A 51,413-nucleotide genomic window follows, 5' to 3' on the forward strand; every position below is an offset into this window, starting at 1 on the left:
ATATCTGAAGGGGTTTTGTAGAGATTTTAGTAATTTGAATAGTTGAATTCATGAATCTATTGAAGCTAGACCACCATGGAAATTCTGAAAGCACTAAACGGCTGTTTCATCCTAGTATAGGACTCCTCAACAGTACGTATCCACAACATCACCTCACGCACCAGACTGTTAGGTTTTATTACATGTACATTTATAAATCGAAATGAATTCTTATGTGTATTTTATTTATTTGTTTGTTTGTGTGTGTGTGCGTGCATGCGTGCATACGTGCGTGCATATATACATGTGTGTATGTATCCATATTTTTATTTGGCGTCTATTATTCTATATTCATGAACAAAAATGGCGCCAATTAAGATAACAGTAATATTCTATATTATAGTTTACATATCTCCTATACATTACAACACTTTTCCCCGTTTGATTATACCACATAAAAGATTTTATTGGTTATAAGTGAATTACATTCCCCATAGGTCTATCTAACTTTTCTTTACCTTTAACATATTGTACATCCATCTACAGAAGACACCCTATTAACATCCTATTCATTCACATAATTCATATGGTTAATAATAACAATTTTTTAAAGTTTATTTTGATTGTTTGTTTGTTTGTTTTCTATATTCTCTTCTCAAATATGATATGGCACCGTATTCAATTTATCCAATCATTATAAACAATAATCATAATAAACCATTGAAATAGGAAAATTAAATATAGTTAAGATGAAAAAAAAATTAGTAATAACAAGAACAACAACAACCACAACCACAACAACGACAACGATAACGACAACAACAACAACTTGCTATTGGTTTATATATTTACTTAATGAAACTAGATTGTAAAACCAAAAAAGAAAAAACACTCTGTGTATATGTGTGTGTGTGTGTGTTCGGTCCTCCTAGTTACAAAAGTAGGAAAAAAAACTTGAAAAAAATGTTGTTGTTGTTGTTGTTGTTGTTGGGTAACTTTACATATATATAAATACTGAAGAAACTTCATTATTAATGAATGAATGAATGAAGAATTAAATAATATACAATACATTTATATATACATATATATACATATCAATCAGAATAATTCATTTAATGCATCCAATCTATCTAAACTACTTATTTACTTAAATGAAAATTGTATGATTATTTTAAAAAAAAAATAAATATGATAATTAAATATTATATAATTTATTTATTTATTATTAATGATATATTATTAATATTAAATAATTTCATTTATGTCTATTCAATAAATAATCAATTATTGAATGAAAAATCAATGAAAAAATCAATAATCAATCAAACAATGATAATAAATAATCATAATTATAATGGTTATTGGTTTAATAAAGGTATAGAATATCATTTATGTACTCAATCTATAATAAAAAATTATAATTATTTATTATTTATTAAAAATCAATATAAAGATTGTGATAAATTATCAATACAATTATTAATCAATAATCAAATTGATTTAATCAATAAACATAATAATCAATTAAATTATGAATTATTAATGAAAAAAATTATATGTATATTACAAAAAATTAATTGTCCTATTAATGACAAATCATTTCAAGTAAGTTAATAATTAGTTACTATGGTGTTTATTGATTTCATCTTTGTGTGTGTGTGTGTATGTGAATTGATTGAAATGAGATATGAACACCTTTAGATCTCGATTCATGAGTGTTTGCGTGCCAGATCAAAGATTCTGATGTTGATCAAATGAGTGATTTAAAGGTTAAATGCGTGCGTCTGGAATCAATAGGTCTTGAGTTCGAGTCCCAGATGTAAGATCATGAATACACACTGTTGAGGAGTTTTATATAGTAGGATTTCCAGGTATTTTATGGTAGTCTAACTGTAATCGATTCATGAATTCAATTAACAAAAAATGAAAGATGTTTTAAGGCATTTTATAAAATCTACAAATTGTTACCTCTAGAGTATCATCATCATCAATAATAATAAGAAGAATCAAGTAAATTGTGAATTCTTATCAGAAAGGGTTTTCTGAAGATTTTAGAAATTTCACTTGTTGAAATCATGAGTCGATTGAACTTAGACCACCATGGAAAACCTGAAAGCATTGGACAGCCGTTTTGTCCTAGTATGGAATTCCTTAGTAGTGCGCATCCACGATGTCACCTCGCGAGATTCAAACCCAAGACCTATTAGTTTTGTACATGAGCGCTTAACCATTAGACTACTGAGCCGGTATCCAACGGTGTTAATGTCTAACTTCAACCAATCCACGTAATTGCGCCACCGTACACCATTGTCTTCAATGAGCTGATATGTCACAACAGATCTGGTTGAACTCTACTGGTAACGACTTGTCACTAATGATCTAATGGTCAAGCGCTCACGCGCGAGACTGGCAGGTCCTGGGTTCGAATCTTACGAGGGGCGGGATCGTAAATTATGAATTAATAATGAAAAAAAACAGTTAGATTACAAAAACTAGTTGCCCTATAAATGAAAAATCATTTCAAGTAAGTAAATTGGATAATTATGTTAGTTACTATACTGTTTATTTATCGAACACAATATTTTTTGTATATGTAGATTGATTGAAGTTAAATATTAACACTGTTTAGATGATGACCGAATCAGTGATCAAGAGATTGAGAATTCACGCACACGAAACCAACGAGTCTTGAGTTCGAATCTTTTCGGTGAGGGATCGTGGATGTATGTTGTACCAGAACGAAACAGCCTTTTAGAGTTTCAAAGCTTTTCATAGTAGTCTAATTTTAATTGGCTAATGGATTCAACTATTAAAATATCATGACTGATATACTACTTAATATACTATTTGAGTTTCATGTTAATTATAATATTTGTTTTGTGAAAATAAACCGGATCTGTTATGACACAGTAACTCACTGAAGACAATGATGAACGGTGCCGCAATTTTGTGGATTAGTTGAGGTTAGACTTTAACACCGTTGGATATAGGCCAAACCAGTTGTCTAGAGGTTATGCGTTCGTGCACCAGACCGATAGATCCTGAGTTCGAACCTCTTCGGTGCGGGATCGTGGATACGCACTGTTAAGGAGTTCTGTGCTAGGACTTTCCATGATGTTCTAGCTTTAATCGACTTATGGATTCAGTTATTGAAATGGAAGTTGTTTAAATTCACTTAGTGTTGTTTTACTTGTATCTTTTTATTGTTATTCAGGACTGTAATTGATCAGCTCCATACAATAGACTTTCTTGAATTTCTTATTGATTATTCTGACGTTATTATTGAATGACAGTTGTTTTAAGTTCCATATGTTCTCCTTTTGTAATGTAATATGTAATATAGGCTAGTTTAGTCAAGTTCAGGAGTTAAAATTAAGATATTACAAAGTTTTATTACATTAAAGATTCTACAACTTCAAAATTATCCCGATTGTCTAGTAAATGAAAAGCGATTACAGTATTGAAAACCATGTGTCCGTTTAGTTCCAACGTTTGTGGAATAGATTCACAGATGTAAACATAAATGTTCTTTTGTGTTTTTTCAATGTATCTACTTTGGCACCTACATGTAAACTGGTAAACACAAATGGAGGTAACACAAGGCCGGTATTTGTTTACATTTGTTTGTTGAAGTGAGCATTTGATTTGATAATAGAGACATCAACTTAACCGCTGGATACGTCTTTTTTAATATTCCCTTTCCTTTAAAATCCATCCTCTCAGCTATTTTATCACATTTGAGACATATCAACTGATGAATAGAGTTCTATCAGTCCGTTAACAAATTGCAGATACGATATTTGGTTTTAAAAATCATGATTAATTAAGCAAAGATGGATAGTGGCTAGAAGTTGAATACAGGATGCGCGATACAACATCCTATTTGGAACTCGTCAACTGGATGTACCTATATCTCAGAGTTGATGTTCACTCTGTGACTCGATCCCAATACCGTTCGCTTCAAACGCCATCGTGTTATCCACTTACCTACTGAGTCCTGATAGCCACTTGCTTGTACAATGGAGTGAAGTTAAAATTCTTTTAATATTGTTTAATTGTATCTTTCCGTTGATGTTTAGGGGTGCGATTGATCAGTCTCTTATTAGCATATGTGCATCCTGTGTGTATTGCCTCAACATTGCCTTAAGCGGATAACACGATGGCGTTCGTAGAAATTGATAAGTTATGTGTTATGTAGACTTATCTTTTATTAAGCCAAATGAAAGGGATTCACTTCTGAATAATGTAAGAATTGATGATATAGCCCAGAAAGACAATGAATGATTCACAATTTCACTTTGTTGTTTAGTATTAAGCTCACTACTTGATTAACGCAGAATACAGTTTATGACTACGACACTCGAACGTTGGAACTTCACCGTCACAAAATCAGAAGACAGAAGAAAAAGCCGGAGAAATGTTTATTTGATAAGAATAAAAGTTTGCAGAAAATCACGGGTATTTATAGATATTAGCATTTGTTAAATTAACATTATATTTTAGCTAATCCGCTAAGTGACATATTATGCTACTGACTAATAGTAGCATGCCACATTGATATTCTAGAAAGCTCCATCATGTACTGATTGGCTGGAACTCTTCAGCTCTTTTGGGGGCTCTTTAGGTTCCGTTATAGTTCTCGGAAGCCGACTCAACATTTAGATCATTTAAAAACATTAAATCCATCCACTTGAATTCTCAATCTTCTTCATTATTTCAATATCTTTGTGAAAATGATGATGAAATTTGATAAAATTCTATAAGATGGTAGCATGGATTAGTAATAATAATAATGGATACTTTCTATGCATATAATAATGTCCTAATAATCTATAGTAACAACATTTTCAAATGATTAATTACCATAGTAACTCTTTACTTTTATTGAAATTCGATCCAATATATGTATAAATTAATAAGTGAGAAGTACTGACCAGTAAAGTTCAACCAGATCTGTTTTGAGATAGTAACACGCTGATGACAGTTGTGGATATGTCGCTCAATTTCGTGGATTAGTTGAAGTTGGACATTAACAGTGTTGGATGCCGGCTAACTCAATGGTCTAGTGGTTAAGTACTCGCACGCAAGACTGACAGGTCCGTAGTTCGAATCTCGTGAAATGGAATTGTGGATGCGCACTACTGAAGAGTCCTACACTAGGACGAAACGACCATCCAGTACTTTCGGGTTTTCTATGTTGATCTAACTTTAATTGACTCATGATATCAACTATTGAAACTATTATAATATCCACAAAACCCCTTCTGGTACAAATAAATAAGTGACATCAAAAACATATTAATGAAGTACAAGGAAGTGGGGGTTATCGAGGAATAAATATTTACTATTTATAAACTACTTAAATAAATAACCATTAAAAAGAAGAAAAAAAAGGTGAATAATAACCATATAACAACTAAAACTTTATCATTTTCATGTATGAATGATGTACATTTTCATATATGATGTGTTTCTAACTCTAGAAGAATAGGATATTAAAATGGCGCCTACTAGATCATCATATATATATATACATAAAAGTATATTGAATATTGAATAACATTCATTCAACAAGGTAATAGATCATTTTAATGAATTACAAGATGTAGCATATGTGCTTAAACTTAGTGAAGAAAGTTTCTTCATTAGATTTCTATACAAACATCATGTGTATATCTGGTTTATTCATCATGAATGTTCAAGAAAAACGGGTGAAATAATTAACATTTGGTTAAGTAATGTTATTATTAGGATTATTATTAGTAGTAATATCAGTAGTATTAGTAATGGTAATCGTCTTTGTCCTAGTAGTAGTCGTAGCCCTACTAGTAGATGCAGTAGTAGTCGTAGTCGTCACCCTAGCAGTAGTAGTAGTAGTCGTTGTAGTAGTAGTAGTAGTAGTAGTAGTAGTAGTAGTAGTAGTAGTAGTGTTGGTAGTAGTAGTAGTAGTAGTAGTAGTGTTGGTAGTAGTAGTAGTAGTGTTGGTAGTAGTAGTAGTAGTAGTGTTGGTAGTAGTAGTAGTAGTAGTAGTAGTAGTAGTAGTAGTCGTTGTAGTAGTAGTACTAGTTGTAGCCGTAACCCTAGTAGTAGTAGTCATAGTAGTAGTAGTATTAGGCGTAGTAGAAGTAGTCCTAGTAGTAGTAGTAATTATATTGATTGTCTTATAGTGAACGAGAACAAAGGTTCTGGAAAACTAAGTATATCTGTATATGAGATTACAGAATCTTTTAGCGAAATCTGAGAAATATATAGTCAATATTTCATTTGCAAAATATTCATCAATTATCTCAGATTTTGTTGTTCCTTCGTTTTCATAATCAATCAGTCATTGTTCTTGTCTTTTTCTTTTCTCTTTGATCTTTTTACACCTTCTACCGTTAGTCCTTTTTCATATTCGATTGATGATAAAGTTTCTTTATTATTAGCTTTATTTAATATAATAGTTTGTAGTACAATATAGAATTCTCAGCATCAAGTATTTCAGTGAGTTTCCTTTTCTTATTTCTTGATCAATATTGACGATAACATACTGAAAGATTATTGATTAGATATTAGCATATCAGAAGTCGATAATTGAATAATATTCATTCTTTTCAATGTATATTTCCAGCAACCATGATTATCTCTGATGATGAGTGTATTTTATTGTAAGTTATACAGAGAAAGGTCGTAAACTTTTGATAAACGTGCCTCTGAATAGGATATACGATTAATAGACATAATGATATGTTCAATCAAACGAACAAAGATAGATAACTTGCCGAAATATGTAGATGATGACAGGAATATTTAGCTGAGATATTCAAATAGGTCGTCAAAGAAAGTAAGTAAAATGTTTTATAGTCTAAAAGTAAAAGTTTAAATTGTTTACTAAGAGTTTTAAGTGATTATAAGATGGTGGAGAAGATTTGTAGATGATGCAGGTGATTTTGATAAAGTTATGTTCTTTGAACTGGATGATTTGGTCTTAGAGCTTTCATCATTCTTCTGAACGACATCATCAATACAAACTTCAAGTAGAAGTGAAATGGTCAAAATCACTCACAACTTGTCCTGTAGACCTGAATTTTGATTGATTACTATTGAAGATCGACCAATCAAGATTGAGGTCTACAGGACAAGCTGTGAGTCATTTTGAACATTTCACTTCTACTTGAAGTTTATGCTGATGATGTCGTTCAAAAGAACGATGAAAGCTCCACGACCATACATTTAAAGAATGATTATTAAATGTAAGTTATTACTTAAAAGACTTGGTTAGATTACTTAAAGAGAGCTTTATCTACCCTCAAAAGAAAAGGATACACTGTTTACAAAGCTTGTTATCTACCTATTTATTAGTGGAAATTTCAATGTCAGTGATGTAATCCAGTTTATAAATTGTAATGCATTTTGGTAAACGACCAGTATCTAAAGTATATTACATGTTACATAATTTGGGATCATATACAATCGATCTATATTTTGATCCTCATAAATTACCAAAGGTTCATCAATTACATCATCAATAGATCATTTACATAATCAGTTTACACTATTTCATATCTACTAACTGATTAACTATAACTCAGATAAGTTTTATGATTTTAAAATTATCTAGGAAATAAGTAAAGATGGATAGTCGCTAGCAGGATGAAGCGCTCGTCTTGGATTGCTTGTGAATTAAGGCAGTATTGATGTAATCTGTACAAGATGTACATATGTCAATAAGAAAATGATCAATTGCAGTCGTTAGCATCAATGGAAAGATTCATGTAAGCGAAAACCAAGTGAATTTAAACTTCACTCCATTTTACAAGCAAGTGGCTATCAGGACTCAGTAGGTAAGTGGATAACACGATGGCGTTTGAAGCGAACGGTATTGGGATCGAGTCACAGAGTGAACATCAACTCTGAGATATAGGTACATCCAGTTGACGAGTCTAAAATCGGACGAAATATGAGTCCTAAATTCCACTGCTAGCCACTATCTATAATTGCTTAGAATTCTTGTGAATTAAGGCAATATCGAGACAGTTCGCACAGGATGCATATATATCAACAAGAGTCTGATCAATTGCAGTTCTAAATATCAATGAGGAAATTCATGTAAACAAGAGGCAGATATGAAAAGGATTAATAACAACTGCAAGGAGCTAGAAAGGATTGCCCATGACAGGGTTGGATGGAGAATGCTGGTGAGTGGCCTATGCTCCTTCACGAGGAGTAACAGGCGTAAGTAAATAAGTAAGTAAGTAAGTAATCTCACTCAAATCCTTTAGGGAAATCTCATGGCTTACTCTTTTCATGAATTAGTCAGTAAATTGATGAATAGTGAAGATATGAAGAAGTTATCTATAAAATACGAATTGTTTTTCAAAATACGTAAATCTTAAGTCTGTACATCCTAGGACAGAGTTGGATTGAAAATGCTGATGTCAGACCTATTCTCCTATATGAAGAATAACAGGTATAAGTAAGTAAGTAAGTAAGTAATTAAGTAAGTAGGTAAGTAAGTAATGTCTTTCGATTTGGTGAGTAGTTTACTCTGATTAATCTGATTGACCTAATATTTGTCACTGTAGTAATACCGGAATGAATGTTTTATATTTTATATACATATTATAGAGGGTAAATGCTAATCTCCTGTCTGACTACTCAAATCACTTGAAATTTCATCGAAATTTTAGTCACTGTCACAATCATGATTAAGGATCAATAAATAATACAATGCTGAAAGGAAATAACAATCTAGTCTTTCATTCATTCTCAGCGATTGTTTAAAGATACATCATTCTTTGATGTAATTTATGGAAGAATTTAATTCCCTGATCATTTAAAGAACTAGATGTGCATAATTTCATGTTCGAAATACAAACATTAGTACAAAGAGACACCAAATATACATGCACCACACAAATCAGTCGGTTTGTTTAAGGGCTGGGATACTATTCGGGTGCTCAGACTGAAACAGGTGGTTTATCTTAGGAGGTCACACCCGGAACTTTTGACTTGAAGGACTAATTCTCGAAACAATGGAGCAACTTTAGGTGATGCAGTCCCATAGTAACCAGTGACCAACTATTGGTTCATATGCCGTTTGTTCTCTTATGATCCCGGAGACCACGTACATAATTGGGTTTTCCAACTCCCTTAGGTGGATTTTCCGTGTTCATCAACCCGGTTAAATAGCCGGTTATTAGATTTTCGTTCTCTCAATCTACTAAACAATACCTTCGCCACGAGAAGGCAATAAGTAGGACTTCTCTGGAAATTAAAGGTGGTTAGGATAGGAAAAGAAAGTGAGATCACCTTGTTGTTCTTTGAATAAGTATCATTTCAACATGACATTGGTTCAGTACAAAACTATTTATTAGCGTGTATTACAATCACTATAACATGTAGTATGTGTTTGTATTAATTCAATGGAAATTCCGGTTTCGCATTTCTCTTAATTCGATCATACATACTTGTTTTTAGACAGTAGATAAAATCTTCTATATGATTGTAGTGAACGAGAACACAAGTGGGCACAATCGAATATCTTAGTAACATCTGAGAACCATACAGTAAATACTTTATTTGCAAAATATCCATCAATTGTCTGAGACTTCATTGTTCTTTCGTTTCCACACTAATCATTCTCTGTTATCGTTCTATTCGCTTCTCTTCGATCTTCTTAAACTTCTACTGTCAGGTATTGCACTTTCCATTGATAGTACATACTACTTATATCTGTCAACATCAGTAGCACACATCACATCATCAGTGTGTTTTTTTTTAAACCATTTCTCCTTAAATCATAACAAGTTTCCTGTTTCAAATATTCATTTTTCTGTGTTATCACAAAGGTAAGTAATAAAAGTGATTTGCTTCTATATTTAAACCCTGTAGTTTATAATGACAAATATAATTCAGAAGGGGCTTCGTGGAGATTGTACTAATTTCGACAGTTGAGATCATAAGTCAATTGAAGCTAAACAACCATAGAAAACCTGGAAGCACTAGGCGGCCGTTTCGTCCTATCGTGAGACTCCTCAGCAGTGAGCATTCATATTAACACCGTCTAGTTGGTTAAGCGCCTGGTGCGAGATTGATAGGTCCTGGGTTCGAATCCCGCGAGGCGGGGTCGTGGATGCGCACTGTTGAAGAGTCCCACGATAGGACGAAACGACTGTTCAGTACTTCCAGGTTTTCCTTGGTAGTCTAGCTTCAATTGACTCATGTTCTCAACTGTTGAAATATAATTCAGTTATGAAAATAATCAGCTACTATCTTTTCTCTTTTCTGTTGTTGTTGTTGTTCTCCAATATCTTCTAGATTCATGATATTCCTTGTCAATCCTCATGTTTATCTCTTCTTTCTATATGCGGACAATTACATAAGACTCCTCAATTATTCTTCAGGAATATCCCATCTAGTTGTCCAAATAATAATCTAATACAAACATCCCATAAAAGATGGATATATGAAAATAATAATCATTATCAAACAACTCTATCTCCAATACAATCCACTACAAGTTATACTACTTATCATCATATGCCTAATTCTAAACAATATACCAAATATCCTAATTATAGAAATTATCTATCATCTAGATCATTCCTTCTAGATGATCGTTATGAATATGATCAAATGAAATCAAACTATCATCATAACAATCATCGTTATCCTCGTCAAATTAATATGAATAATAATGATAATCAATATGATACAGAACAATCAAAACAATCTATGGAATATTTAAATCATTATCATTTAAAAAATTTACATATACCATTTACTCCAACACAACGTAAATTATTATTAACCAAAGAGGATTGTTTATTATTACCACCAGGAGGTTGTGACAATTGGATAGATCCTTCAACGAATTTACAACGTTTAAAAGCTTCTAATTATAAAGAATATTTAAAATGTAAGTTAACTAGTTTCCCCCCCCACCAGTTATCATTATAAGTATTTTAAGTAGTATAACTTATATAAGCAAGTGACTATCAAGTTTCAGTAGGATAAATGGATAATATGATGGTGTTTGAAGCGAACAGTATTCGGTTCGAATGCTAGAGTGAATATCAGTTCTGAGATGCAGGTACATCCAGCTGACCAGTCCCTACCCATCTTTGCTCATAAAGCTCATAACTTCAGACAATATCGAGACAGTTCGCACACACACACACAGAGAGAGAGGGAGACTGATCAATTACAGTAGTAAATAACAATGGGAAGATACAAGTAAAACAACACCAAGTGAATTTAAACTTCACCCCATTGCAAAAGCAAATGAATATCAGGACTTAATAGCTAAGTAGATAACACGATGGTGTTTGAAGCAAACGTTACTGAGTTCGAGTCTCAGAGTGAATATCAACTCTGGGATGCAGGTACATCTAGTTGACCAGTCCCTAACTATCTTTGCTCATAAAGCTTATAACTTCAGACAATATCGAGAAAGTTCGCACAGAGAGAGAGAGAGACTGATCAATTACAGTCGTAAATAACAAATGGAAGATACAAGTAGAAACAACACCAATTGAATATCACTTACTATGATTATAAAAAATGATGACTGATTATCAATTTATGACTTTTCTTTTTAGTATCTATGTAACTATTAAATCCTCTGGAGAAAAAAAAATAAACAAACCAAGGTCATGTACAGACAAACAATTTTCATATTTCATCAAATTACGTAATGAATAGAATTACTTCATGTCTATGTATATACATATATATACAACTTGTTAGAATACCCTTATACTTAGGTTAATGTAACTGTATTGTTTATATATAATGTGAAAAGAATTTCATTCATTATAAGATTACACATTTATTGATCTATTAGTACTTACTTACTTACTTATTTACGCTTGTTACTCCTCAGAGAGAAGCATAGGCCACCTACCAGCATTCTCCATCCAACTCTGTCTTGGGTAAAACTTTCCAGCTCTTTCCAATCGTTATTCATTCTTTTCAGATTTGATTTCTATTTCCTAATGTAATGTGTTCTGTGGACTTCCTCTTTTCCGCATTCCCTTCAGGATTCCATGTTAGGGCTTGTCTTGTAATGCAGTTTGGTGATTTTCGTAATGTATATCCTATCCATTTCCAACATCTTTTTCTAATTTCCTCTTCAACTGGAAGCTGGTTTGTTCTCTCTCACAGTAGATTGTTGCCGACTGTATCCGGCCAATGAATGTTGAGTATCTTAAATAGACAATTATTTATAAATATTTGTATCATCTTGATGATGGTTGTAGTAGTTCTCCAAGTTTCAGGTCCGTACAGTAGGACTATTTTGACATTGGTATTGGTTGACAGTTTTTCAGCCTGTAGCTCTACTAGAATTATGAATGAAATTCATATTGATCTTTATTTCAATCTGTATTTTATGTATAATGGGATTTTATATCAGTAGTATATAGCAGTCAACTTCATTTTAACATACATAATTAAATAAGGTTTAATATAAATTCATTTGGTATTTGATTTAAATCACGAACTCATTGATGTAAGACCACTATTGAAAACCCAGAAGCATCGGACGGCCGTCTCGTCCTATTGTGGGACTCCTCAGCAGTGCGCATCCACGATCTACTATTTCAAGTGAAGAGTGGAGCTAATCTGTGTCGGTTAGAGATAGGTATATACCTCAGACAATGGAAGACGGTCGCTCAGTTTCGTGGATTGATTCACGTTAGACATTAAAACCGTTGGATGTAGGCCATCTCAGTAGTATAGAGGTTAAGCGTTCGTGTGCGAGACCGAAGGCCCCGGGTTCGAATCCCGCGAGTGGGACCACGGATGTGCACTGTAGTAGGCATTAAATAATAAATAAGAAAAAAGTGAATTATGTAACTAAAATTAAAAGAATACACTTCTAATGAATGTTAACTATTTCATTTTAGATATTTACATTATTTAAAGTTATTGAAGAAATACCAGACTATTTATCAAATAGACTATTTACAATCGATTTCAGTTATTTTGTTTATTTATAATAGTTACTTACTTACTTACTTACTTACTTACTTCCACACTTATTTACTTACTTACTTACTTCCACACTTACTTACTTACTTACTTACTTGCTTGCTTACTTACTTACTTACTTACTTACTTCCACACTTACTTACTTACTTACTTACTTACTTACCCACTGCCTGTTACCCCCGATTGAGCATAGGCCGCCAACCAGAGTTCTCCAACACACTCTGTCCTGGGCCTTCTTTTCTACTTCCATCCAATCCTTGTTCATTTTTCCCATGTCTATTTCCATTTCCTGGTGTAATGTGTTCTTTGGTCATCCTCTTTTCCTTTGGCCTTCAGGATTCCATGTGAGAGCTTGTCTTGTGACGCAGTTGGGTGCTTTCCTCAATGTGTGTCCTATCCACTCCCAGCGCTTCTTCATGATTTCTCCCTCCGCTGGAATCTGGTTTGTTCTCTCCCACAGTAGGTTGTTGCTAATAGTGTCTGGTCAACGGATCCGAAGTATTCTGCGTAGGCAACTGTTAATAAACATTTGTATGTTCTGGATGATGGCTTAATTTATAATGGTTAATAATAAATTAATAGATTGGATTAAGTAGACAATATTGAATTACTTTTTTAATAGTTAAGATCATGAGCTAATTGAAGCTAGACCACCATTGAAAATCTGGAAGCATTGGCAGACTGTTTCGTCCTATTGTGAGACTCCTTATCAGTGCATATCCACAATCCCACAATTCTCTGGATTCGAACCAAGGGCCTATGGGTCTCATTGTTTGTAGAAAGTATTCCAATTAATATTGATTAATAAAATGAAGTATAAAGTTATATTATTGAGTTTTGTGGTATATTAGTCAGTGATAATCTGTACAGAACCTTGAACATATATACATCTGTACAAGTTATTACGGTCAAACTGTAATTCATGGACGAACCAATCAGGTTAGCAAAGCAGATCTTGAATTTTGGCACGAAATTCATTCATCCATTTCATTAAAGACAGTTTTGGGATTTTAATTGATGCTAGTCTCTGATGAAAACTTCCCAAATCTAATTTTTAACCCTAATCATCAAGTGCAGACCACAATCCACATCCTTTACGCAGATTTAAAATCCCCATTTAGCCCTAGTCAGTAGGTGGACATGCTCAAGGCCACTTATGATATGATGTGATAGTGAGACTCGAATCATAAAGAGATATGTGGAATCATTTCATTTCAGTCAGTCAGTCAGCAACAACGTAGAACTTCGTATGTAGGTTCGTACATCGGTTCAACTTGCCATACCACATTAGCACACAGATACAATTGTCGATTCAAATCCCACAGTGGTAGAAGTAGCAAAAGTATAAGCAGTAATCGGAAAGATTAAGGCATGAAGATGTTACTCAAGGAATATAATCTAGTGAAGTAAATTTGGAAAGAGAAAAACAAAGCGACATGAAGAATTCAGAAGATTAAAATTTGGGCAAACACAAAGAGTGGATGCACCTGAGTCATTGCAAACGATTTTGAGCCATGTCACATTCAAGGTGTCTAACCATCGGTTGCTTTTATCTCGCGGATCTCTACCAGGTACTTTACACATACTAACACGGCTCAGTTTACTTGTCAGTGACCTAATAGATTTGTGCCATGTTTTGTTCTGGCCGCCCATAGCTACTATGGCCAATATTGAACTACTCAACGTTTTTAGCCACAGATCAAGATTATCGTATAAACCTCAACCAAATAGTCTAGATCTACTAATAAATTAGTGGTTCCAAGAATCCATTCCGAGTTTTCATTTGATTAACTCGTACTTTCTTTTAGGATATTCTACCCAAGTCAGCACTTTCTATCTGTGTAAATAACGGCGAGCCAAACATTTAACATGTTTCAATTACTTTAGTCGGTGAAAATCGGCAGCAATCTTAACTTATTAAACATATCTATTTAGTATTCTACATCTAACTTCGAGATTACTCACCCGTTGGCTTCACTGTTTACGAATAATATTTCGAATATAACTATGGTCAAATACCAATTATATCCCTCATCTTAAAAAAGACTACCTTTTCTAGTTAAAAAGATAGACAAAGTAGGCTACTGATCATTATATATCTAGATAGATAGGATCGTTTAATTATTCAGCTCATAGTATACTTTCCTTTGATATTATGTCTTCATGAAACCTTGTATTTATTCCAAAAGAAAAGCACGTCATACATTGACTTACCATCCGTCACAATTGATTGATCACTGGGCGGTGATCATTGTCATGTGTGTCAAGTCCTTCTTAATGTAGATCGAATGCTATCGACCAACTTGTAATGTGGCCACTAGTCTAAGTGACTCGACATAGCGTGCACTATGTTGAGATAAGATGGTGGTTGGAAGTAGTCAACAGGAAACCCTGGATTCGGGTTTCGTGCTATTTGAGTAGTGATCAATTTTATGTGTGTCAAGTCCTACACCTTGCTGACGAGTACCAAGTAGCACGAAACCCAGATCCAGAGTTTCCTGTTGACTACCTCAAACCATCATTTTAACTTACCATTTGTTTTTTTTTCTTAACCGTTATGACCTTTTTCATTAGACTTATGACCTTTTGTAAAACAATAAAATTACTTGGTTATTTCACCAAAGAAAGTATATCAGTACTTGTTTCTTTATTATTTATTATAGGTCATCATGTGTTGTGTTCAGTTTTGTTTATTTCTAGTTTCATGTATTAGATTTATGTGTACAGTTGAGATGATTATCATAAATAGCAACTATTGTTTAGTTGGATAAATAAGATTCTTCATTATTAAACTACCATCTTCATTGACCTAATACAATCTAAATGATAAGATTACACGATGTAGTTTTAGTAAAGTGAAGCATTAAAAAAAAATCATTTCATATTTAGAAATTTGTGGTAGTTGTAGCAATTGAATAGTTGAATTCATGAGTCGTTTTCGACTAGACCAATCTGGATAACCTGGTAACACTGGATAGTTGTTTCAGACTAGTATGGAATTAATCAACAGTGTGCCGTCTACTACTTCCAGGTTATTCAGATTGGTCTAGCTTAAATCGACTTATAAATTCAACCATTAAATTATTACAATTTTCACAAACCCTTATTCTGACAGTGACTAGTGATTGGCTTCAAGATGTATGTCCTGGAGTTTTATTGATTAGACGTGACCAGTGGAGTCAAACCGTGTCTGTTGTGAGACAGTTACTCACTAAAGACAATCGTGGATTGTCGCGCACTATCACGGATTGGTTGAAGTTAGACATTAACACTATAGAATGTCGGTTCGGTGGTTTGGAGCTTAGGCGTTCGCGCGCCAGACCAAAAGCCATGGGTTCGAGTCCCTTTTGTTGTAGGATCATGGATGCGAACTCTTAAGGAGTTCTGTACTAGGACGAAACGGCCGTCCAGTACTTCCAGGTTTTCCATAGTGGTCTAACTTAAATCAAGTGAAGATGCCACAGGTATTTGGAGTATGACAACGCTTTAACCAGTAACACCTTCTACTATGAATCGTACCCATCAAGTGAAACCAAAAGTCAGAAGCAAGGAGGTTCGAAGATATATTTGATGAGCTATCAATATATCGAGGATCAACTGATCTAGACTAGCTAGCGATTTCAGGGGAAGTTGAGCATGGCGTTCCCACTCGTAACCTGATGCGGATGCATGACCGAGCAACATCAGCTAGGTGAGTCCATTGAAACTAATGTGGTCGGCATCAAATGTCGAAGACTTACAGATCTATTGATTTTGGGAATTTATTTACCGCTACACAACCATTTATGACCGTATTTGTATCTAATAAAAAACAAGATGTTTCTTAAAATGACTGTGTAATTTACTTCTTCCTGTAAATCAGGAACAGATATAATAGCATTTCATATTCAAGAAGAAATCATCTTAAGCACTCATATTTCTATGGTGAATAGTGATAGGCATTGAAAATCTGAAAATCGTATGCATTCATACTGTCATATAGCCATAACATCCAATTCAACTGTATACATTAATTGATATTGTCGATACTTCTTCAGAAAACCATTTTCCTGCCAGTATTAATCTTAAGCACTCTGTATTTGAAGCACAAATTGAATTATTAGAATGACTGATTACTATGAGGAAGATTGAAGTATTTTCTACATTTGATTAAGATTAATATAATTTCAAGTGAGAACAATGGTACAAGGAGGCATTGATTACATATGCACCAAACAAATTATTCGGTTCGTGTGACGGCTAGAATACTACTCAGATGTTCAAACTGAAGCATATGTTTTTCTTAGGGGATCACTCTCCCAACCTTTGACCTACAGGTCTAACCTACAAGACAGTAGAGCAATTTCAGGAGATCCAAACCCATGGTAGCCGGTGAACAACAATAGCTTGATACGCCATTTGTTCCCTCAGGATCCTGGAGCCAGCTCATGTACACCATTGGTTTGAAATCAGTGTTTTCCAACTTTCCCAGGTGAACTCTCCGTGTTCACCAACCCGGTTAAAGCGCCAGACATTCTCTTTTCGTCCTCTCGATTTCATAAACACCCCCGTCAAGAGAAGGCAGTAAGTAGGACTTCCCTGACAGTGATTGTACACAGGTGGCCATGTGAGCGCGTTTGGAGAGGGAGAGCTAACTCTCTTCTTTCTGTGTCATATAAGGGCATTTAAGAGCAATATTAATAATAAACCCACTAGTAATAAACATACTTGCTCTGCATAAGTTAACTACAAAAGTCAAGAATTCCAGTGATATGATTCACAGATCGTGATCTTATAATGTTATTCAATCAATATTTTAAGAAATCCATTCACAAATTAAATCGTTTATTGCATTGATTCTTGTATGGATGATTTGTTTTTTGGAAAACTTTCGATTTTAATCGATGGTCTAATGGTTAAGCGCTCACACGCGAGACTGATAGGTCCTGGGTTCAAATCTCGTGGGGGGAGGCGGGATCGTGGATGTGCACTGCCAAGGAGGAGTCCCATAATAGGACGATATGGTCATCCAGTGCATCCAGGTTTTCCATGTTTGTCTAGCTTCAATTGACTCATGATTTCAACTACTTAATAGATATGTTACCTTCAATATTCTATCTCACTGTTATCTTTTTCTTAATTTAAAGTAAATCTTGGCTGTCCAAAGGATATCCCTGAAATATGTAATGAAATGTTTCCTACATTATACACAAGAAGTAAATGGATTAAATCTAATTTTACTGTGTGTAAGTTTAATATTTAATTAAACTATTCATCTTTATAATTATTGATTTCAATGTTACCTATACTATGAATTACACTTTCTGTTATTCATGAACTATGTTTGAAACTTATTTCTGTGTAAGTGGGTTGAAGGGTTAGATCGTTTACGAGATTAAAGTCGTCTAGTTTGTATCCAAGATATCCATTGTAATCTGTGCTTTCCCCGAGATATGGAGGTTTCCAGAATCCAGTCAACTATCAGGTGAAAGAAAAAAGTTGGGAGTCAGTAGCTTTATCTGACACTGATCTTCACCGGGAATGGATTAGTGAAGTGCTCTGCATGCATGACTTTGCAATGATGTCTGTCGTAAGAATTTCATATGATGGCAACCACCTTCTGATATATATCATAGTGTCAAAGAATGTTTTATAAGGTTTTTTTTATCCTCACTGTTAAATGCTTTCTTGTAGCTAATAAATTTGATGTATAGTGATGAGTTCCATCTACTCAACCGGTAAGTACTGATCACTAGTGTTGGTATTTGGTTGGTAGATAGTCAGTCCTTACGAAATTCAGTCCATCGGTCTCCAAGTTAGGTGTCTACTGAGTGTTTATTCTGTTCAACAACATTCTGTGTGAAAACCTTACCGGCAATGATAGTATTGTGATGCCTCTGTAGATCTCACACTTACTAAGATCTATCTCTTTTATTTTCTCAAAAAAATTGATTTACAGGTAGTACAGTGACCTCATAGGTTCTTGAAGAGGGTAAGAACAACGAATTGATAAGCATGACATATATTCATTTTATTTCGTAAAATTCTTCACTCCAGTTAAAGGTCTATAAGTAACCCTTTCATGTTACTCCCAACTGAGTATACAAATTTACATGTACCTCTTAAAGTAGTTACATTAATAGAGAAAAAAGAAGGACCTACGTTCGATTCCAAGAACGGTGAGACTATAATTTATAAACGAATCAATCACGTATAAAATAACAGGTCTTGGATTTTGGCGCTTAATTCATTTATCCATTTGGGTAAATACAGTTTTGGCATCATCATCAATTGTAACTCATAATTCGAATTCTTCACATTGGTTTATAACCCTTATTTAGCTCTAGTAAGAAGGTGGATATTCTGAAGGTCATTAAGGCGTCCCACAAAGGCAGCATTACAATAGTTGATTAATATCTATAGCTTGGGTGGATTTGAGAAGAACGGAGTGTGACTGTTGTATGATGGTGCTGAAACATTTCAATCTATTTACTTCATGCCCTGTGTCACAAAGGTGTTTTGCAATAGCATTGTTAAAATCCTTTAATCTTCATAACCTTCATAAGACGTTTTGAGATATGTTCTTGTGGTGAGACTATAATTTATGGATGACCTTTGAGCAACACCAAAGTGACCTTGGGAGTATCCACGTAATAAATGGGACCAAAGGAGGGTTATAAACCTGTGTAAGGAAAAAGAATTATAATTTACAGTCGATGATTAAGCTTAGGAACTAGATTTTGGGGGGTTCACCACGGACTGACATCTAGCTATAATGTCAAAACTCCATTTACCCAAATGAATGAATGAAAAGTCACATGTCGTATCTCAGATTGGATGATTGCCTATACTGCTACTAACGTTCCAAAAGCTTCCGAAAGCCCAGAACTATCTAAAATGCTATAAATACGAACCTTTCGACCAAAGTGTTTGTTTTTTATATTTCGAGAATTTTCCCTCGTGTTCAAGTTGCTGTGTATATTTAACCTAGGGGTTACCATAAGTGCTTAGGAAACCGAATCTATCGTTCAATGAGAATACTTATCGAAGTGAAGTATGAGAAACTGTCTTAAGAGACTGTTTCTTTTTTTTAGAAAAAAACACTGAATGAAAGTCACATTTATCAGTTTAAATGGTTGTATAGAACAACTTTTTTATCATTTTCAATTTATATTTCATTCAGAGAGGGGTTTTCTAGATAGTATAGTAGTTTTAATAGTTGAATTCATGAATCAATTGAAGCTAGACCAACATGGAAAACCTGGAGGCACTGGATGGCCGTTTCATCCTAGTATGGGACTCCTCCTTAGCAGTGCTCATCCACGATTCCACCTAGCGTGATTCGATCCCAGGACCTATCAGTTTCGTGCGCTTGATTTCGTGGATTTGTTGAAGTTAAAAATTAACACTATTGGATGCTGGCTATCTCAGTGGTTCTGAGGTTAAGCATTTGCACGCGAGACAGATAGGTCCGGTTTCCGAATCTCGTGAGGCGGGATTTTGAATACGCACTAATGAAGAGTCTAACAATAGGACGAAACGGCCATCCAGTACTTCGAGGTCTTCCATGGTGATCTAACTTCATTTGACGCATGAATTCAACTATTAAAATTTATTGATTGAGATCATGAACTGATCGATGTTAGACTACCATTGAAAACCTGAAATCACTGGACGGTCGGATTCGTCCTATTGTAGGACTCCTCATCAGTGCGCATCTTCACAACCCTATACTGATAATTACCACGTGTTCACTAGCGACTAGATTCGTGAAAGGATTCTTTGAACTCTAGTGAGAAGCCATGACCAGTGGAGCTAATTCATATCGGGTAGGGACAGGTATCTATCTCAGTAAAATGAAAGATGGTCGCTCAGTTTCACGGATTGGTTTAGGTTAAACATTAACATCGTTGGGTTCCAGTCAGCTCAGTGGTCTAGAGGTTAAGTATTTGCACGCGAGACCGATAGGATCTGGGTCCGAATCCCGCGAGGCGGGATTTTGGATACGCACACTACCAAGGAGGAGTCTCATAATAGGATGAAACAGCCATTCAATACTTCCAGGTTTTCCATGATGATTTAACTTCAACTATTACAATTTATATTTCATTCTTAATAACATAACTTATTCTATTTCTGTCTATATATTGTATATGAATTAATTTTAGCTGCTATAATACGTATATCTGGTACATTATGGTGGTTTGGTAAAAATGATCATTATCAACCATTATTTCGTTTTCATATATTAAAAACATTTGATTCAGATATACATCCATATGATGAAAAAATGATCTTAACTTATTCATGGCCATTAAAATGTATTTGTATAGATGAAATTATAATTGGTAAAAAATATTTAATGTTAACTCATTCATTTAAATCAAGACAAACATTACATATTACAAAGAATACTGTATTTCTATCACGTGTAAGACGTTATACAAGAAAATTGGCGGTAAGTTAAATCAATGTGTTTTGAATGTCAGTTCCTTTTCTGATTAGTACAAGTTGGTACTTGCTTCGGTTTGGGCATTCGGGGCAGTATCATCGCCCTCACATATATCAAATAAGATTTGTGTGGCGCATATGTATCTGGTGCCCCTTTGTACCGGTATTTATGAGTTCAAATAAATAAATAAAAAAATATTCATAGAATGATCATAGATCTATTGACTATGTATGTTACTTGTGATTTGTAGTCGGTTAAAGAAGTTAATTGTATAAAAGTTTGATTTCAACAACTTACTTCTGATTAATGTTCTACGGAATAGGGTTGCTAACTTCATACCCAACCCTTCTCCTTTATCTAAGCTTGGAACCGGCAGTAGATTCAGATGAACTTCAGGTGGAATTCGATTTTTGGGGATGAAATCAATTGTTATTGTTGTTGCTGTTGTCGCTTGATTGATTGATTTAGACTAAGTTGGGTTCGTAATATAAAAATATACAAACATAAAATCAATAAAAATTATCTTACTTATAAAGGATAAAAAATGTTATTGAACTATTATGAAACATCGAGATAACATTTTATTTATGTAGTTGAATTGATGAGTCAAACTAAGTTAGACCATCATGAATAAACTAAAAGCATTAGAAGGTTGTTTCGTCATAGTACGGAACTCTCCAGAAGTGCTTATCCACAGTCCTCCACTCGAGATACAAACATACAAGACATTCGATTTTGTATGCGAAAGCTTAACCTCTAGACCATTAAGCTGAGCGGCATCCACTGGTATTAACTTCAACGAAACGGCCATTCAGTACATCCAGGTTTTCATTAGTGGTCTAGTTTAGATAGACTCGTGAATTCAACTGTTAAAATAGTACAATCTCTACAAGTCCCCATACTGATATCATAAATTTGATCTCAAATAATCCATAAATGTGAACATAGATTCGAATTAATATGATCTAAACACCATAATATTAGCAACCATCATTCTACCTTTCTGTAAATCGGAATGGTAAGAAGAAAAAAACTGAACGATTTATGTATCATATCAACATATTCATCCATGAAAATACAATAATTACACATTATCTATATCAAGTAAAGTGATGATGTCATGAACGATGGAATATTTCTCACCATTCAGTTTTTTATCATGATTGTGCTTAACATATAATGAGACTATCATTTATGAAGAACCTTTGACCTATGTTAAAGCATCCTTAAGAATAGTCACCAACTAACTAGAGTTAAATGTGGGTTATAAAACAGTTTGAAGAGTAAAGGTTATGATCTTCAATTGATGGTTACAGTTAGAAATTAGATTTTGGGGTTTTCATTACAAATTGATATGAGTTAAAATTCTAAAACCCTCTTTAATCAAATCAATGAATGAATATCACACCAAAATCCAAGACTAATTATTGTAAATCTAAATGGTTCGTCCATAAATTGTAGTCTAGTAGACTACTAATGGAACTCGGCTTTCATCATGCGGTGTCATAACTCTTCTAAATGAAGACCTTCTGACTCCCAGAGCAGAGTTTAGAAGGTTTGAATAATTTTTTTCTGGTTAGCGATTTTTTAGCGAGTTAGTTTTCTACGGGATGGAATCGCTAACCCCATGTTCAACCCTCCTCCTTTATCTGGGCTTGGGACCGGCAATAGCCTTCGGAAGGATTCTAGGAGGAATCCTCAAGGCCAAAGGAAAAGAGGAAGACCAAAGAACACATTACGCCGGGAAATGGAGATAGACATGAGTAAAATGAACAAGAATTGAATGGAACTAGAAAAGAAGGCCCAGGACAGAGTGGGTTGGGGAATGCTGTTTGGCTGCCTATTCTTCATTAGGAGTAACAGGCATAAAAAAGACTACTAATGATTATGGTTATATATATATTCTTAAATAGTATTATTTTCAGTATGGGATTATGAAGATTATTGAATTTCATTGAGGTCATTAACAGAACTAATTTAGATCTCCATTGAAATCTGCACAATCCCTATATTAGCACTTACCATGTACTCAAATGTGACTACATTCGAGAAGAAATTTACAGTGTTCTAGTTGGAAGACGTGACAAGTGAAGTTAACCTGTGTTAATTGTATTGCATTTACACTCCAAAGACAATATAAGATAGTCTTGAAATGTTGTGAATTGATTGAATTTAGGCATTAACAGAACTGGATACTGGCTGAGTGGTCTAGAAGTTTATTTATCCTGCAAATTCATTTGAACCAAGATAATGATATGATCATTTGAAGATTGAAATTATGAAATATATCGATCTTCTTCTAGATCCATCAGAACTAAGACAATGATATGGTCAGTTGAAGATTGAAATTGTGGAATATAACGACCTTCTTCTAGATCCATCAGAACTAAGACAATGATATGGTCAGTGAAAGATTGAAATTGTGGAATATAACTATCTTCTTCTAGATCCATCAGAACTAAGATAATGATATGGTCAGTTGAAGATTGAAATTGTGAAATATAACGATCTTCTTCTAGATCGTTCTAGATCAGTAATTCTTCCATTAAACATATATATATATACATATATATATATATATATATATATATATATATATATATATTTCTTTTCTTTTCATTTCTAGTGTTGGAAAGGTGCATGCACCATAAGATCTAGTCGTAATCGTAAACGAAGTTATTATATACAATCAAATAGTAAATTACTAAATCACAATGATAGAAAATTAAAATAAAATTAAAAAGAAAAAAAACAAACAAATAAATAAATAAATAAAGGAATCAAACCCCACCCCCACCTTCACACCCACCCCCATCAACATTTTTATTAAAAACACTTATAGTAACCAAGGAATTATTCAATCTAATTCATATACTATATATTTCTCATCATGTTTTCTGATAACGATATGAATTGTTTTTCTCTTTTTTTTGTTTTTTTTTTATTCATTATTTACATGAACATGAATATTCTATTGACAACAAGAGTTGTCTATAATCAAATATAAAATTTCATTGGTTTATTGCAAGTGGTAATGTTTGTTGAGATTTTATTTTATTGATTTATTTCAACACATAAATATTGATATAAGGAGGCACCAAATAGATATGCACAACATAAATCATTCAATTTGTGGGGCTAAAGGTCTAATCCAAAAGGTGGTGGAGTGACGTAAGGAGATGTAGTGCCATAGTAGCCAGTGACTAATAATTGTTTCATACGTCATTCGTTCTCCCAGGATCCTGGAGCCAACCCATGTGCACCATCGGTTTGGAATCAGGGTTTTCCAACACCCCTAGGTGAACTCTCCGTGTTCACAAACCCAGTTAAAGCTTCTATCAATTTCTTAAACAACACCCTCGCAATGATAGGGCAGTGAGTAGGACTTCCCTGATAGTGGCTGTATGCACGTGGCCATGTGAGAGGATTTGGAGAGGGAGAGCTGACTCTCCCCACTTTCGACCGTACCACGGTATTTGTCATTCTGATAATGATGAGAATGACTTCATAATTTTTTGTATTGGTTGTTTGAATCTTCTTATTGACTAGACATATGTTCTAGATTCCACTGGTAGCCAACATTCATCACTGCTTATAATGACTGGTTAATAAGGATGACTATTATGAAAAAGATGTTTTATTTCAGTGTAGGCTTGTGGAATTCGTTAGGTTAAGATTGATATCATGAATAGATAAGTGTCAGTAACACTGTTGAAACCTGGAAGTACTAGATGGCGGTTTCGTCCTAGTACAGAACGCCTCAGTAGTGAGCATCCATGATCCCGCATGTGGGACTCGAAACCAGTACCTTCGATCTCACGCGGGAAAACTTAAGTTTTATAACACTGAACTGGCAGATATCCAATGGTGTTAATGTCTAACTTCAACTAGTTCACAAAGTTAGACACTGATGGATGCCGGCTCAGTTGTCTAGAGGTTAAACGTTCGAAGATCCTAGGTTCGTATCCCGTGTGGAGGACCGTGGATGCGCGATTCTGAGGAGTCTCGTACTAGGACGAAAAGACCGTCCAGTACTTTCATGTTCTAGCTTAGATCAACTCATTAATTCAACCATTAAATTTGGATTAACAACGTTATGGTTGACTACAAGTTGATAGAATACATTCAAAATGAAATTATATTCCCAAAATTCACAGTGGTTGACATAAAATAATTCCAAAGTTCTACCCGCTAATTTAGTCCGAGTATTGTCAGGAAACTTATCAGAATTAAAATCATTTAAGACAAACAAAACCACAAAGCCTTATATCTAGTCATGTCCATATGGTAGATGCGGTCATGAAGTACACTCAAGAGAAGAATGTAAAACTTTACATGTTTTTGCATTCAATGACGTAGATATTTTGATCTTAGAATATGATATGCTTGAATGCTATTACGAATTTACCTTACTCGGTAAACGGAATGAATGTCAAAGATACAGTGACACGATAGGTTATTCTAATCCGTTGCCCCCGGCCCTGCTAATTAGATCAAGAAGTCTTGATGAGACGTAGAGAATGTATTCTATAAGAACACAGAAAATACGACGTCACTATGCACACAAATCAAGCTTATTTATACAATGATACAAACGCCCATGAGAGAGCCACAAAATAGTGTACTAAGAAATCCGTCAACGAATGACAGTCAAGGATTTCTGAGCGAGAAATGTAAGCTGTAGGTCAATTAAGCATCTCTTGGCGCGAGAACATTGAATTCAAATTTCCTGAATAAAATTACATAACTAGGACCTTTTCCAACTGCGTTCTGGGGATCAAACTTCCTCAACAGAATATGAATTTCAAAAATGTCAACATATTTAACTTCTAACAGAATACAAATGTTATTTATTCTGAATCAATCGTATCTGATGAATGTTTCACTGGTAAGGCATATAATGTTTCCAAACTTTATTACTGTGATCGGTGAGACTAATTTATGGACTACCTTAAAGTGACGCTAAAGAGACCTCGAGAATGTCCACCTACATACTACGGTTAAATGAGGAATCAGAATTATGATTTACAGTTGATGGTTAGAGTTAGGAATTGGATAGATGATTTTCATAACGAAATGACATCAGCTATGACACCAAAACTATTTAGTTAAATGAATTCATTAATTTCGCGCCAAAATTCAAGACTTGTTATCGTAAATCTACTACAACATAGTTAGCAAGTTCTCTGCTTTCATATTTCTCCTTCACGTTGTTGAGTCCTTGAAATTTCGTCGGGTCATTCAAAATCAAGTTCATTTTACCAATGTCATCGGCTTTGTTCATTAGAGCTAGCCCTCCGTCTTTGTCCGGCTTGCTTATGATCAGAGTGTTGTCTTTTATAAGCTGGAACATATTGAGTTATTTAGTTGAGAGACAGTTACTAGTCAATCTAAATGTCTTCACTTAGATGTTGAGGAGGATAAGCATCTGTTACTGGTTTATTAGACTGGTAGTTCATATTTCCTTCATTGATTGTCGAGACCGTTATGATACGCTGTAGTAATACACAAAGTTTCACTGGAGTCAATGATTCACGATCAGCTATTTTGTTATCGAGAAAAGTGTGCATAATTTCTAAGAATAGCTGTGATCTCTGGAAACTGTGAATATAAGTCAAACAAATTACCGAACACACTGTTGACACTTTAATTTCTTGACATAGGACATGCTTTATCCATTAATTTCAACAACACCAAAATATTCATGTTGTTATGATTTTTGCTCCTATCAATTAACCTTTTCTCTATGCTAAATCAATGACATGTCAACCAGAACTAGCAGTCCTGATTCGACTCTGTATCCTTAGCAGCTCTCTTTATAGTAGCCTCTCACCTAGCCCAGTCCCTTCAGTTCAGAATAGAAATATCAGCCTTCGCTATGTGAATAGTATATTTCAGATATGTGATTTCTTTTCAAACAGACCAAACTGCATCACACCATAAAAATGAAAAATAATAATTATACAAGATCAAGCCACTAGTATCTGTGAAAGACTGTAACTAATAGACTGGGAATCTATATACATATATAATTTAGTTAATAATTATCCAATAAGAATATGTGTAATGAAAGCCCATAAATAATTCCTATCACTTGCTATTCATTTATTCTTCGTTCAGATGTAACACAGATTATGTGTAAATAATAGATAATATAATAATCAATATAGTTTTTTTTATATCTCAATGAGTAGAGAAGTTGTATTTCTAACGTTTTGTGACTGAATATAAGTCACTTCTTCAGAGAAAACGAATAATGGAACTTTGAAGAAGTGTCTTACATTAACTCACGAAACTTCAGAAATACAACTTTCCACTCAATAGTCAACTTATTTGAAACTATCAATATCCTTCATTGAGCAAAATATTAACGTGTTCTTTTCTTATTTCATTTATCACCAAATAACTGAAGCTGTAAATCAATGTTTTGATCATCTAGTTCTCAATTGTTATTATGAAATTAAGAATTTACTTTGTTCTAATTCAATTTCCGCTACTATGACTACTACTACTACTACGACAACTACTTCGACTAGGATTACGACGACTAGTTCTACTACTACCACGACCACTACTAACACTACGACGACTACTACTGGGACTACCGCGACCACTACTACTTCTACAACTAGGACTACGACGACTACTATTTTAGTTATTGTACATACAAATAAGAAAGTTTTTTTTAAAAAGAGAAATTATATAATCAGAATGTTTGATTGAAGTAAATGATCATGTAAAAATAAACAAAGAAAAAAAAACATTTTTTTTAGATCATCCGTTAAAACAGGATTTAAAGAAGAAAAAGGGGGGGGGCGGGGAATCAAAATGGAATCAGATTAGTTGATTTAACCGGTTGACAAAGAGAACCAATAAACGATTGTGCTGTTATAAATCCTGTTGTAATAATAACAAATTCAACATTTGCTGGAAAAAGAAAGAAAGAAAAAAGAAGAATGAATGAATGATTGAATGAGTGAGTGAGTGAAACAGAAACAAAAGAGATACAATTATTTATATGATAAAATAAGTTTCTATGAATATTCAATATCAAAAAGGGGGGTTTTGTGGAGATTTTAGTAATTTTATAGTTGAGTTGATGAGTTAATTGAAGTTACACCGCCATGAAAAGCTTGGAAGCACTAGACGGCTGTTTCGTCCTATTGTGGAACTCCTAATGAGAAGTCGTAACTAGTAGAGCTAATCGATGCCAGGTATCTACCTCAGTACAATGGAAGATGATCATGAAATTTCGTGATTTGGTCAAAGTTAGACATTAACACTGTTGGATACCGGCCAGGTCAGTGCTTTAGAAGTTAAGAGTTAGTGCGAGACCGATATGTCATGGATTCGAATCTCGCTAGACGAGATTGTGGATGCGCACTGCTAAAGATTCCCATACTGGGACGAAACGGCCATTTTGTGCTTCTAGGTTTTCCATGTTGATCTAGCTTCAATTGACTCATGAATTGAACTATAGGATATTCAAGTTTTTACTGATGAAAATGAACAGTGTTTTCATAAAATATGAAAACTATACATTAAATACGTCATTTGCACTATTCCATCCATCGTCCTTCACATTCTTCATGATTCTTTCAAAATTCCGTTGTTATTACAATTTCTCTCTGTTTTTCCTTCTTGTTCTCTTCAATTCAATCTTCTTCATTTCTTGCTGATAGGCATTCGAATTCCCATTAGTGCTACATATTACTTATATCTGTCAACATAAATAGCATACACCACAACCTAACATACCCAATGCTCAATTTATTTGAAATTATCAAGTCCAACTGTGGCACACTGATAAAGGTCAGCTATTTGTAAGTGTTTTAATTTTTAAAATAAAAAAATTGTTAACACAGTTTCTTTTTTTGTTGACGAATAGTCAGTCAGTCACAAGGTAGGACCAGGCAAATATATGCATCAGTCCAAGTTGACATACCTCATTAGCACAGCAAAATGAATACCAAATGCATAGAAGTAGTTGCTTCACTAGTAGTAATACATGAAATAAAGATTGCATATAAGTAAATGATACAAGAAGAAGGAATTAGTTCATAGAAAGGAAGGTATAAAGCAATTTTATTCTCACGGTTTAAGGGAAGATAGAGAGTGTATACACCTAAGTACGCCATTGTGATCGATTCTGGGCCATGTCACCCAGAGTCTCTAACCATTGGTTACAATAGTCTCGTGGACCCCAACCAAGTATTCTGCATCTACCAACATGGCTAAGACCGGAAGTTAGTGACTTCAAGCACTGATGTCACGTTTTTGGTTTGGTCACCCCTAACTTTCTTCCAACCATCTCCAACACCGGTTAGCATCGCACGTCGTGGTAATCGGTGTTCATGTATACGCAACATGTAGTCATAGTGTGCGTACGTTGAAGGCTCCAATGTGTAGTCTGGAGCAAGGTTTCAATAGACCTGAGATAGTGTTTTGCGCACCAGAATCGTTGACTATGATGACACTTGAGAAGGAAGCCGAAAAAGGGAGTTTACAGTTGAAAGTCGATGTAGGAAAAATAATAGGAATTGAAGAGGGAGGTTGATTATGAAGACGGGGATTTGGGATAAATGAAATGTATACGGCGAGTTTTTTTTATCTGTATCGTACTCTTTTCCGATCCCATTTTTTTATGATCATGTTACTGACTAATATTCAGTAACTAGTTTCAATTCTAATAACTTTGAGAGAATTACTATGTTATGGCTATCTATGGTTGGGATATTTCTAAGCATTTACACAAACTTAATATTTATGATAAGTTCTACATTTTGTTCTGTTCTTTCTGATTTCGATAGTCTCCCACACAAAGCTATAAATTGTCATACAGTTTATCGTATGTTGCTGTAAATACATTTATACAATCATTTAAGAAGGTACCTCTGATTTCACACAAATTTGGTGAATACCACAGACATCTATCACGAATTAAGGTTTGTCATGCATTTCAAATATTTCTGCAATAACAGGATTGACTTTGCAGAGCATTTTCTGTCACAGTTTGACAGATTTGACGAGTCACTTAATAGTATGCTTTGAAGCTACATCACATCAACAGATAAGTTGCTCAAGTCATCATCCATACCTTAAACAATGCCAGTTCCAAAAGTTATTAGCTATGGAGATTCCATATTACCAAAATGAAAACAAACAGGATATTATTCTGTTTCAATCCGCTCAACTACAATATCATAATTCGAGGTACCAGCAAACTAGATCACTTGAAAATATTCCACTTAAATTGAAACACGTGAAAATAAAAAAACGATCACATTAATATTGAACCGATAGTAACTTACCATCTTCACTAGCAGCTATAGTTCTTAAAGCTGATATTTCTGCATGACTCACACCGCCAACAAAACCAACGACTACAATACGTGGTTTATTTGGATGATTTTTCATATTTAAACAACCGTTTTTGGACGCGAAAGGTAAATCATCTCTAACTGGTAGTTGTACTTTAAATTCTGGAGCACATATTAAGTTAGTCAGTGAAGATGTTGTACGACTAGAAGTTGCAGTTAACGAATTGTTCGGAAGAAAACCACCAGTTTTCTCTGCCGTCGGTGTTAATGTTACACGACTGTTTAATTCAGGTACATTGCGCTCATTAGACTCTGGTAACACAGACATTTCCAAACTCTCTGAAGATCTAAGGCCTGAAACTATACGTGTAGCCTTAGACAGTAAAAAAGCCCCCGAACCGCCACCGGTGAACGTAGTTTGATCTGTTATACCTCTACTTGTTAATGATAGATTAGGTTTAGGATACCAATCGTTTGTCCATATTTGAATAAGACGAATAGATATAGGGATATAACCGGAAAACAAACTAGATGCTGCTTGCTCAGAGTCATTCACTGAATTGGAATTAGGCGGTACAACAAGGCGTAGGTTTCCTTTTAGTACTGAATTATAACTAGTACTTATGTTAATAATTGTTTGTTTTAGGTTCGCTGACAACTTTGACGATGACAGGCTATTATTTCTTGAATTGATTTTTTCTTGGGGTGTGAAACTTGATGTTTGTATACTACTCATTAGACTATTAGGAGATTCATAAAGCAAACCTACACGCTCCAAATTATCCAGTGTGAAAATATGCTCAAAACCGTAGACCTTAAAAAGTAGGAAAAAATTCAAAAAACATGATCCGAGTATGTATGATTATTCAATTGTTAGTTGGTTACATGATTTTACTTGACTACTGTTCATCACGATGGGCAGCCATACAAAAACTTATATATCTATGGTTTAAGTGCAATTTACTCATTATTTATTATTTTAACTCACAAATATTGGTACAAAGGGTCACCGAATACATATGCATCACACAAGTCACTTGGTTTGTGTGTGGGCTGTGATACTGACTGCGTGCCTAAATCGAAGCAGGTGGTTTCCTTAGGGAGCCACTCCCCCAACCTTTGACCTAAAGGTCTGATCCACAAGGCAGTGGAGCAACGTCAGGATATGGTGTCCCATGGTAGCCGGTGACTAATAATTGGTTAATACGCCATTTGTTTCCTCAGGATCCTGAAGCCTATTGGTTTGGGATCAGGGTTTTTCAAATCCTCTAGGTGGATTATCTACATCCATCAACCCGAGTAAAGCATTTCTCATATACATTTCTGTGCTCTAATCACGCTGTGCTACTTTCTATATCAATAGACACAGATGTTTTATGGGAAACACCTTTCAAATACCTTTCAACTACTAAGGCACACAATGATAGATTACTTAGCATTATAGAGTATGAGATAATAAAATACATGAGACTCTTTACTATCTATAAAAAATTTATACTGAAAGAGTGAAGATTTCCTCATGGAACAAAATAAGACTATTTTATTAAAATGCTTCATCGTAAAATAATAGAAAACATGAGTTTATTTGAAGGTCAAGATTATGCCATCAAAAAAAGAACTGAGTAAAGTCTACCAGTTTATTAGAGACTTAATACAGTATCATTTCTGTCTAAAGAAATTGAAGTGGTTAGAATGATTTTGGGATCCTTTTTTCAACTGTTAATTAGGAAACCATTTGTCTGCGACTATTACACAAACAGCTTTTCATTCAACATGCAAGTAATGTGAGAATGTGAATTTATACACATTTTCTATTCCATCTGATCTATGATGTCCTCCAATAAGTTAAAGGTTATCACTATGTCCGGCTATATACTGTTCATTAAATAAGCTAAACATTTAGATTCACTTGGTGTTTCTTGTTTGTATCTTTTCTATTATTGTTTAGGACTGCAATTGATCAGTCACTTATTGGCATTTGTGTATCCTGTGCGGATCACCTCCATATTGTGTTTTTAAGCAAAGATGTATAGTGGCAAACAGTGGAATCCAGGACGCGCGTTTCATCCTACTTGGGACTGGTCAGCTGGATGTACCTGTATTCCACAGTTAATGTTCACTCTGGGATTCGAACCCCGTACTATTTCGCTTCAAACGCCATCGCGTTATCCACTTTGCTTATTAAGCTAAACATTATTTTCGGATCTTCCGACACATGTTTGATAAATATTCACACATAAATTAAGTGTCAATTAAAATAACGTGAAAGCACTGAACGGTCGTCTTGTCTTAGTATGGAACTCCTCAGCAGTGCGCATACTAGGATGAAATGACCATTCACTACTTACAGGTTTTCAATGGTAGTGTAATATCAATCGATTCATAAACTTAATCAAAAACGTAACCATCTTCACAAACCCATAATGATAAGTAAAATAACCCTTAAAATCTGGATAGCCTTAATATTCAGTTGAATGAATGAATCATACGTATATAGATACACATCTAAACTCACTTGTATTATTTCATTTTTATAATAGTCTAAAAGTCGTTGCTTTAAGCCTCCATTACAAAATGATTGAATGCAAATTAGACGAAGAACCTTAAGATAGATAAAGGAAAATGATAGAAAATGAAAGAAATCTCCAATAGATAAACAAGAGATTAGTAAGTAAATAAGTACACATTACTATGATGGACTAATCAAAATAACACTAGATTTAATATGACAACAATAACAACTTCAAAATTGTTTAAAGTAAAAAAACAAAACGACAACAACATTGTAGTGATTACACATATAAACTTAGAATAACTACTTAACTGTAAACAATCATATCGAATAAAAACTAAATTTCCCATTGATAATGTTCAACTTAACGATCCCTGATTATCAGAATACTAATAAAGGAATTAGCCACACAGATGACTTGGTACGGCTGAGAGTGAGAAGAGTTAACTCTACTTCTCGAAATCTTCTTACATGGCCACACATATACAGCCACTGTCAAGGAATTACTACTCATTGCCTTTTGTCAATAAGGGTGTTGTTTACGAAACTGAGAGGATGGAAAGCGAATAACCGGGACTTTAAGTGGGTTAATGGACAGCGAGAGTCCACCTAAGGGAGTTTTAAAAGCTTGATTCCAAACCAATGGTATACATAGTCTTATGAACCTATTGTTGTTCACTGTCTACCATAGGACTGCATCTCCTAACGTTCCTTTAGTGTCTTGTGAATTAAACCTGTAGGTCAAAAGCTGGAGGAGTGGTCCTCTAAGAAAATCACCTGCTTCGATTAGTGCACATGGTAAGTATTTCAACCGTTACACAAACCGAATAATTTGTATGGCGCATATATAATTGTTGTCTCCTTTATTTATTATTTTACTGTAACACATAGATATTGATACAAGGAGGCACCAAATACATATGCGCCACACAAATCTCATTTGATATGTCCGAGGGCTGTGATACTGTCCGGGTGCCCAAACCGAAGCAGGTGGTTTTCTTAGGGGACTACACCCGGAGCCTTCGACCTGAAGGTCTGATCCACAAGGCAGTGGAGCAACGTAAGGAGATGCAGGCCCATGTTAGCCGGTGACTAACGATTGGTTCATACGCCATTCGTTCCTTCAGGATACTGGAGCCCATGTGCACCATTGGTTTGGAATCAGGGTTTTCCAACTCTCCTAGGTGGACTCTCCATGTTCACCAACCCGGTTAAAGCGCCGAACATTCGCTTTTCGTCCTCTCAATTTCGTAAACAACAACCTCGCCACGAGAAGGCAATGAGTAGGACTTCCCTGGCAAAGGCTATATACGCGTGGACATGTGAGCGCATTTCGAAAGGGAGAACGAACTCTTCCCACTCTCGGACATACCAGAGCATTTGGGGGCTCCTTGCACTTAGTCGTCAAAGAATTATCTGAAAAAAAAACTGATTTATTTTGAAACGCTAAACTAGTTTTGCAAGAGTTATTTAACCAGGATTTTTTTTTAAAAAAACGTACTGAATATAAGAATGTTTAAAAGTGGGCGTTTCAAGCTCGGAAAATCGGCTCAAATTAAAAAAAAACACATCATTAATGTTAGTTATTCTTAATGATATTTTTGACTACTTTCTGATGATCACCTTGATTACGAATAAAACTACAATATTTTAGTCAATGAGTTAAGGTAAATAGATAGCTGAAGTTTAACGTTTTTCTTTCAGATTTTTAACTTCATCTCTTTTATTGCAACCTGAATCTTAAGATAAGATAATTGAAGGAAAAATCAAAATTTAAACTTTTTATTCTAGTTTCTCGTTACTCCTTGTATTAATTGATAAGGAATGAAACGGCAGCAAGTATGCTCTTTTGCAATCCACTGACGAGTAAAGCTCTAGTGGATTACTTAAGGCCAGGTTCAAAAACCATTTGAGATAAATTGAAACGGTCAACTAATCACAGTCAGAGAATGACCAAACAAAAGAGCACACAGGGGAGAAAGGACACTCAATGATAATAAAACTTGGAGAGACGAGCATTATATAGCAGTGCCGTTAAAACCGACTAACTTCAGTATCTGTCCAAGAATTAAAAATATCACTCCTACTTGAAATAGGTGGAATGTTTGTAACTAAAGAATCTAGGTCAGAAAGCTTCAACGTGCTTTAGGAAGGTCAATAAATTTTCATCTGCACCGGTTTTATGTGTTCTTAACTTTTATCGTGAGCACTACAGTAGTTCATGATTTCAAAAATTGGCGACAGAACCCGCAGATACAAGAAACGGTCAATCAAAAGTTCTACTTAAGTACCTTACTGTTTGACCTGGTCTGTTAACTTAAGTATTAAAACTAATTGCTGTAATAATTAAGCTAATGTGTCAAGTTTGTAAATGTGGGGGAGATTTCGATAAAGCTCATCATCTATTTCGGTTGAGCTGAGAGCTAAGGAGAGGACTAAGTAATGGGAACAACAAATTTCTTAATCCTTTGGAGTTCTTACCAATGCTATTCAATTGGATAGTATAACTTAGTGTCTGCTAAAATCTGATTCAGAAATACTTGTTTAGCTTCTGAACGTGCTGCTGTTAGTACAAATTCGAGAACAGAATAATTCGATGCCAAGTCTGAAAATACCTGGAGTAAACTACACCAGTTAAGTGAGGTCAGATGAATAGCCATCAAAGTAGCCAATGTCCAGATTTCAAAGGCAAAGTTTATGCTCATGACAAAAAACTCTAAAATACTGGCCAATGGATTAACTTCAGGGTTTGGATGAATGGAAGATCTGGGGTAGCGTTTTGTAAGCTTAACCAACTAGTAGTGATTACAAATGAAGAAAATGAAGGTAATGAGAAAAGTTGGGCAAAAAAACGTATGTCACTATATGGGATATGTGGAGACCATTGAACGTTAATGAGGTCACGGTCCAAACTAAGCTGAACACCCACTAAAAAGCAGTAAGTACTGAGCAGCTGTTTCTTCTAAGTACGGAACTCCCCTGCAGTAGTATCCTCAAGCCCATTGAAGACTGAGCCCAGAATCTTCAGTTAATTCACGATATTGTTCGGTCATTTCACATTGTCTTCGCTGAGCAACTGACTCATATTCAATACCTTTGAACTCCATTAGTCACAGCTTGTCACTAGAATTTCGAAAAATTTCTCTCGAAGCTAGTCGATAGTGTGAACGTGATAACTATCATGTAGAGGCTTTTTGAGATTGTTGTATGTCATTGATATCACAAGACTGACCTAAATCCAGCAATTCCTGGTTTTCAATAAATGTCTAACATAAATCTGTTCGTGACGTCAATAATACTACTGAATAGTTTAGTGACTATGAGAAAACATTATTAAATAGAAGTAAACAAATTTGTTAGATTATCTATGTACCTCTTCAATAGGTGCACCTCTCAAAATACATTCTTCAATGAAAGGATGTGCTTTATCTGTTTCGTAGCCATTAATAAAATCTTATTAAATAACAAAAAAAAAAGTAATAATAACAATCATAGCAAATCGCATAAATGATATGACGACGTATAAAATATTAATGATTAATGAATTAATTATTGTAGAAATCCATATTATTTGATGTTGGCGCTTTAACTAGGTTAGTGGATATGGAAGGTCCACCTAGGGGAGTTGGAAAACCCTGATTCGAAACCAGTGGTGCACATGGGCTCCAGGATCTTGAAGGAATAAATGGAGTATGGACCAATTATTGGTCACCGGCTACCATGGGACAGCACCTCTTGACGTTGCTCCACTGCCTTGTGGATCAGATCCTTAGGTCTAAGACTTCGGGTGTGGCCCTCTAAGAAAACCACCTGTCTCGGTTTAGGTACCCGGGGCAGTATCATAACCCTCACACAAATCAATGATAACTACTACTGGCCTTATTGTTATTATGTAGTTGGTGCACCCTTGTACTAACGTTTATGTGTTCAAATAAAATAATTAGTATATCATATTGTCTTTAAAACCGGTAGACTGTAAACTACCATGACCAATTTACAAGATGATTTGAATTTATTGATAATAAAAAGCATTAAAAAATGGGATTAATATTGCAAGTTTGTAAATTTTATACACATGATAAGATAAATCTAAACATGTATGATATGCATTTTGATTAAACAGTAGTTTTACTTGAAGGCTGTTTCGTCCTAGTATAGAACTCTTCATCGATGAGCTTCCACGATCCCGCACAGAAGGGGTTCGAGATCAGGACGTTCGGTCTGGCGTGTGAACGCGTGACCTATAGACACATAAGCAGGGATCCAACGGTGCTAATGTCTAGCTTCGACCAATGAACGACCAATGAGCGACCGTTCATCGAATCTCAGGCGCATCCAATAGATTAAGGGGAGGTATATTGATACTTTTAATCTGGGAATACAACAGTTCTCCTCAAATTATGTTATCTGTACCTTATCGATTATCTTGTTTTCAATACTATTATTCCTTCTGTTATTCTGAGATCTTTTTTAATAATTTCATCCAACTGTACTGATATTATGTGAAAAATTCAACTGAAGTAAATATGTCACAGATTCTACGATGTTTATAAGTGACTGATATTTATTTATAGTTTTCATACACTCAATGATCTTGTTGAATCACTTCATTCACATACCTCAATAGCATACACTGTATTGAATAATTGATGTCACTTATTAAGCTAAAATGTCGGTTTCTTAATTTCAGTAAAGTCAGAATTTTTAGTACAGATGTCAAGACAGTTCTACTCTGTGGGGTGGAAACTTGGAGAATTAAGAAAGCCATCATTCAGAAGATACAAGTGTTTATTAACAGTTTTCTACGCAAAATACTTAGGATTTGTTGGCCAGACACTATCAGCAACAACCTAATATGGGAGAGAACAAACCAGATCCCAGGAAGAAGTGATGGAAGTGCATAGGACATACGTTGAGGGTAGCACTCAACTGCGTCACAAGGCAATCCACCACTTGGAATCCTCAAAACCAAAGGAGAGGAGGAAGACCAAAAAACATATTACGCCGAGAAATAGAGACAGGTATGAGAATAATGAACAACTATTTGATAGAACTAGAAAGCAAGGTCCAGGACAGAGTGGGCTGGAAAATACTGGTCGGTGGCCAATGCTCCATTGGGGGTAACAAATGTAAGTAAGACGACTCATTAAAAAGTTCTTCATAAAATAACAATCACATAAACGTTGCTTAAAGCACAAAAGTACATGTAATATAAATAAATAAATGGAATTTCACAAAAACGCATAGAACATTACCCTGCTGAGCTCTTAAAATTGATAAGAAATCATCAGTGCTCACATATTTTTGTATTTCTTCTGCGAGTGAAGTATCTAGAAGAAGGTTATTTACATAGAAAAGTAACAGTAAACTCAAAATAGAGCAAATTGGTTCGGTCTATTAAAAGATTATAGTCAGTAAACGGTAATTAATGTTTATAAACCAAGAAATACGGGATAGTCTAGTCTAACAGTGGAAATCTGTTACTTTTGGGGTTCTGCCGCCTTACTAGATGATGGTTTTATTATCACAAACTTACCGAAGTTGAAAATAAAGACCGTTTAGAATCCGACTTTGTAGTATATAAGTATTGTGTTTACCGATGGACCCAAAGGTCCAAGGTACTATGTGAGGTAAAGAAATGTAAGAGAGCATTGACGAGGAGTCACAAACTAGAACAAAACAGTCATTCAATGCTACTAAACTTTTAAAAAAATTTCCAAGTGACGTTGGTCCATGGTTAAAACTGACCTTCAAAAGATGTTGAGAGAAATTGATAAGTCGACTGTTTAAAAACCAGTAGTATTCTGGAAAAAAATGACTTACGTATCTCCAGCTGTGATTGTTTTGAGCGAATTTCGGGAATCCGACTAACGGCAACGCGTAAATCGGTTAGTTCTTTGGCTGACTTGGATTGCTTGAAATGTGTATATAAAACAGAAGAATTCTACAATTAACCACTGATAAAATGGAAGAAACATAACACAATACACACCTAGTAGCTTTAGTCCATTATTCACTATACACAAAAAATTTAATGAGATTAATTTGGTTATTACATCTTCTGATGTCCCATATGCAACATGCTAACATTTCACTAAAGATCATACATACAACGAAAAAATAATCTTCAAGGTTGACGTGATCAATAAATTCATTTACAAAAAAGTGTGTATATAGTGGTGCGGTTTTATTCTCTGAGCTGGATGGTTTAGTCGTGGAGCTTTCATCGTTAGTCCGAACGATAGCATCACAAACTTCATGCAGAAGTGAAGTATTCGAACAGAGAACAAAGAAAACACGAATCTAAGTCATTTGCATGATAGCTCGATGGTTGTTGTCCTCCATGACGTGTTGGTATTTGTGGATCCTGTAGTGAGCATCAGTTATCGTTAGGTGTACCATTTTTCTTCCACTTTGCTCAGCTATTCTACATCTCATTGGGGAGTTGATTGGATGTCTGTATCTTAAACACTTCTTGTTGTTCGAAAATGAGAAAATTTCGCCAAAATAATGGCTTCCACCCGAGAAAAACTGTCTTTTGTCCGAGAGTGTCTTCGTCAGCACGTTCTGCCGACAAGTGTAAGAGAGAACAGAGAAAAAAGAAAAACCTAATCAATATTTCAAAACCACCCACGGGAGAAAATACAAATGCACGGTCAACCTGTCAAAGCAACCTCTGATAAACATAGAACACCTGCTCTGAAACGAATTGAACTACAATCCAAGTGACGCCTCAGAACTAGAATTCCTCTCAGCACTAGAGTCATCACTCAAAACTGACGGAATAAGTGAAGAAACGCAACAGGAAATAAGACGAAGTATAGTACCGCTAACTCCATGGAAGAAAGACAACACCCAACTGACCTCCCAAGAACAAAAAGCCTTAGAAAAAACTCAGAACGAGAGGAGATATTGTCATAGTTCCAGTAGGCAAAGGATGCACTAGTCATTATGAACAAGGAACAATATATCAGGAAAATTGAGGAACTACTTAAGGATGAAAGCGTATATAAACCAATGAACACAAATCCAGTCAAAAGGTCAGACAACTAAATCTTAAGGACTTTAAACAAGCTTGTCAAAGTAGGACAAATATCAAGGCAAGATCAATGAAGAATGAAACTCAATAGACCACTACTCCCTCGATTCTGCGGTAGACCGAAAATACGCAAACCAAACACCCCATTACGTCCAATCGTGGCACTCCCCGGAACCCCAACATACAATTAGTCAAGAAAATTTTCACGAATATTGAAACACTTAGTGAATTCATCTAATCACTCCATCAAATCTCCCGTACAATTCATGAATAAGATTAAGGACATTCAGATCAACAACGACGAAATGATGATATCCTTGGATGTAACAGCCTTATTCATCTCAATTGAACCAAGCTTATCAAAGGAAACTCTATTCCCGCTCCTCACCAACGACGCAGTCAACTTCACCGAAAATATCAACCAAATGCACCAGCAGAAACAAAATCAAGTACAGAAACCAACAAACGGATCATTGAACCATATATAAAAGACATAAGAAATTACGAGATTATTGAAGCCTTTTGGAATAGGTGTAACACATAAACCAACACAATCACTTCAATCAATCTTATGCAAACCAAAGGACGAAATGGCAAAAGAAAACCAAACATCATCTACAAAATAAATTGGTCCAACTGCGAAAAACACTACATCGGACAAAGCGGACGCCCTCTTCACCTTCGCCTGCACGAACACCAATTAGCGATCAAACGCCATGACGTATACTCACCTATATCAATGCATACGTGGACAACTGTGGACATACCCTCGACTGGTAAAATGTTGAGATCTTGGATAGAAGGATTTCTAAAAACATCGGCGAATTTTTAGAAGCTTGGCACTCAGGTCAATCGGCAATCAACAAACACATTGAACTCGATCCAATCTATCAACCAATCAAAAAAATCATGGACAAATATAGGACCAAGAATCAAATCAATGGGAGATACAATCAAAATAAAGAAGTCAACAGTAACACGTTAAAGGTCAACAATAAGCCGTCAAGATCAATGTCGACAAGACAAACCGTGTCATATGTGGAGAAATTCTAATACTTCATTCTGTCATGATGTCGTTCAGAATAAGGATGAAAGCTCCACGATCAAACCATTCAGCTCATAGATTAAAAATCCACCTCAGCTACAAATCTTCTTCACCATTTCAGTATGTAAATAGTAGCTGTGAATTTGTGTACACAGCAATGAATTATTTGAATTGAGAGAGCTTTATTTGTGTAACGTTAGTCTGTTGGTTCAAGTCCTCTACTCTCAATAACCACGTTGCTGATTAGGGCCTACGTTCCAGAGACTTTGGTCTGGGCAAAAACCTAGTATAATTAACCCTCCTGTATAAGGTGTTAGTCAAAGATGAGTACATTAGGCCGTAATTTGTTATTAAAGTGCGAAAATTAAACCACGATTTTCGCCAACGAAAAGTTAGCTCCGATGTTGATATATTGTTTCATAATAATAACCAATGGTCAGCATATAACAGTGGCTTTACAAGAAAACTGGGAAAATGAGATCAATTAAAGCGCATTATACGGAACGCCTTGGATATACATAATTTGATAACTAGTTTTAATAAACACTCTAGACTATCATTTTTAAGGTTGGCTTGCCCTACACGTCATTGCTTCAGGTTAGTTATAGTCTTTACAATCTAAGAGCTATCAATAATCTATTTAGGCTTTTGGATGAACAGCCAGTAAATATAAAATAACCGCAGGTCAGTTGAATCATTATTTAGTGTTCCAAGCATTTTTTTTTCCAGTCGCGCATAGTTGCTCATGATTCTTATGAAGACATTTCTAAGTCTACATTTATGCGTTATCTTTGTTCCTAATTACATTCAGAGATCTTACATCAAGCTGCTAAATCACATATCATCTGATCTAATTTATCAGTTCTCTAAATAAGAAAACTACATTCATATAACTTACGGTAACAAGTGTAGAAATTTCTTTAGTAATTTTTGATAGAATTAAACCAACTTCAGAAAATTTTCGATCTCTTATTTCAGTATATACTAAATCTGAAGAATTTAATAAGAATTTTTTGGAAGATTCATTTTCAGATTGAAAACATGGTCGACAAATACCTATAAAAATAGAAAAAAATATATTAACAATTCTAACTGAATAAAGAAAAATCTAGTTAGGATAACAAAAATCAAATCAGTGCTTCCAGGTTTTCCATGGTGGTCTAGCATTAATTGACTCATGATTTCAACCTGTGAAATTTCCAAAAATCGCCACAAAACCCATTCTGATAATAATCATCTGCTCACTAATGACTGACTTCAGGAGACACTCCTGGAGTTCTAGTGAGAAGTTGTTACCAGTAGAGTTCAACCAGGTCTGTTGTGAGATAGGAACTCACTGAAGACAATGATGTACGGTGACGCAACTTCGTGGATTGGTTGAAGTTAGACATTAACACCGTTGGATGCCGGCCGACCAGCCGGCTCAGTGGTCTAGTTGGTTAAGCGCTTGGCGCGAGACTGATAAGTCCTGGGTTCGAACGTCGCGGGAGGCGGGATCGTGGATGCGCACTGCTGAGGAGTCCCGCAATAAGACGAAACGGCCGTCCAGTGCTTCCAGGTTTTTCACGGTGGTCTAGCTTCAACTGACTCATGATTTCAACCAGTGAAATTTCTAAAAATCTCCACAAAACCCATTCTGATAATAAAAATCACATAAATAAGAGAAAAATCCCAATATAAACAGATCTTTATTATCTTTCTGCTTATAAAAAGTCATTTTCATTAAAACTTTACAACATTAATAATTACAAACAATAATGAGTTACTATTATTACCATGGAAGGGTTCTTCTAAAGGTGCCTGAAAAGGAAGTTGGATTAGAGGTGGTCTTAGTGACCTGAGAGCGTGACCGCAGTGCCCAAAGGACAACTGCTTGAGGTCGGTCACACACGACCTTTTTGTGAGTAGTTTTCTTGTTAGCGCCGTACTTGTTGAGACCTTACCGCCGGAGACGGATATCCGTGGGATAAGGCGAGGTGTGCATTTTTAGGGTCGACCTTTTCTAACCCCACCCCTCCATGTGGGAAGGCAGCATTGCTGTTATGCTGGTTGTCTGAAGGAAACACCTTACCGCTGTCACACCTCTGTACAGTCAGCTATACGACTTCGCTTTCGGACCATGAGTTTGCTGCTTTTAGTCTTACCGTTCTTTAACCGACCTTTTTGGCATGGTAGGACCTTGAGAAACGATTATTCCAGCTAGTATATCCCAGTTGCTTTATTACGGTACGCAAGCCCGACCGCCGCGTCAAGGTAGCAGCAAAGGTCGGAATCAGACTTTCAAGATAAGTGAAGTTGTCAACGCATTCGACTACTTCACTCTCTATCCTTAGTTCAGGTTTGACGCAGGCCAGTCCTGAAGCAACAACTTGCATTTAGAGGGGGAGAAGCGCATCCGTGATCAGCTAGAAATCATTTTAAGCAAAGATAGATAGTGGCTAGCAGTGGAATCCAGAACGCTGGACGTTTCGTCATATTTGGGACTCGTCAACTGGATATACCCTGCATCTCAGCGTTGCTGTTCACTCCGGGATTCGAACCCAGTACCGTTCGCTTCAAACGCCATCGCGTTATCTACTTAGTTAGTGAGTCTTGATGGACACCTGCGTGTGAAATGGGGTGAAGTTTAAATTCACTTGGTGTTGTTTTACTTATATCTTTCGGTTGTTACTTAGGACTCAGTAGCTAAGTGGATAACGCGATGGTTCTATAAGCGAACGGTACTCGGTTTGAGTCCCGGAGTGAGCATGAACTCTGGGATGCAGGTATATCCAGCTAACGAGTCCCAAATAGGACGAAGTGTCGCGCGTCCTGGGTTCCACTGTTAGCCACTATCCATCTTTGCTTAAAAAGCTTGTGACTTAAGTTAATATTGATGCAATACGCACAATATGCACATATGCCAACAAGAGACTGATCAATTGCAGTCCTAAACATCAATCGAAAGATTCAAGTAAAACAACACCAAATGAATTTAACAGCTAACTATTTAGAAGGATCAGTGAAAACAGAATAGCTATTTACTAATCAAATGTGACACCAAATTATAAACTATTGATTATCTAATTACATGAAAAATTAATTACTGTGACTATAGTAATAATAATGATAATAGCACTGTTTAGTTACAATTTTTAGTACTAATTATGCAATATCGAAACAAATTTATGCTTAATACACATTTGAAGTGTAATTGTTCAAAAGGGTTTTTACGAATGTTTTTAGTAGTCCATAATCGATTTGAATGTCACACTTTCGTGCCAAAAGCGACCAGTTTTAGTTTCAGTTTGTGCTTCCTACTTAGAAGGACCTAAAATATTATTGCTTCATTGTTTCTTTTAGTACGCTATTTTATGACATTTTTGTATTGTACATACACATATATGAGTTGTGTGTTTGTTTGTTTTTTCCTTCTGCGCTGATTGTAGAATTATATGTTTTCTCGCCTGAATCAGGTCTTCTTCCGTTGGTTAACAGGGCTGGCGTGCAGAGGAATAGCCTAGCTTGTCTTGTTATTATGTTGCTGACCTCTATTCCGTTTATGGTAATACTACATCATATGTTAAGAGATAGTTGGAAATGGAAATGTCCAACAAGATTTACAGAGATAAAGAACAACAGATAAAAACTGTTGTATTACGGAAAGTGGTGTAAAGTAAGTTACTAAAATAACGGGTTACAGAGAAGTATAGCAGATACAACCATTATGATAACAGAAATATTGTAAGTCATCAAGTAATGGGTGATGGAAATTTCAGGTGTTTGGTTGTGAAAGATAGAAAACATAACATTAACAAACCATCGTAATATATGATGTTACTTAGAATCAAACTGTGTCACTAGCACTTCCCAAAAGGTGATTTATGTGCTATTTGCTTAAATAAAGTGAAGGTTTAGTCATGACAATCGAATTCGTGACCAAAACGATGTTACTCATACACTTTAATTACAGCCATAAAGATTACTATTTAATTTAGCTGTAATTTGATTAAACGAAACGTTTAAGCTTACCAAAACGAATACCCCATTTCTCATCAACTAGTCCCGCATACGTTAACTGATTTAACAAAGGAGTTAAAGGATCAACAGCTCGATCAATAAGAATTAATAATTCAGTTTGGCTTTCAATTTCATCTAATGCAGTGACTGATGGTTGATGTTCATTTGTAACTTTGGCTTCATCAGACATACGCCGCAACATTTTGGCCACTCCCTAAAGAATGAATGTATTTTAAATAAATATAAACAGATGTAAATGTATCTATACGATTTATAACTTGGAATATATCAGAAAAGGTTATTTAATTATTAATTTTGCTGAGATTTTTACATACTACTTATATTGTTTGTGAATTCTACAAAGCAGTGAGAATTATTTAAACATTTTGATGTATATAACATTAAAACATTTAATAGTTGAATTCATGAATCAATTAAAGCTAGAACACTATGGAAAACCTGGAAGCACTGGACGGCCATTTCGTTCTAGTGTGGGACTCCTCAGCAGTGCGCATCTATCTCGCGAGATCCGAACCCAGGACCTACCAAATTAGCGGTCAAGTGCTCGAGCGTGAGACTGATAGGTCCTGGGTTGGAATCTCACGAGGTGGGACCTTGGATGCGCACTGCTGAGGAGTCCCATACTACGACGAAACGGCTGCCCAGTGCTTCCAGATTTTTCATGGTGATTTAACTTCAATTGATTCATGAATTCAACTACCAAATTAATAAGATATCTACAAAAACCCTTCTCTGATAATAAGACATTTTTCAAACAAAGTGTTAAAATACGAAATGTCACTATTTTTACAACTTCAGAACTTTATAATAGGTTTACACTCTTAAAAAAAACAGTACAATTAGTTTTACAAAAAGCATATCATTAGATATAACTCCGTATATTCCCTAATACTTACATACTTACTTACGCCTGTTACTCCTCGTGAAGGAGCATAGGCCGCTCACCAGCATTCTCCATCCAACCCTGTCTTGGGCAATCCTTTCCAGCTCCTTCCAGTTGTTATTCATCATTTTCATATCTCCTTCTATTATCCGACGTAATGTGTTCATTTGCCTTCCTCTTTTCCGCTTCCCTTCAGGATTCCAAGTTAGGGCTTGCCTCGTGATGCAGTTTGACGATCCGCCTGTAGCTCTTCTAGAGTTACTGCCGGTCCCAAGCCCGGGTAAAGGAGGAGGGTTGGGCATGGGGTTAGCGTTCCCATCTCGTAGAAAACTACCTCGCTAAAAAACGCTTACCAGAAAAATTGCCTAATACACATACATTAAATTGATATACTAACACATTAAGTTTTATATGAAACTCTATATAAATAATCACTTACTATAGCCTTTTCACCTTTAGCATAAATTTTTGGGAACAGACCAAAAATTGATTGAAATCGCATCAAACCTTGTACAAATTGATAGACACCATCCTGACGTTCGGAAATGGAGTAATTCTAGATGAAAAATATAATCATTGGATATGGTAAAAGAAATACAAAGACAAACAGCAAAACATTGCGAATCTTCCATTGAGAGAACATCACATTCTACAGGTACTATTGTTAGGGGAAATTCAGATATCATGGCAAATTTATTGGTCATCTTTTTTTCTTTTAATAAACTTTTACAAGCAAGGGAAATCCTCGGAATGGCAATAATACTATATTGCTTTCCAGCACTTTGGTTGGATTGTGAATCTCTATTTTTAAAATAATTAAAAAAAGATCACAGAACACTACTTACCTTACTAAAAATGATTGTACAGAGTCAATAATACTAACTTTTGGACTTATAATGAATATTACAGATTTACACGCTGAAGGAGAATAGGAATCTTTAGCAGATTGGAGAAGAAATGAATTTATAACACCATGTTTCTAAACGTTTTTAAAGATTATAAACACTATCAAAATTACTTTCAAATCCGAATTGTTTACAACAGAACTCATATGGGCTAACAGATCTTTCTCCCAATATATAACCTACAATAGATTAAACACAATATCTACGTAACATTATACCTTAGGTGAAGGTTGAGCATCGATGTAGCTGAAAAACTCGTTCTGATAGCTTTCACGCAACAGGTCTATATTCAAAGGGCCTTCTGTAACATGAATCATAGCAGTTACAAAGTGCTATTTGTTGACTTGTTCTACTGAAGTAATATTTCTGAAAAATAAAGAGAATTGATTTAAAGATTTATGCCTAAGATATCAAGAAAAAGAAAACATTGGAGGGACTTGGAACATGTGAACCGAGAATGGATCAAGACAAAACAAGCAAACAACAACTTTTTTTAAACTTACATACCGGGTGCACAATGTGTGACGGTTAATGATAATGCCTAATCGAACAAACCCAAATGAGTCAAACTTTAACTTGTGACCTAGTTGTTGAAAACGACAGTAACTGTTACATTGGCGTAGTGGTTGAGCTTGGAGATCGTAATAATCCAACTGAGCTGTATTGGCTGAAACACCTGTTCCTATGAGTTCCACCACTCCAAACAGCAAGGTTGGAGAATGGTAAGATTAAAAGCAGAAAACTCTGGGGGCAAAGTTCTACTGATGACGGTACAGGGGTGAAATGGCAGTAAGGAGGTTCTCTCGGATAATCAGCATGTGCAGCAAATATGCCCTCTCACAACCGAAGAGACTTGAAGAGGTCAACCTTAAAACTTTCACACCTGACCTTACCTCATGGATTTCCGTCTCCGCCAATAAGACTTTTCAAGTACGAAGTTAACACATCCATAACTTCTGGCGAGGCTTGTGTGTGACCAGTTTTAAGTAGTCGTTCCTTAGTCTCTGTGGTGTCGGTAAGACTACCACTAATACAGTTTACCTTTCAGGTCCCAAAAAAATATACTTCCACGATGTGGGCAACCGAGAAGATACAATTGTCCCCATACTTCTGATAGCACCAAAGTTGCAGCAAACAGTTGCCATTACCTGCTCGCTGAGCCGCGACACCGTAAGACTCACCTAAGTGCCTCTTGGTTTGCTCTACTCTACTTACTTCGGTGTTAAAATTACCTACCACCATTATTAGATGTGAACGCCTAACTTTGTGAAGGTTGTGAGTGCGAAACTGACGAGATCGATTTACGTACAGCGATAGCCAGAGTAATTTGTTCAAATAAGGGCCATCTTTGGTGCCGTAATGATGTTGGTTCAAGTTTGGTTTGCAATGCGTCGGCGAGAGCAGTTTCGCTCGATGTTTGTGAAACATGGCCACTCCATGAAGAGGGTGTTAAGACTGTGTTTGATCACCATTGTCTACGAAAGATTGCTGATATTCAATGGAAACACCATGTTAGTGATTTCGGTTTTCGACGACCTACATTCGGGCATAGTAACGATAATTCAATCGATGTCACCATCTTGAAATATCTGCTTCAGAGGTTTGGACATGTGTTACGAATATCGTTCCAGAGAACCTAACATTGTGCTTCATAGGACCACTCGGTCAGTATATACAAGATAACTGTATATGACTGGTAGCCTTCGGTCCTTCACAGCTCCCTCCTAGGGGTCTGAGAGTTAGACCGATTCAGTGGCTTGAGACAAGTTCAGAAAAGGCTCAGGACAAAAACCAGTGAAGGTTCTGTTGTGATTATTTTGCGATTTTTTCCAGTTGTATTTATCTTGGCTGAACTGTTCTTACCACTACATACTATTTTTGTTCGCTCGTTTTCATTTATTTACTGCTTTTGATGACAATCACCCACGTTTTTCTATCTCTTTACAACCTTATTTTCTTACTGTGTGGTACATAATCATTTTTTACCTATTCGCATTAATATTTGTGCAATTAAATAAATAAATGTTGAAGTCACATATATGGTACCTAACAAAAAAGGGAAATCGATTGGTGAGGTTGAAATGTTTATTGATTGGGATAGGAAACATTTTATGTATATCTAATTACCGCTTATCTCAAAAAGTGATGTTTACTAGTACAGAGATAGGTTGGAGAAAAGCTAGGGATGGAAAAACTAAAACTTGACACCAGTTCATGAAGTTATCGACTGCCGGTTTAAGCCATGTTAGCAGATAAGGATTGCTTGGTTGGTGATCGCGTAATACCCACAACTGATGGTAAAACATTTTGAGCGACATGGCTTAGAATCGTTCACACGCCCCCACATGTATTCACTCTTAATCTTGATAATGAATTTTAGTACGCCTTCATACATACCTTTACACTGTGTCTTCTCAAACCATATTCCAAATGTTCAATATTTCTCTTGTTGCTACTACAATTTGACCTCTTTTTTCATCTCGTCATGACAAGCTGGCGGCAACTACGGCTCTATGTTGGTGATATCTGTCTATGGCTGGAATTGAAACCCCTTAACTACCAAGCCGCAGTCTTAGGACTGACATTATACTTCGTTCTGTAGTACAATAAACGGTTAGACTATAATTTATGGACAACCTTGGAGAGACGCTAAACTAGCCTTGAGTGTCCACCTAATAACTAGCACCGAATGAGTGTTATAAGCCTGTATCAGGAGTTAGAATTATGATTTACAGTTGATGTTTAAGGTTAAGAATTAGATTTGGGGTATTCATCACGAACTGACATCAGCTATAATGCCAAAACTATTTAATCAGATGGATAAGTGGATTTCGCACTAAAATTATAGTCTCGCCGAATAAATTTCAATTATGAATATTTTTAGTACAAAATGAAGTTCGGGAAGTAGTGATAGGTACACTTATTCTATATTATAACTCCGCAAAGGCGAACGTTTTGAACCATCACGTATGATGTTTCAAGCTTAAGTCGAAATGTGTACTTATGAGCAGTACTACAGCGGTCAAAAAAATGTCTTTATTATCCAACGGGCTTGGAAACAATATCTCAATGCTTAAAATATCCTGCTGATTCGTTTGATGACTACAATTCCGTAAATACAGTTCAACTTGTACCATAAGTGTATATATTTTTCAATAATCGAAAGCTGATAGAGAAACCCTGAAATAGACAGCATTCATGAACGTACCCGAGCTGCCAATTTTGGAGAACTTTGGGGAAATCCCCAAAGTCAGATGACCTTGATCAAGATCAAAGGGGAATTTCAGGAAGATTTTGGGCTTTTTGTGCCATTTTCCCGAAATTCCCCCCAAAGTGTGCCAGATTTTCCCCAAAATTGGAAACGCAATTCCATTTGTATCTTTAATCTCAGACCTTAAAATTTCAACCGTAAACATCTTAAGTTCAAAAAGATCTAGGTGTCTTGGTTCTCTACGATCAAAAACCAAGTACTATGAAAAAAAGCATATCTTAAACGAGCAACTTCGGAGCTCATCATGGTTAGCCTTACAGTATGAGTTGACTTTTGACTTTTATTCTGTCCAGCTAGGCAGTACATCAGCCAAACCACTGACACTTTACATATAATCCAGTCTCGAGATCCCATATCCCTCAGTAGGATGTTCACAACAAAATACAGTGATTCAACTTTTGTTGCCGCTCAACAAAGAAGTGCCAATAAGCAAATCTGGTGTTCAAACTAACGTTTTAGGGTCTGGAAATGTTCATTACTTACTCATTAATTAATTAATCAGTTAATTAATCACTTACTCATGACAAAGGAATTGAAATTCCCTCCCGACTATCGTTCTTCGATTGCCGCGCTATAACCCAATATACAATATCTTCATGTCGTGAGGGTTTAAGTCATTTGATTTTCTGTTATTCATCAAATATATATGAGCTGACCGAATATAAACGACCAAACTGAGAAATAATATGCAAACTATCTTGGATATATATTTAAAAGATGGAATTAACATATACAGTAGTAATAAACAAATAAGATAAAATAAGAATGAGAGGACACAACTGAGCTTAAGTAATCGTAGTATTGGAATAACACCATAAATTTACATCTTTTTAAAGGAACCAGATTTGTATTGACAATGGCACTCAAGATCACAAACGATTTGTAAGGCCAGTGGAATGTCACAGCCTTGGCCAAATAATCCGGCATTTTGGTCACTGAATATCAAACAGACCATCGACCCCTTTCAAAGTCAACGACAACCAACGCGCATCACTTAGTTGTATGCCATGGACTGGCAAATAGAGTGGTG

The 51,413-nt window shown here is 35.3% G+C and overlaps 2 protein-coding genes across 2 annotated transcripts; one reads left to right on the forward strand and one right to left on the reverse strand.

Annotated features, from left to right (window-relative positions):
* Positions 1 to 1,021: 1,021 nt before the first annotated feature.
* Positions 1,022 to 22,501, forward strand: MS3_00004803 (uncharacterized protein; the record flags this gene model as incomplete). Its single annotated transcript, XM_035729904.2, has 5 exons — positions 1,022 to 1,587; positions 10,282 to 10,882; positions 18,084 to 18,182; positions 21,105 to 21,394; positions 22,373 to 22,501. Exons 1-5 carry the CDS (start codon positions 1,171 to 1,173, stop codon positions 22,499 to 22,501), a joined length of 1,536 nt encoding a protein of 511 aa, XP_035585389.2. The 5' UTR covers positions 1,022 to 1,170.
* A 5,161-nt stretch (positions 22,502 to 27,662) lies between these two features.
* On the reverse strand, positions 27,663 to 50,955 carry VPS33A (Vacuolar protein sorting-associated protein 33A). Its single transcript, XM_051212772.1, has 14 exons — positions 50,902 to 50,955; positions 47,331 to 47,478; positions 47,226 to 47,291; positions 47,053 to 47,186; positions 46,816 to 47,008; positions 46,647 to 46,763; positions 45,316 to 45,517; positions 42,203 to 42,360; positions 39,044 to 39,134; positions 38,476 to 38,550; positions 36,594 to 36,673; positions 33,224 to 33,310; positions 30,700 to 31,522; positions 27,663 to 28,315 (listed from the first exon to the last, which is right to left on the reverse strand). Exons 2-14 carry the CDS (start codon positions 47,427 to 47,429, stop codon positions 28,212 to 28,214), a joined length of 2,229 nt encoding a protein of 742 aa, XP_051068685.1. The 5' UTR covers positions 47,430 to 47,478; positions 50,902 to 50,955; the 3' UTR covers positions 27,663 to 28,211.
* Positions 50,956 to 51,413: the final 458 nt, after the last annotated feature.

The sequence above is a fragment of the Schistosoma haematobium genome, chromosome 3 (assembly GCF_000699445.3).
Source record: "Schistosoma haematobium chromosome 3, whole genome shotgun sequence".
NCBI classification, from domain to species: Eukaryota; Metazoa; Platyhelminthes; class Trematoda; order Strigeidida; family Schistosomatidae; genus Schistosoma; species Schistosoma haematobium.

What these genes read in the sequence shown, in the direction of transcription:
- VPS33A (XM_051212772.1), bottom strand. Translation starts at nt 47,429, where the DNA reads ATGATTCATGTTACAGAAGGCCCTTTGAATATAGACCTGTTGCGTGAA. An exon ending in GTACAATCATTTTTAGTAAG is followed by an intron (nt 47,009 to 47,052) that starts GTAAGTAGTGTT and finishes TTTTAAAAATAG; the next exon opens with AGATTCACAATCCAACCAAA. An exon ending in AAATTTCTACACTTGTTACC is followed by an intron (nt 39,135 to 42,202) that starts GTAAGTTATATG and finishes ACACATTTCAAG; the next exon opens with CAATCCAAGTCAGCCAAAGA.